Here is a 70,388-nt window from a genome sequence, read left to right as displayed (position 1 = left end):
CTGTGTGTCTGTTTGTGTGGATGGATGGATGGATGGATGGATGGATAACAGACAGATAGCAGAGCCTGTGTGGTTTAGTTATTGGGGTGTCTCTGGAAGCCCAAGGTTCAAATTTGTGCTTGAATACTGAAACCCACTGGGTTGCCTTGGGCAAGTCATATTTTCTCAGCCTCCAAGGAAGGCAAACTCTCCGAACAAATCTTTTGATGAAAACCCCATGATAACTTTGCCTTAGGGCTGCCATGGATAAAAACAACTTGAAGGCGCACAACAAGAATGGCAATATTGTGTGTGTGTATATATACACCAGGGTGCTAAAATAACTGTAAGCTGCCTTGCAACGTGTTTTTAGGGCAAAAGGTTGGCTATAAATAAAGGGCATGGTGATAAAGAGTGTTGGTGTGGTGTAGTGGTTTGAGCACTGGACTCCGACTCCAGAGACTGGGGTTCGAATTGTCGTTCTCTTCCCAAACTAGCCATCTGAGTGCTTCTTGGAAGCACACAAACAGGGCAGGAATTAAAGAAAGGTCCCTGGTTTTCTGGATTTGTTCCCTGCTTCTTAGCATCTGGCATTTGGAGATAGACTGCTTTAGCACATGGAAGTTCCTGCTACCTTTGCCAACTCTGTGACCTGCCCTTCTCTAGATATGTTGGCCATGCTGGCTAGGGATGATGGAGGTTGTAGTCTAAGATGTTTGGGAGAACATAGGTCAGGGATGGTTTAACCTATTATGGGTCACCATCATGACAACAACTCTTGGCAAACCGTTCTATTATGAATTTGGCTAATCTCATTTTTCAAGCCTTTGAAGAGAGGGCTCCTCCTCAAGACAGTGAATGGCATCTCATAATGATGGATTACAGGAAGGACTTTCTTCACCCGTCGTTGAAAAACGTTACAGATTCCAACCAGATGGCTTTCGCAGGTTTAGAAATATGTAAGGTTCAGACATCAGAGCTGACATCTATCTGCCACCCGTTTCCATTGCCAGAGCCTGGAAACGCTACATTTTGGGATTGTAGCTCACAGAATTCCCATGCCATTGGGGGGGGGGGGGATTCTGGGAGCAGCAATCTATAAAAGTAACTTTTCCATGCTCAGATAGGAACACTAGGTTTCTACACTAGTACAGTTCATGCATGGTGCACAGTTAGTGTGAAAGAATTAAGCTGTCTTGGCCTGAGCTCTTCGGTACAATTTGCACAAATTTGAGCCAGTGTTGCATGGTTTTAGTCTCAGCTAAAGCTTAACACAGGAGGGGAGAACCTATGGAGGACCTCCAGAGGTTGTTGGACTGCAGCTCCCATCATCCTTAATTATTGGACTTCCTGACTGGAGCTGATGGACATTGTAGTTCAACAGCATCTGATGAATATCTTAGTTGCAGTGTTGGTTATAACCCCCCAAATACTGTAATAACTAACTGACCAAACCTCTGCTCCTGTGGATAAAAACAATCTACATTTGTACAGGACCTCTTCACATACTCCATTATGTAATGAGTGAATATGGTGAACTGGAGTTCAAAGGCGTCCACATGAATGCATTAGAGATCTCTGTTGGCTGCATAGCCCTAGCGGAGGAGAGCATAGTGTGCAGAAAACCCAGGTTTATGGCAATGCAATGTGTGAATGGCACTCACCTTTTACAAACCCACACTGGATTCCCAGGTTGACCTCAGACTGGTTTGAGAATCGAGGTTTAAATGCCATCCCAGATCCTTGAATCCTATGTTTGGTTATTAGTCTTATATTGGCTCTCTTGCCAGCAACAGGCGATGAAAGAAAGAGATGCATGTGCCGGCATGTGCTTTGCTGTTTGTTTTTTAATGGCATATTTCTCATGTTTCCTTGGTATTTCTTTTCCTGTTAGACAACAGCCCTCTATCATTCTGTATCAAAGGGCGAGATTCAGAAATGCAGTAAACACCGAAGGAATCTGTGGTGATGCTGGATAAAAAGGGAGAGAAATTAAAACGGTGAACAAACCCAGAAATTGAACTATCATATATTTAAAAAGGAGGAAGGAAGGAAGGATCGCATGCTCTTTCATGGATATAAACCCACTTCTCTGGATGCACCGCATCTGTGAAAAGAAAACTCAATAGTCTTAAAGGTGCTGCCATATTCCTTCCTACCTTCTTATCTTTCTTTCATTTTCTGTCTGTCTGTCTTTCTTTATTTTTGCATGGCTTTTAATTCTGCATGCGCTTTTGTGGATATAAACCTACTTCTTTGGGTGCACCATCTGCAAAAACTCATTAGTCTTAAAGATACTGCCATTTTCCTTCCTTCCTTCCTTCCTTCCTTCCTTCCTTCCTTCCTTCCTTCCATCTTTCTCTCATTTTCTGCCTGTCTGCCTCTTTCTTTTTTATTTTTGCATGGTTTTTAATTTTGCATGGGCTTTTGTGGATATAAACCCACCTCTTCGGATGCACTGCATCCATAGAAATGGGTTTATACCCACGAAAGCTCATGCAGAAATAAAAACCAGGTGTTGCCATATCCTCCCCCCTTCCTTTCTATGCTTCAAGAGAGTTTAATGCCTAATGCAGTTACTTCTTGGGAAACTGTCATATATTTAATCTTCTAGGAAAGAGAGTTGCTATGACTCACAAAACCCACACCCAAACCTCTCTTTCGCACCTACACACGCCAGCCTGCAAGGTGGGCACAGTGCGTCCTTGTTGGCACATACCAACTGAGAGCCATCAAGCAGGTTGGAGCCCATCGTGTTGTGATCAGGTCTTATCAGGGGTTTAACTCCCCTCCTACGCCCCTGTTTTTAGAATCCCACACAGGCAGCAAAAGCAGATGGTGCATCCAGACCCCGAGTGTGGTTTTGCCTACATATTGGTGAATCACCATTTGTGCGAGCCAATTTTATCCCCGTTGCAATAACTCCAAGGGTGGGCTGCATGGCACATGATGCTTGCTCTGAAGAGACAGCTTGGTCCACGTACAAAACACGTGTGCATTTGTAGAAAGTCACACAGGGAGGACCGAACTTGGGATAGGAAATATATATAACTCTCCATAATTATTAATTCCCTGGTTGAAAAAAAGAGGCGTCCCAAGAGCTGTGAAACCTAACAGACCATTGAGAATGCTGTAAAGTTTGCTGCTGGGATCCAAAGTCCCAAAGTATTGAGAAGGTATTATTTTGCAGAGAAACATATGTATTTTTAACCAAAAATATTTGTACAGAAAATGAGTTCCCCGTGTAGAAAAACATACAAGAAACCTGTCTTTGACACAGAACGATGCTACAAGGGGGATATTAGAAGCGACAACCCACAACAGTGTTGTTAAGCCTCATAGCTTAAGCATCAGCCACAGTTGCACAGACTGTGGCTATGCAATAAAAAGAAAACCCACTATGTCTAATGAGTAAAATGTAGAGACCCGGCATTTTCAAGACGGTGCGCTCATCCTGAGATTCCTTCCTCTTGCCCTGAGAATTGGAAGAGAAGGGCGAAACCCTGAAACTCAGGGCCAGAGCCTGAGATTTGGCAACTCTGGATTCAGATTGACGCAACAGACTTCACTCACATTCAGGCTGCCTTCTTTAAATGCCATAGCCTCCATCCCGTTGCAATCCACACGCTCAGGAGATGCATCCTCACTGCAGAAATAATCTAGTTTGATGCCACTTTAACTGTCATGGCTCCGCGCTATGGAATTCTGGAAATTGTAGCAAAGCTCTAGTGCCCCAACAAAACTACAATTTCCCAAATTCCACAGCATGGAGCCATGGCAGTAAAAGTGGCATCAAACTAGATTATTCCTGCAGTGTGGATGTAATGCAAAGAGCATCTCCTGAGCGCCTTGATGTTTCCAAATGCAAAGGCGTGGGTGTCTGGATCGCTCGGGCTGAAACTGGGAAAGAAGATGAAAAGCACCACGAGAGGCTTTTCTTTTTTAGTTTCCCAACCTATGCTTTGGAGAAAACAGTGGTGAATCATGAGAGTGCGCTGGCAAACACCATCTGAGCGCATGCAGGGCCCCTGTCTCCAGAGACTCATTTGCCTCCCCTTCCTCCCCTGCCATGAATTTCAGGCCCTATATAATTCCCAAGAGAGCAAAGCAGAACTGAGATGCAAAGATGCTGTGATTTCATTTGACTGGGTTCAGAATCAAGCACATGGAGGCAGTGGTGCAACAATAAGGTGAAGCACAGAAATGTGGTCGGGGCTCTGAGTTCTACTCCTACCTCTGCAATGGAAGTGGTGTCCCATGGTTAGTGTAGTGATTCCCAAACTTTGGCCCTCCAGGTGTTTTGGACTTCAACTCCCAGAAGGCCCAGCCAGTTGGGCCGACAGTCAGGAATTCTGAGATCTGAAGTCCTAAACATTGGCAAGACCAAGGTTTGGAAAACCCTGGGTTAGTGCAACATACTGTATTGTTTGTAACAGCTCTGTATTGTGGTGTAGTAGAGCCAGCATGGTGTGAGCACTGGACTAAGACTCTGGAGACCAGGGTTTGAATTCCCACTCAGCCATGGAAAACCAGGATAAACAAGCCCCACTCTTTCAGCCTCAGAGGAGGGCAATGGCAAACCCTCTCTGAACAAATCTTGCCAAGAAAACTCCATGATAGGCTCCCCTTAGGGTCATAAGTCAAAAATGACTTGAAGGCATACAACAACAGTGTGTGCCATCAAGCCAGGTTGATTTCAGATAGTGCCCCAAAGATCTAGTGGGTTCCAGGTTGCTGATCCTTCCTCCGCCCGTACTAGCAAAACTGTGATGCACTGCAGGATTGACAGCCCCCAGTGAATGCTGTCCAACAGGGATGCAGCATCTACATTCCAATGCGCATTCCAATGCGCATGCAACTGGGCGCTTTAGGAGTTAAGGAGAGATGGCCTTTGATTCACCCTCCCTAGTGCCATTTTACACACAGAGAGACAGAATTCAGATCTATTTTAAAACACACTTTCTTCCTCCGCCTCCTCTCTTGGATGTGTGTTTGTGGGAGCTCACAGCGGTTGTTGTTTTTCATGGGGATATCTTTGTGTCTCCTATAACACTCACAAGTAAGACTGTGCCGTCTTGTCTGAAGAGGAGGGAGAGGGAAATATGGATGGATGGATGGATGGATGGATGGATGGATGGACGGACAGACGGACAGTCGGTCGGTCCTTGGTATCCACTGGTGTTTGGTTCCAGGACCACAAAATCTGTGGATGTTCAAGTCCCACTAAATATATTGGCATAGTAAAATGGTGCCCCATTTATAAAATGACAAAATCAAGGTTTGCTTTTGGGAATATATATTTTTTAGAGAGAGAGAGAGAGAGAGAGAGAGAGAGAGATGAAAGAAAGAAGACCTAACAGAATGTATAACACAAGAAAATGAGAAGCCAGGTTGATGAAGTGGAGACAAATAAGGCACCAGAAGCGAGTTTGGAGACATGGAAGATGTGAAGTCATTTATGCGCCAAGGCTACCGGTAGCTATAACAACTACAAAATGATTTCCAATTTTTTTAAAAGATAAAATAGATTTGCCATTCAATGGATTGCAGCGGCGTATAAGCCATAAGAAACAATCCATCAATTGTGCATTCAGACGCTGCCCATTTTCGACATTTCTTTTTAATGGCTCAACAAGCGCATGGAAACAGTGCACTGCTCATAATTCTGTTAGCACGACAGGTTACAGGCTGGAGCCAGCTCCACTTCATTAAACCCGCAGGGGTTTATTCACACAAGCCAAACGCTATGATTCCACTTTACCTACTATGAATTCCATACCTTCCAGCTGTCCCAAATTGATAAGGACAGCCCTGATTTATGCTCTGTTGTCCCACTTTTTCAGCTACCTTGAAAATGTCCCAATTGCTCTCTCTCCCTCCCACTTGTCTTGCCCTTCCCTGTAGACCTAGGCAAAAGCAAACTGCTGCAGCCTATGCCAGTTTGTGTGTTCTTCGCCATTAGTAATTTTGGCCATTTTTATCACACTCTGATGTTCCTTGGCCATACATGTCCTGGCTTTCACCTGTGAAATGTTGGAGAGCATGAGTTCCATCCTATGAAATCCGGATTGAGCCACTACAGTGCTCTTGTTGAGAATACTATACATCCCTCCATAAACTCCAAATCCTACCATTCCATAGGATGGAACCATGGCAGTTAAAGTGGAATAAAAGCACTGTAATTGTGTAGTGAGAATGGGCCCCTGGTTTTATCCCCAGCCCATTACAATACCAGTGGTTGATTTCAATACTGTATAGTGTGAGTCTGTTTAGAAGCCCTCCTCTGCCATTTTGATGCCCTTCATTGCTAATCCAAGATCCCCGGCTCTGTTTGCCATCTCCAAGGGAAAATAGATATTTTTTGAGTCTGGTTCTGCTTAGAATTTGGGAACACCTGTTCCTGACAGCAAACAGACCCTGTTCTTGCACACACAAAAACACCCTTTTGAACACAAAATGAGCAATCTCATCCCAAAAGAGAGCATTTTAGTTCCGTCTCACGCCTTACGAACTTAAGACCTTTTGAAAACCCTGGTATTTCAAGCAATGCAGAAATAACTAGGAAACCACCAGACCGGCACTGTCTGATCCTATCCTGTTTTCCATTCACAGCACAACCAGCCCCTAAAATGGGGCAGAGTAAGGCGGTTGCTTCAGGCGGCATCTTTGTGGTGTCATTATATGGGCACCAGAGAGTTATTTAACGTGCTATTTATTGGATTTTAGAGAATGCAAGAGGCGCTCGAAGCATCTTTTGCTGGCCGTCTCAGAATAAAGCATGCATGTGGTGCTATGCATCATAACTTGGGGCAGGTGCCATTTGAGACTGTGCAAAATAAATTGTGTGGATGATGGTGGTGGTGATGATGATGATTTTTACTCACACAATACCTCCAACGTTTCACATATGAAAACTGGGACATGTGCAAACAAGCAACATCAGAATGTGGTCAAGACAGAAAAAGGTGTTCATGAGGAAGAACACACAACCAAGGAGAGGCTGCCGCAGTTTGATTTTGCCTGATTCGACTGGGAAGAGAGAGATTCAATTTCCACTTCTCTTTCCCTGCCACCCCCAGAGTTAACTGAATCCAAACTACTTTTGGACTTCGTACACTCTTTGCAGAAAACTGAAGCAAAGTGAGCATAACTAGGAAACATGGGAGGCAGAGGAAGAAATCAGGATATTTTTAAAAGCAACTTTTCCAGCATCCTCTCCTTGTGCCATGCAGCCACAACTACTGCCCAACAGTGGCCGCATCTGCACTGCAGAAGCAATGCAGTTTGACATCACTTTACCTGCCATGGCTCAGTGCTCTGGGGTTTGTAGTTTTGGGAGCGATTTCATCTCTCTTGGGCCACAACTATGAATAACAGGATTCCATAGGATGTAGCCGCAACAGTGATAGCAGTGCCAAAGTGCATCATTTTTGCAGCCGCTATCTGCAGCGTTGGCTGCCATTAGTCAGTGGCTGTGGGTAAAAGCAGTGAACTCTGCACATGCTTACAAGTGGGAAGCTAAGTGCTCTAATCAAACTGTTTATGCCTGGAAGAGGTTAAAACCAGAGTTCTCTCTATATTTTAAACACCTCCTCCTGCATATGCAACTTAAATAGGCTTTAGAAAGGCCAGTTTTAATGTAATGCCCTTTGAAATTTGCATAGATTTAAGAGAATGAACAGCTTATGCAAGGGAGCTACCTTAAGGGGCTTCAAGAGAGGCTGAGCATTTTTTGGAAAATCTAGCACAGAGACAATAACAGGCGATCAGTGAGATCCTGGTTAGATCAGTCCATGGTTCCGCAGGTCCTGCGCTCCTTCGCACATGTCCAGACACTCCTGGCAAGCAGGGATGACGCAGGTTCCCAAGGGAGACGTGTCAGCGGTAATTGACTGATCGTTTGTGCAAGTCAAATAAAAGAGAGATGTTATTAAATATCGGCAGAATAAACCTCCACCCCTTTACATACACACACACACACACACACGATGCTGGAGAACAGTTCCATTTGCTACCCTGCAAAGATTGGGATTTATAGACTTATTTACACCTGCTTAGTACTTTTTCTCTTGGGATAAAAGAGCATTGACTTTTGAGTCACATGGAGTCCTTGGACAGACAAAGAGCATGGAAGGTGCTTGAAGAAACAAGTTGAAGGCACACAATAACAACAACAACAACAACAACAACTCACTATTGCAGCTGTTTTTTTACAAGGTCTTAGTTTCTCTCTCCTCCTTCCACTTTCCCTCTTTGTCTTCAGCTTCATTTGCTACAAACTAAGCGCAAAGGTAGTTTGTGCTCAGTGCAACAAGGGGAGAGGAAGGGACCAACAAACTACCATTCCCAGAATTCCATACCATGGAGCCAAGGCCATTAAGGTGGGATCAAACCGGAGTATTTCTGCAGCGTGGATGCAATGCAAGGAGCACACATTTCCAAATGCAGTGGCATGCGTTGATGGATCAACTCTCCCCTGCCACTTTTTAGTTTGCATTCAGTTAATTCAACTAAGGAGAGAGGAGAAGAGGCAGATTTTTGCTCAGGCAAAAGCAAACTGCTGCAGCCTCTCCTAGCTTGTGTGTTCTTCTGCGTTAATAACCTCTCCCATCTCAACCACACTCTAATGATGCTTGGCCACACATGTCCCAGTTTTCATCTGTGAAATGTTGGAGGATATATAGCTATGTTGGTTGGGAAATTCTGGGGCTGCCATCCAACAAAACTGGAGAACCCAGGAATGGGGAGGTCTGTTTTAAAATCTTTTCAGAGCTCCTAGGAGTGGACCAGCCTTGCAAAAAAAAAAATACCAAAGGCTCTTCAACCAAAGATACCTAAATTGTGTTGGCATCTGAGAAGATTGAATTTTTAATGGGCTCTCATCATGTCAACCGATTTCCAAAGACAAAATAATACAAGACGCAAGCTTGTTGAAAGGTTGGTGGCACCAGGATCCATTTTGTGGTTCATCCTTTATAGCAAACACAGGAGGGCAATATGGTGCTTTTAAACCCAGAGGTTTTGGGCTGCAACTCCCATTGTCCCCAACATATAGACTGGAGGAACCAGAACTACTGTGGTCCAACATGTTGGGTTTAACCCATGTCAAACTGGAAGTCTGACCAATTTTCTCTATGATCTTCTTGGAAGACTGACAAGGGATGAAATCTGGTTCATTCCCTCCAGCTGACTGTAGAAGAAAGCAAGAGCAATGGTTTAGATGAGATCAGATTGGACTAGATTAGACTTTAATTGGCCGATTGCCTTTCTGCAAAGAAAACTGTTTGGAAGGCCGGCTCACAATATCCAAAGTCAACAAGGATAAAAGCAATATGTGGATTCTTGGTTTTTGGTTAAGGCATGTCAATAACAGCATCAAACAATAGATTTCAAAATAACAACAGAGGTATTTCCACAATGTTTCATAATAATTCATCAAAAGCCATTTTGAGAAAAACCTGCCCCCACGTTTTGCATAGTTATTAAATCCAACCAAACAAAGGCACAATTGAAAACCAGCCCAGTAAATGATAGCTTTTCAACAATCAAAAAAAGGAAAGAAAAAAACAACCAGCAACCTCATTTACACACAGCGAGACTCACAATGTTGTCGTCCTACTGACACATAATGGTGAAAAGCCACAAGGAATATACAGTGGGTCCTTGGCATCGGCTGGGGTTTGGATCCAGGATTCCTGGTGGATACCAAAATCCATGGATGCTCAAGTCGCATTAAATACAATGGCATAGTAAAATGGTGTCCCTTACATTATAAGATGGCAAAACCAAGGTTTGCTTTTTGGAATTTATATATTTAAAAAACATTTTCAAGGCATGGATGCTTGAATCTATGGATAAAGAATCTCTGGATATGGAGGGCCAACTGTACATGGCATCATCTCTGGCCTCGCCAACCATTCTTTCTTTTGCCACATGCAACTGTACCTCACTTAGCAAAGGGTGCATCTACACTGTAGAAATAATGCAGTTTGATACCACAACACCCACTAGCCATGCTGGCTGGGGAGTTGTCTGGGCTTCGTAGTTCAAATAAGCAACTTTTCTAAGCTGTGAACTAAGGGCCCGAATAAACAGGCCAAAATAAAGCTGCTTTGGGTCACTTTGGAGGTATTCTGTTTAAATGCTGCATGCGTCCTAAGAGGCTGGAAGCTGTGCCAAAGCCATGCTCCAGTCCTAGAGTGGCTTTGGCGCGGCTTCCGGACTCTTAGGACACATCCATCATTTAAACAGCATTACCTCCAAAGTGACCCGAAGCAGTTTTATTTTGGCCTCTCTGCATGAGGTCTAAGTCAGGGGTAGGCAACCTTTTTGAGCTGGGGGCCGGGTTGCCGTCCCTCAGACAACTGGGGGGGGGCGAAGCCAAAAAAATAAATAATTAAATAAATAAATAAATAAATAAATATATAAATAAACCAGGACAAATATAGGACAAAATTTTCAAATGGAATACACATTTTTTTTAAATGGAGGACACGCGAAAAAAATTGCTGATTTTTAAAAAAATGCTAATATAAATGCATGTTTCTGACAATTGCCTCCCAAAGGCCCCGGCGGCAATCGGCGGCAGGACCAGGCTGGGGCCGGTCCCAAGGCCTCGCCGGGCCGCATCCGGCCCGCGGGCCGCAGGTTGCCTACCCCTGGTCTAAGTTATACAAGCCATTTTTAAAAAAAAGAAAACCATGAGAAGCTGCATAGCAAATCAACCTCTCCAGGTGCACATTGATGCACATGTGTGCATGTGACCTACCAATGTCGACTCCCAACAATTCAAGAGATTGCTCTGAAGTTCCACTGAATGCGTCCGCGAAATGCACGAACCGCTGCACGTGTTCGCTTCATCTCTCTGTCCCCGACAAGGAAACCCCAGGTGGTTGCACCACATTTCATGCTCCATGGGTTTCCGAGTTGGTGGAATCTTTGACCGGAATTAAAAAGCCCCCAAATGTCTGTTCTCGTCTGGTGACTGCAATTGCATTATGGCGGCGTGCCATAGAGGGCCAACCTCTGTTCCGTTTCGCTTAACCGCTACAGGGTTTGCATAAAGGTTGAGGAAAGCAATGGGATGGGAAGGAGACATCAGGAGGAGACACCAGCCGATTCTAATGAGCCATGGCAAGCAGACAGATGGGCCTCCTTCACCTCCAGCTCTACTCTCCAAATCTCCCCTATTTTAAATTCTATTTATTATTAAACTCTGTCTCTCATTGGGTTTTTTAGGGGTTTTCAGGCTATGTGGCCACAATTTGTTCTTATCTTCCCATTGTTATGCATTCAAATCCCTCCTCTTCTCCCGTATGCATTCAAATCCCCCCTCTTCTCCCGTCTTTATTTCTTATAGGATTGAGTTTATCTGCCTTAATGGTTTCTTCTATTTGCCTGCATCCTTCATTGCTTTTCTACCTCTCCCTTTAGCACGACAATACTTTCCATGTCTGGTTGTACGTTTTTTCAACTTTATCTACTGTTTTACCAATGTTTCATACCTAAGCTCCTGTATCGTATCTCTGTATATATCCAGATATAGATATCGCATTAACTGTTAGTCTATACTCTATGGCTTTATAGTCCATTAAAGTTTGCACCGCTAATTCTCCCTGTTTTTCTCTCCAATAGATTCTCATCTCTTCCCAGTCTTCTCCGCATTTCTTTGTTATTCTGAGTCTGCTTTAACTGCTATAGTTTCATCCCATAAAATCCTGGGGTTTGTGGTTTGGTGGGATGCTTAGAAGTTAATAGTGCACAGATCTCCGAACTGCAACATTAGTGCTCTCTCTAGCAAAGATGTGTACTGCATTAGGACTACAAATCCCACTGTTATCTAGGATGGGATCCTAGACATCAAAGTGGTATCAAAGTGCTATAATGGATGTGGTATGAATAGGTCACAGAATTCCTCGTTCTGGTCAGATGCACTTTTAAAATGTAACCATTATATCCAAATTCGCATCATTCAATGCAGATTAGTCTGGAAGCATTTTGTGAAAATAATGATCCACTTTTTTCCTGCAAAGCGTGTGGCAAAGGATTTTCTCTCCAGTATTTCCACTTTTCATCTAGGGTTCCCATTCTAAATTCACCAGATGCTGTGCCTAAAGGATCAAGGCTTAATTGAAGCCCAAATACCTGTTTGCATTTTAGCTTTTTCTTTTATAAGCAAGCCAAACATTTCATTGCAACACGATAAACATATAGACTGACAGCATCAAGGTATTTCTTGTACTAGTACATACCCTGGTTGTCAGTACATTTATTTTTCTACTCTCTACGTTCATGTACTTTAGCAGTGGCAAACCAAGCTATGGGGCCCTCCAAATGTGGCTGGACTCCAACTCCCGTCATCCCCACAGACAATGGATAGAGCGATGGGAGTTGCAGTCCAACAACAGATGGAGGTGGTTACTGCTCAATTGCGCATATACTGCAACAAAATATGTTAATTTAGTCCTAGTATATGAAACCCCAAATTCTTGCTGAACATCTTTCCAAGAAAACCCCGGGACTTAGGGTCAGTGTGGCAGTTTTGAGCATTGGACTGGAGACCAGAGTTCGAATCTCAGCTCAGCCATGAGAACCCACTGAGTGACCATGTGGCAGTCACACACTCTCAACCTCAGAGGATGGCAATGACAAACCCCCTCTGAAGAAACTTGCCAAGAAACCCCCATGAGAGGTTCACCTTAGGGTCAGTGTGTGTTTTAAGTGTTGGACTATGACTCTGGAGACCAGGGTTCGAATCCTAGCTCAGCCATGGGAACCCACCTTGGGCCAGTCACACTCTCTCAACCCCAGAGGATGGCAAGGGCAAGCCCCCTCTTAAGAAACTTGACAAGAAAACCCCTTAGGGTCTCCGTATGTTGGAAACACCAACACACATATCCCTCAATAGGAGTGTACAGTATTTGTCTCTCCCTTTGTCAAGCTGAATCTCTCTCTTCGCTTTGCTTCTGAACAGGGCTACCTCCGCTTGGCTTTTCCAGGGCCATCTGAGGATTCACACACAGAATCTCCTGATTAAGTGGGCAATGATCTGTAAGCCATGATGTGGAGAAGGGAAAGAGACTTTCCCCAGGGAATCACTGAAGTGGCAGCCTCTTTGGGGAGGAAAGCCAAGCATCATGACTCACTTCCAGCTTCTTCTCTGCCCCAACCAATGAATGCTCTGAGGTGGGGGGAATGAGATGTCCTTTCTTAGGGCTTTGCCGGAGGGAAGGTGGCTTGGAAGTCACTGAGAGAAACTGGGGGAGGCGGAGGTGGAAGGAAAAAAATAAAGTTGCCTGTCTTAAAGGAGTTCAGTATCACAAGCGCTCAGAGAGCATGACTATGGCTGCAGCCGCACTGCAGAAATAATGTGGTTTGACATTGCTTTAACTGCCATGGCTCAATGCTATGGATTTTGTAGTTTAATGAGGGCACCAGACCTCTAGAGAAAGCTAAATAGCTTCCCAAGCTACAGATTTCCAGATTCCATAGCATTGAGCCATAGCAGTTAAAGCAGTGTCAAGCTGCATTGTTTCTGCAGGACAGATGCGGCCCACGGCTGGAAAAAAAGAAAAGGACTCTTAAGGAGAAATCGACTCTACATTTATTGTGAAGTCAAAGGCTTTCATGGCCAGCATCCAAAGTTTTTTTAGGGTTTTTTGGGCTATGTGGCCATGTTCTAGAAGAGTTTATTCCTGATGTTTCGCCAGCATCTGTGGCTGGCGTCTTCAGAGAGATGCCAGCCACAGATGCTGGTGAAACATCAGGAATAAACTCTTCTAAAACATGGCCGCATAGCCCAAAAAATCCACATTTATTCTTATATGATATGAGCTTCTCACCTGAGTTTTAAGGTCTTCAGGAAAGGCCCTTCTTTCAGTCTTGCCATCCTCCGCAACACCAGGTTTTCCAAATAGCAACAAGAGACAGTTGAAAGTCATGACAATGCAGAAATAACAACTAGAAGTAGCTTTTAACAAGTTCGAGTTCTACCTAAATGCCTAAAATTGATTTCCAATAACTCAGCCATGCGTTTCTCTGTAACAATGGTTTGCATTCCCTAAAATTGTTCGTAATTTTTTTGCATTCCTAAATTATATGATCCCCACTTTTTTGCCTTTCTGAAGAGCTCAAAAAGACAGGTTGGGCTGGTTTGTTTTGTTTTTGCGTCTTGACCAGTCCATATAAAAGGAAAAGCTTTCTAACCCTCAAATGGGGGATGTCCCTTAAAATAAGGGACATGATTTCCAGACCTCAAATAATGGGCACCCCTTGTATTAAAATACAACTGGCAACCCTACATCCCTGACATAGACACATTTGGTAAGGTCTCAAGAAAGGGTCTTGTTGGTGGTGACACCAAGATGGTGGAACTCCCTTCTTCGCCTTACTGTCTTTGCCAGTAACCAAAGACTTTTAAATGTAAATCTTTCTGGCAAATGACTGGCTGCTAAGAAGGGATATGGGTATTATGTGAGGAGTGGGACACATGAAGGCATTGCCCCTTCCAATAAAAATTCTGCCTTCCTTTTTAAAGCAATTGCAACAATAGAAATTTGGGGACCGAAGAAAAATTCCATGGTGAGGGCAATGCCCTCATTTGGCACCCTCCCCATAGCTACAATCTGGAGCTGTACATTAAATGCTTTAAATCTGGTGCTGGTTTTCATCCAATAAGTCTATTTGAGTGTATTTTTCGTATCGTATTTTGTCACATCTGTAAAGTCAGATTGGTGTAGTGGTTTGAGCATGTAGACCAGGGCTCAATTCCCCGCTTGGCCAGGAAAACCCATTGGGTGACCTTGGGCCAGTCGCACACTCTCAGCCCCAGAGAAACCCATGATAGGTTTGACTTTGGGTAATCATAAGTCGGAGACAATGTGATGGCGCACAACAGGAGTTGTAATTTAATGCCCTCATTTTGTTTACCCTTTGTTGATTTCCTTGTTTTAACTTCTCCCCAAGGTAACTAAAGTGAAAGAACAGCCCAGACTTACTGAAATCAACAGAGAAGAATTCGTCCCATTCTTCCAGGAGGCAGGATGGAGAACGTTCATGAGCTACAGCATCCTCTCCTGGCCAAGCCTTCTGGGAAGCTGGTGATTCATGGTAGGATGCTAAACCAATCCAGTCCCCAGAAACACTCCGGATTGCTGTCTTGCCATGTGCCACCTAGTTTTCCTTGGCTGCAGCCAGGCTCCGCAGTCCTTTCCCATCAGCTCTTGGATCCCAGTAGCCTGCAGAGGACAGTTGAGCCCTACTGTACCCCGGAACCGACGCTGTACCCCGAGCTGTGGAAATCGAGCAATCCCCAAGGATGGAAGAAGAAAGATTACATTGAAACTGCCTTTGGAGATAGCAAGGAGGCCGGTGAGCTGCCCAGGAAAGTGGCTCTGGAAAAAGACATTCATACCGTCTGCTACGAAGTGGGTGACACCGAGTTACCGGACCTGGAGGTAAAAAGTGGATGCTGGGGAAAGAGGTTTTCACTCTTGCTCCAAGGCAAGGACTCAGAAAAGTTCCTTTTTTGGACTACAACTCCCAGAGGTTCCCAACCAGCAAGGCCAGTGAGAGCTGTAGTCCACAAAGGGAACCTTTTGAACTCTCTCCGCTGATCGCTGTCCTCTTGCGGAAACTACCTTCAAGCTATGTGTATAAGGTGTATATGGAACATAAATGGGTTTTGTGTTTAGGCTTGGATATCAACTCCAAAATATCTCCTTATGTATGTATATGTAAATACAGGTATTCCAACATCGGGGGGGGGGGAGCCAAATCCAAACACTTCTGCTCCCAAGCATTTCAGAGAAATGAGATTCAACCTGTAGTTGGTGAATGTATGTTTCTGCCCATGAAAAATCTTCACCACCTGATTTCTACAGATCAAGTCTCTGTTGCATAACAGAGTCCCTTTTGGATCCAGCTAGTCCCATATTCTCCAAAGCCAGCTGCAAAGCAGATGCCTCTAAGGAACCCTGCCTTGAAGCAGCAGATGAATGCAAAAGCTTCTTCCTGCTTGTCTTCAGCAGCAATTGGTACAAAGTCAGGCTGCTTCTGATCCTGAAAGTAGCATATTGTGCTCATTGTGACTGATACAGCCACTGATAGCTTTACCCTCCATGAATTTGTCCTCCTCCTTTAAAAACCATCTGGACTTGAATGACATAAACAGAAGTGCTTTTTCTTTCCTTTCTGACCAGCTGACATCTGCAGAGGAGGAAAATCTCCTATAATGCAAAGACCTCCAAGCCTTGCAATCCATCTCTGGGATCTGCACAGAGATGGATTGCAGCCCATTGCAAATACCCTATTACTGTGGGCTGGTGCTCAATGGAAAACGATGGGTTGACTGCCTTGACTGCAACAGAAGCCCACAGGTAGCACATGAGGGCAACAGTCATCTGTCACTGTCATCCACACAACAACAAAACCTGATAGCCAACACCACACCTTGAGGTCATGGAAATGGAGGAGAAGGAGTGGGGGGCTGACCCTCATCAAAGATAAGGCAGGGAACAGTCCTCATCCTACCCTAGCAATGATCTGGCAAAATTAGACCACCAAGACTCCTATGTACAGTAGTTAAGCGTACACTGGAATTATCAATCAGAAGTGTGCTAAATGACCAAACACTGGGAAATATTAAGGTAGTGATTGTTGTTGAGTCCTCCCTGGAGTAATAAAGACTGCCTGCAATGTGTCCTGTCCCCACTAACTTGGGAGTAAGCTACACTGAACACATTAATGGCACTTCCAAGTACACCTTGTGCTTGCAAGAGCCTTCGTATTGAAGGATGCTTCAATGATAATTGATGGGGAAAATCACTTGCCCTCCTTCTGTGAGTAGTCAAAATTAGTAACAACCCGCCTGCCAATGTTGAGTTTCGGGGGGAGCACTTTAAAACAGGTCCAAAGTCCCTACTGAAGGTGGCCAGATTCCATAAACTCACAGTTGTGTTCTGAACGCCTTCCTTTTACCGGTTGATTTTTTTTTCCTATGAAGGCAGATAGCAAGCCCTTTTTCTCCCTGTTCTGTCCCCAGAATGACTCTTCCAGCGACAGCGACACAGAAAGCGAAAGCAGTTTCTCCATGCTGCTGCCTCAGGACTACCTAGGCTTGGCTGTTTTCTCCATGTTATGTTGCTTCTGGCCATTGGGCATCGCTGCCTTCTATCTGTCCCAAAAGGTAGGTTCTTGCTGAGGAGGAGGGAAAAAGAAAAAGTTATGAGGGCAAAATCGTGGTTGAGTGGAAGGAGATGGAATCACAAAGGAGAGAGATCAAATCTCCCCACAAAAATGTTCTATCTGGAAATTGTTGTCTCACAAAGTGGAGAGACTGGGGACAGAGGCCATAAGAGAGCCCTATGCAGCAGGCCTAAAGAGCCACAGGTTAGCACCTAGGCCAGGGGTAGGCAACCTGCGGCCCGGCAAGGCCTTGGGACCGGCCCCAGCCTGGTCCTGCCGCCGATTGCTGCCGGAGCCTTTGGCCTCTCGCTTGAGGGCGTGGGGCCTTTGGCCTATCAGGAGGAGGCAGGCGAGGGGGGGCAAGTGGCAGGCAAGGGGGGACAAGCGGTGGGCAAGGGGGGCAATTGTCTATAGAAGCCTCCGAAACATGCATTTATATTTTAAAAAATTTAAAAATCAGCAAAAATTTTTGTGTGTCCTCCCTTTTTTAAAGAAAAAGTGTCCTCCATTTGAAATTTTTGTCCTACATTTGTCCTGGTTTATTTATCCGTTTAACTTTTTAAAAATTATTTAATTATTTATTTTTTTGGGCTTCGGCCCCTCAGTTGTCTGAGGGACAGCAACCCGGCCCCCGGCTCAAAAAGGTTGCCTACCCCTGACCTAGGCAGATCGTATGTGACAGGATACAGTGGCTTATAACAAGGGATTTATTTATTTTTAAAATCCATTTTGTTTTCCACCCTCCATTTGCTCAAAAAGGTCTTGTATTTGCTCAGTATTCCTGCAAGATATGTTAGCCTCAGAAGAACTTGGGGCAGAATTCAAAGATATAGCCATGTTAGTCTGCAGAATCAGTATGTAGAGAGAGCACCTTTGAGACTAACTGAGATAAAGAAGTTGGCAGCATAAGCTTTCGTAGAATAAAAAGTCTAAAGTCTACTTCCTCAGTACTACTAACTCATATGCATCTGAGGAAGAGTAGACTGAAGTCTACAAAAGCTCATGCTACCAACCTCTGTTTCAAGAACTTGGGGGTTAGTTACACTGTGAAAATAATCCAGGATGAATCCGGGTTAAATCTCTGCTGTTCACATGCATCTTGAATGCACCTGATTAAGTTGGGAGGGGCTGCCTAAAACCCCATGTAATCCAGGATAATCGATATCGGGGTTCCCCCTGAGTTTTTAACATGGGTAGTGTGAATATGTAGGGGAACTATTGATCAGCCCCCAGAACTTCTTCCACAGTCAGTTTCTTAAGAAATAGCCATGACCACTCCAATTCTTCCTAGAATTTAAGGAAGAACTTCTAGCTGGGAGGGAGTGTGAACACTTGCTTTTAAGAACTTACTAATTTGCTGCCTCTCTTTGGCCTCTTTCTCTCCTCGCAGACCAACAAGGCATCAGCCAAAGGGGACTACCCAAGAGCATGGACAGCTTCCCGCCAGACCTTTGCGTTGGCTGTCCTCTCCATCATCCTTGGCATCTGTACCTACATTGGCGCCGTGGTGGCTCTGATCGCCTATTTGTCCAACAAGGCACCCACCTAGACCGTCCTACCCCCTGGAGACATACCATCCCCACTTTCCCCCATCAGTGTTGAAAACTAGGGAACGGGAATTGGACACGAAGCTCATTGGCACGTTTCCTGACATGGTTTTCGTCAAAACAACCCCTTTGTCTCAAGACTCGGCAACCCCTTGAACCAAAATGGGGCCAGTTGTGAATTGGGTTGCAATAGGCAAGAAAACTGGGCTGGGGGATGGGAAAGGTATGGGCACAGAGGGTGGCGAACAAGGGAGGCAAAGACCACCAGGTCTATATCAAGCAGTCTCCCTGGAATCTTTCCTTTCCAGGCAATGGATGCCAAATGGGGCAGCATTTCTCCAGGCAATCTTGCTGAAACAAATCCATTCATCCAGGTTGGATGTGTAACAGAATTCTTGGGACTTTTGAGTATCTCGGATGTGCTGCTTCCAGTGTAAGGAGCGAGGAGGGACGTTGCCTATGGACAAAATGGACACTCCAGCCCCGAACCCTCTCTCAAGTCCTTGTGTGTCTTTGTTTTATACAGAGCCCCATGCTCATTGTGGTCAAGAGATCCAAGGCTCATGCACACACTCCTGCCCTCAATAAAACTGCCCTTGCACTCTGCCTCCTGCCTCAGTTGCTTGCCACACAGGAGTAATTTCTCTTAATTTTGAATGAAAAGGAAGTGGGGCCAGAACGCATTCATGTGAATTCGCCAGTTCAGCAAATTTATGTGAATTCGAATTGCGTTCGAACTGACTTCGCATTGCCTGAAAATAGCTTGCCATTGCCCAAAATTGCGTGTGATCACCTCTCACACAATCACGTAAAACCCCGATTGCGTTCGGACTGACTTCTCATTGCCCGAAATTGCGTGTGGTAGTCTATCACATAACAACTTCCAATTTCCCTTGTCTGCTAACGTCCACAGAGACACACATAGTAAGATTTCAGGGCTTACAACTTAGGGAATGCACCCAGCTGGCAACTACTAGAAAGACAATGCTGGGTTCAATAGGTCCCTGACCTCAGGGCTGTTCTCTGGTTCTGGTAGTTGAAGGGTCCTTTCACATCACACAGCTATAGCCTATGATTCCAGTTTAACTGTGACGGCTGCATGCTACGGAATCCCTGGATTTGTAGTCTAGGAAGACATGAGAGCTCTCTGGCTGCGGAATTCTAAATTTTGATCTGCAAGTCCCATGCTTCCATAGGATGCTCCCATGGCTGCTAAAATGGGATCACAGTGCTTTAAATGTGTAATGTCAAAGGACCCTGGGCTCTGTCCTGGGCCCAGTGCTATTCAACATCTTTATCAATGACCTGGATGACAGAATTGGGAGCATACTTATCAAATTTGCAGATGACACCAAATTAGGGGGAATAGCTAATACCCCAGAGGACAGGATCAAGATTCAAAATGACCTGAATAGACTAGAAAGCTGGGCCAAAGCTAACAAAATGAAATTCAACACAGAGAAATGTAAGGTATTGCACTTAGGGCGGAAAAATAAAATGCACAGATATAGGATGGGTGACACCTGGCTGAATGAAACTACGTGTGAAAGGGATCTAGGAGTCCAAGTAGACCACAAGTTGAACATGAGTGAACAGTGTGATGCGGTAGCTAAAAAGGCCAATGCTATTTTAGGCTGCATCAATAGAAGTATAGTGTCTAGATCAAGAGAAGTAATAGTGCCACTGTATTCTGCTCTGGTCAGGCCCCACCTAGAATATTGTGTCCAGTTCTGGGCACCACAATTCAGAAAGGACATTGAGAAACTGGAGCGTGTCCAAAGGAGGGCGACAAAAATGGTGAAAGGTCTGGAAACCATGCCCTATGAGGAGCGACTTAGGGAGCTGGGGATGTTTAGCCTGGAGAAAAGAAGGTTAAGAGGTGATATGATAGCCCTGTTTAAATATTTGAAAGGATGTCATATTGAGGAGGGAGCAAGCTTGTTTTCTGCTGCTCCAGAGAACAGGACCCGGAACAATGGATGCAAGCTACAGGAAAAGAGATTCCACCTCAACATTAGGAGGAACTTCCTGACAGTAAGGGCTGTTCGACAGTGGAATGCACTCCCTCGGAGGGTGATAGAGTCTCCTTCCTTGGAGGTCTTTAAACAGAGGCTGGATGGCCATCTGTCAGGGATGCTTTGATTTGGATTTCCTGCATGGCAGGGGGTTGGACTGGATGGCCCTAGTGGTCTCTTCCAACTCTATGATTCTATGACCCAAGGTCTGGATTTTACTGATTCAGACTACAGGGAAGGAGAAACACAGTGACTACAGAAGGGCACACATTGGTGAGGAAGGTAAACTGAACTCTCGTTTCTGGCAGTCTACGTTCTAGCAATTGGAAGAGGTAAATATGCAAAATAAAACCCACACTCATCTTCATAAAGTGCAGGAAAATTCAGTTCTACTCCCCAGAAAAACTGAACCATCGAATAGGGTCTCCCCACTTTCTGTCTGCATCCCCCCCTCCCAGCCCATTTCACTCTGTTCTTGCTCTCCTGCACTCATCTCAAGCGTCCATGAATTATTGAACATCCTGACGCTTTATCACATATTTATGTGCAGGGACCCAGGCCGCTTCTTTCTAAAGCATTAAGCATCATCTGAATCGTAACTCAGGTGGAAAGAAAAGAAAGGACAAAAAGAAGAACTCAACACTAAGATCCTTGGAGGCCCCATTCTGGTCTGCATTGCTAATGGTTAGAAGCAGACACTTCTTACGGCGGAGAAAGAGATAAGGGGGGAATATTATCTAGACCATTTTGAAAAAGAAGAGGGAAATGGCTTAGTTTTTGGATTAGCGTTACTGGGCTGCAGAGCCACGATTCACATCTGGGTGGAGAAAGCTCTGAAGGGTAAAGAGCTTAAGCACTCCCACGAAATCTGTCCCAACCGAAATGGACGTAGAGTCAAGACCTAGGAGACAATATCCTGTTAGAGAACCAGCCGCACAGAAATGTCATCGTAGTTCTGTTTTGCCCCCTCTTAGCTCACTGCAAATCCCAGGATTCCATAGTACGCCGTCATGGCAGTTAAAGTGCGATCACAGCACTCTGGCTGTGCGGCACGAAAGGGTCGCAGGTGAAAGAGGAAGATGGAACAAAAAAACATGGGTAGCTAGCTAGAATAGTAAGTTTAAAGCACAGCACACTACAACACTTTGCTGATGCCCCATTGATCATGAATATCTGATGCTGAATTTGCATAACTTTTTCTTTAAAGAAACTATCCTTGTGGGACACTGTGTGACAGCAAATTCTATACGTTAACACTGCTGCAAGAGACACAAGTTTCTGGTCCTTAGGCTAGAAATGGGATAGTTTTGCCTGAAAAACCTTAGATCTTCCTTCGCTCACTGTGTAATCTCCAGAAGTGGGAATGCCACTAAAACAACTGCCATTCCCAGCCACATCTGTCTGGGATGATGGAAGTTGGGAGTCCCACACATCTGAGGCACACATCCCACCCACTGAGAAGACTGCATTTGGAAGTTCTGGTTGGTTAACTTTTGACAGGTGAATAATCACCAGAGGTGGAAGTCCTTCAAAGCTTGACTTGGCTCCACAAAGCACCCAGAATGCTGGATTACCTTCTTTGAAGACACCACATATAGCTATTCTTCTGCAGCGTTGGCATCTTTCAGAGTGAGGCCTCTAGGTTGGCACATCTAATGGTCTCTGACTCAAAGCATGCGACAGATTTTAAAGGCAGCAGGTGGAATTAATCACTCTGAGAGCCCCTTCCAAAAGTCAGCAGGAGCCAAGCAAGCGGTAATATGGCTCTCGGCAGGATTTGGGGTTGGCAAGCCACCATCTGACTGGGAAAAGGGGCAGAAGTGGCTTTGCAAAGGCCACAGCAGCCCACTAGGAATGCCCAAGGTGTACCCAGCTGCTCTTGCATTTCCTTCCCAATGAATAAAATCCAGACTGTGGCTTCATCTGAGAGGCCAGTCTGACAACAGAATCTGAGTGCAGAGAGAGCCTTTGGGTGCAAAAAAAAGGAGAGAGAAAACAAATTCACATGAAGCCTGCTTAATTTAAAAGAAAGGAGGGATCATTCAGGCTTGATCTTGTCTCTGTGCTCTTCTTCTACACCAGGTCCAGGATCCCACATGGATCCCCTCAACCTGCATGCTCTCTTTCTCATTCTCTTTCCACCAATTTTGGTATTCTTTCCTCTAAAGAGGTGTAAGCAAAGAGTGGAAAACTGGTGGGGCAGAATGGATATAAAATTATCTAATGCAACCTGATTGAATATTCATTGCAGGAGACTGGAAGCAGAGCGCATAGTGGTTGAGAACGGAGTCTGTTTGCTGCTGTGGAAAAGGGAAAATGAGGTCACCATGTCCTTTAAGGGGAGAGGAGAAGAAGAATGTGAGGGCAAGAGTGGGAAAGAAGAAAGGAAAGAGAAGGTTGCAGTTTTAATGGGATCATCAGCTGCCTTTTTGAGTCTGGTTGGGATTTTGCAGAGGTTTCAATAAGGGAATCAGGAAGACTTCAGAAAGCGGGTGGTGGGAATGTGAATAAAGTTTTAGAGAGAGAGAACCTCATCAACAAAATTAGGGTCATTAATCCAAACAGGCTGCTAGCCTCTTAAGAGGGCAGCTAGTTAAAGTTAAGAAAGCAATGACAATTCTGAGATCAAGTGTTCAGAGAGGGAGACCCTGGAATGGGAGGCAGATAATTTGCCAGACATTTAATCCATGGGTCACCTCATAGGTCCTAACTGGCTTCATTTGTTGTGTGCCTTCAAACTACAGTACGTCTGACTTATGGAGACCCTAAGGTGAACCTATTATAGGCTTTTCTTGGCAAGCTTTGTTCAGAAGGCAGTTTGCCCTTGCTTTCCTCTGAGACTGAGAGAGTGCAACTTCCTCAAGGTCCCCTGATGGGCTCTGAAAGCTGTGCACCTGGTATTTCTGAGTCCTAGATCAGCATTCAAACCCCTCCACAATGACTCCCAAATTACTCAATAATATCATTTGGCAACATGACAAAGTAATTCTCTACTAAAGCAGGCCAGACTTTACACAGCTTAAGGGCAGGCCAGAACAACACAATAAGAATTTGGAACCCAGTCCTTAACCTGGGCTGCAGAGCATCCCAGAGGTCCTCTTTTTTAAAAGCAAGTTTATAGTTCTCATTGGTTATGGAAATATGATGGAAAGCATGCAAGCAGAGGTGGGTAAATGAAACTTTAGAGCGAGGACAGGCAGTAACCCATCACAATTGTATCAAGCCACCACAGTTTATTCCCTGTATTAATGCCCAGAGTTGTTGTTGCTTCTTCTTCATCTCCTCCATCACCTGAAGCACCTCATTCTGCCAAAGAGACAGAGGGAGAGAGATTGAGTTGAAAATCCTTAGACTAAGCCTTTCCCCAAGGGGCTCAACTGCTCAGCCCTTCACTTAAACTGCAAGTGTCCAAGTTGAAATCTGAATTTAGCCAGTGATCTCCTGGGGATGTAAGATGAGGCTCTATTCTAACAGTCTGAGGATGCCGCCTCACAATGCCACTGCAATGATGGAAAGATTTAAGAGTTGCGGGAGACAGTGGAGAAGGTAAAGAAAGCTGGCTCTGTTCTCCCCCACAGGAATCCTAAAGGCCTGAAGATAGGATGAAAGGACTTTTCTCTCCCATAATGCTCCTTTTTCTTTCTTTTAGAAGCAGAGCATCTAATTGGGTCCAGGAGCAGTTTTAAAAAAGGGCAGGTGATGCTGCAGCCCTTTGAGAAATGGGGTCTGCTTCCCATCTTGCTAATGCATTGCTGCATTCTGAGGTAGGAAAACTTAACAAAGGGGTATCTGCCAAGTTGTGAGCGGATTCCGATTTGGCAAAGACTGAGCTCTTAGGACCGTGGTTGCCAAACAGCAAAATGAAAAACAAGCAGGGATGTTCTGCAGAATATTAATGAGCAAGAGAAGAGGATGGTGGTGGTGCAGAGCCCTAAATCACCCTCCTGTTCCAGGACTTGCATCAAAATGACAAGATGGGCATCGTGGGTTTGGTGGATGAGGGGTGATCTTGCAAAGGATGCACATATAGTTTAGTGTGGGAGTAGTAGACATTTTGAAAACAGAGGCAGAGCCAGGCCTTCGTGGAGGACTAAGATGGTCCAGAGACTGTTAACATATATAGGTTGGACAGAAATAATCCTCTTAAAACTGTAATGCTTGGGTAACAGCGGGGTCCTGTGAAATGGGACAAGATGGGGAAATGTGTACAAGATGGTCATATCCTAAAGGGAGTCGTAGATCCAAGCTGGAAGGGAAGGATCCAAAGAACCTGGGGTAAGGGGGCAGGTGGAAACTGGCACCTGATTTCTCTGCCCAACTCCACAACTGCTCACTTCACCTGTTGTGCTTTAAGCTAGCTGCTAGTTTAACAATAAGGAATGCTAATAATAATACATTTGTTGTTGTACGGTGACCCTGTTACGTCTTTCTTAGTAAGATTTTTCAGAGGGGATTTGGCCCCATCTTCCACTGAAGCTGAGGGAGTGTGACCTCAGCTTCAGTGGAAGACAGGGTCAAATCCCCTCAGAGCACATCTTGAGTTTCCATGGCTGAGTGGACATTTGAACCCTGGTCTCTAGAGTCCTAGTCCAACACTCAAACCATTACACCAGGCTGGCTCTCTAGAAATAATAATAGCTGTCAGTCTCGGAGGGAAGCAAAGGCAACCCCATTCTGAACAAGTCTTCCCAAGAAATTCCCCATGATAGGTTTGCTTTGGGGTAGTCCTAAGTTGGAAATGAGTTGAAGGCATACAACAACAGCAACAAAAATAAAACAATACAATTTTAATAACATGAATTGATGCTTAGAGTGGGCTACACATCCCATCTTAATTCTCGAAACAATTCTTTAAGTAAGTTGAGATGAAGGATTGTTAATTAGCCTGAGTCACTCCATTTTTTCCCACTGCTGAGTGGGGATTTGAACCTCGATCTTGACTTGAATGCCACTGTCTGGCACTCCTACCATTTCTCTTCCCAGTCTTGCCCCTTCACTACATCGCTCACAGGGGACTAGGGAAGGCTCCACTATTTGAGAGTAATTCTTGGGAACACTAATATTGGTTCCTTTCAAGCTGCGGAGTTCTTTTATTTTATTAGAGCAAGTGAAAACAGCTTTGCAGCCCAGAAGGGGGAAAAAAGAGAGAAGAGAAGCAAAGCAGTGCTCTTTAGATGATTTCAAAATCATTATTTCAGGCAAAAAAAGATCACAAAGAAATATCTGCACTTACAGCTAGGCCAGAGATGAGGCAGCCCCCTGAGAACCTGTGCAGAAATAATAATGACTTTTCCTGAAATAAAAGAGAAGCACAATGCCCAGCAAGATATAACAGAATGTAAAAAATGCACATGCTAAGAAAAGGGAAGGGGGAAGGACAGTGAGCCTTATGGCACTGGGGAGTCCTTGACTCTACAGAAGTGTGGGGCAAGTAAAATGCCCATCTCTTCCCAGTATTCTGCAGCACTGTCTTCAGTGTGCCCTGCTTCCTGGGTTAACAACAGTCCGATCATACACCTTTGTCCTTTGGAGAGAAGGATGGGCCAGGAAAGCATCTGAAACACAACCTTCCTTCCTCAGTAGATCACTCCAGTTCCTTTCCACTCATTGGTGAAATTACCACTTGGAGTACTTCCTACAAGCGGAGTCACGATAGAATTGGAAAATGGTGTCGGCAGCTCTCTGTGAGGCGGCAATGGATTGCTGGAGCTGGAGGGATAAAGAAACAAAGTGGTCATGGGATAGGTATCATGAGAACATCAAGGAGACATAGTCACATCTTGGATGCTACAGGTTTTTCCCAAAAGGTTTGTTGTTGTAGTGTGACTTCAAGGATGTCCAACATACGATGACTATAGGGCAAACTGAGCTTTTCATGAGGTTTTCCTGGCAAGATTTTATCAGAGGGGGTTTGCCATTGCCTTCCTCTGAGCCGGAGTGTGTGTGACTTGCCCAACATCACCCAGTGGGTTTCCATGCCTGAGTGGAGATTTCAACCCTAGAGCCAATGTTATATAGTGATTTGAGTGCTGGACTATAGCTCTGGTGACTAGGGTTCAAATCCCTGCTCAGCCATAGAAACCCACTGGATTACCTTAATCAAGTCACACTCTATCAGCCTTCCTGAAACAAATCTTGGTAACAAAACCCTGTGATTTGCTCTTAAGGTCACCTTGTGATAAACCAGGATTCACATCATTGCACCACACTGGCTGGCCTCTGAAAGATAGCTCTATGTTAAGGACAGATGCAATGGAAGAAGGGAAGGAATTTCTCCTATGCATGGAACCTGCAGCTAGGTTCAACTGCCCCTGCAGTATGTATGTATGCATATATATGTATGTATATGTGTATATTTCTTTGCTTCAATACACTGTACTCAAACTTTATAAAAGTGAATGAAGAAAAGCTCCTAAACCATCTTCCTTGAAGATGAAGTCTTAATGCAACTCCTGTTTTATGAGAAATTATTCCCGCTAGCTTATCAAGCCATCTGCCAGTCTCCTCCCACTCCTTGGAATAAATCGCAAGGATTCCAATTTATTACTCATCACATCAACATTTTCTAGTGTTTACAAATTATCTTCAACCAAGATCACCTCTTCACAGTTCCCTTGTTAGGAAGATTAGGCTGAGCAGAGAGAGACACACATACCAGTCCAAGGACACCACACAAATCTTGTGGTCTTGTATCAAGACCTAATTCTTCCAAACCCACCGAAGCATTAACAGCTTTTTTTTTGGGGGGGGGGTAGTGAAACAAAGATGGGCCAACACAGAGGCTCCTTTAATCTGTTACAGCCTGTATGTGCGTCATCGGTGCTACACACTGTGCCATACTGCTAAATATGAACAGTATTTGTCACAAGGTAGGGAAATGGTCCCAGGTAGGTCAGACACATCCAGCTCTACAATTCTATGATTCTGCCCAATGTCTCCAAATGCCTGTGTCCTCAGACTGCAGGAGAAAACTACAGACTGTTGCTATTATGTGTGTGTTCAAGTTGTTTCCAACTTATGGCAACCCTAAAGTGAACTGATCATGGGGCCTTTGACTTCCTCTGAGGCTGAGAGAGTTTGTGATTTGCTCAAGGTCCCCCAGTAGATTTCCATGGATGAATGGCAAGTTGAACCCTGAACCTCCTGGCGTCCTAGTCCAATGCTCAAACAACTATACCATCCTGGCTCCCTAAACTACAGGTGATTTAGTTTAATTTCTGCCAAGGACCAAAATGACCCTAGCCCTGGCAATCAGGTGTCCCTGATGAACTAACCTCATGCTATCAGGTTCCAACTGTGAGCTATTAAAGGCTATTATATCTGCATTTTTCCTATCAGGAAGGGGGAGAGAACCTTTGTGAGATTTTCTATCTGAGGCACCAAACTAACTTGCAAAGCGTATCCACCTTGACTTTTGGGAGGGGTGTGTTACTTTGTCTCCCCATCTCAATCCATAGGGAGAGACAGGGAAGAAATAATAACAACGACGATGGTGGTGGTGGAAGCATGCAGAGCAATGCTCTGGGCAGCTGACCCATTGTCTGCCTTTCCAGCCCATACCAATGGCTTCTTCCTGCAGTTGGTCTTCAATCCTGAGAGATTAAAGAAAGCTAAGTATAGATAGAAAGGAAAAAAGAAGAGAAAGTTATGTTGGAAAGAGAACACAGAGCAGGAAAAGGGGGAGAGAGAGAGACAGAAGGAGCTATCAAAGGGATAAAGCAATAAAAGGCTTTGCCTCAAACCAAATGTAAAAAAGAAAATGCCGGTAGTGAGCTACCACCGTCCAACTTCTTTCCAACCACCCACAGGTTCCCTTGGGCCAATTAATCCCCAGCGCTGCCTTTTGCAGCCTGAATGAAGAATTCAGGGGTGAAGAGCCACCACACTCCCCTGTTTTTCCTTGGGTCTTAATTAGTCAATTTATATGCAAGGGGAAGCTATCAACCCTTCCCTCCCCAAACACAAATCAAACCACCCCCATCCTTTAGAGACAGAGCCCTTTGCAACCTGGTGTCAGACAACTTACTCGCATGGGACTGTCAAAAGCTGTCAGGTTCGCTTAGGATTCCTCAACTCAATTACCACTGGCAGACGGCATGGCCAGAGCTTGTGGTGGTGAGGCCGCATACACGGGAAAGCGGCAAAGGCCAGTAATTGATTTATTCACAGATGTGAGCAAGGAAAGATATAGTTCCCTCGCTTGCCTGAGCCAGCTGATGGCAAGTGGGAATGAAGGCAAGCAGCTACAAATTGAGGACCGGCTCTAGCCTCCTGCTCAGCCCAATTGGGCATCCATCTTCCGATAGGCACAATGGCTGCATCAGCAATACCATTGAGGGGGATGTCTTGATCATTAAAAAATAAAAACACCCAGACCCCATAACTCCCACTTTGAATATAAGGTGGTTCCTGAAATGTGAAGCAGGCTTCTCTCTTATACAGAAAAGCCCCTGCCTACATTCCCTCTGTGCACACCTTGGTCAGGTATCAATTTAAATAGGACAGTATCGGCATATTATGGTTCTTAAAAAAAGGCCAACACTCGGTGTCGAAGTAACCAGAGATCCACATGAAGGCAAACAGCACTGTGCAGTCTACATAACTGAAATAAGTCAATGTTGTCCCCTCTTAATTTACTTTGGCCTTTTCCAACCTGGAACCATTCAAGTGTTGGGCTACAGCTCCAGGAGGGAATGGGGAGTTAAGGTGATTCTCCCCCATGTTAACCAATGGGCAGAAATCAGAACTCTGGACAGCAAACCTGGATTTAGATGCAGATTTCCCTTTACAGTACTTTAATTCATTTTATAGAACTTATAGTCAGCCCCAGAAAAGATTTGAACCATCTCTCGCTGTTGATATAATTTCAACAGCAAGAGATAAAGAGATGAATTGCCCAACACAGACAGACACCCCCCCCCCCCCCAGCAAATCAGCTATTGCTTCTGCTTTCCATTGACATGAAAGGCCATTTGATGGAAAGCTGCCAAGGCTTCATTCAACATCTGTTATCAGGAGAGTTCAAAGGAGTTGCTTTAATTTCCTCCCTGGCCTTCTTCTGCTAGTATGACAAGCATCTCTGGACTGGCCCTGGACTGAGACAGCCAGTTTAGAACAAAGTCATGGCTGGTTGTGTGGGATGGGACCCATGGCCAAGCAGAGGAAGTCAGGGACACAACAACAGGGCTTAACAACTCATCAGTCACACCAAGACAGTCCTGGTAAGTCTGCAAGAGACTAAACAGACCGAGACATTCTTGAGCAAAAGATAAATAGGCCCAATCCATGACCAAAAAAATGTTACTTTGCAAGCATACATTTTCATCGTCTTCAAATCAACTGAAAGGATTAAAAGAACTTGAGAAAAGCCCAGCAGCCTCAGACCAAAGCCTTACTTAGTCCAGCATCTTATGGCATATGTTGGGGGCACATAAAGGACACAGCTTGGGTAAAACCATATACTTTGCATGCAGAAATCCTCAAGCTATATACCATGCATTTTCTGAGCTAGGAAGGTCTCTCTCAAACTCTAGCAAGCCACTACCGGTCAATACAGACCAGGGATGGATAAGCTGATGGATAAGTTGAAGTGTATTACAAAACAGTAACATTGAGAGGACCAGGGTTGCTAATGATACATACAGACAACACTGAGGTAGCTGATTCAGTGATGTAACTCAGCTTCCTCTGTTTCTATTCTGTTGAATGGACCCCCCAAAAAAGTATTTTATTCCAAGTGTGACCAACTTTAAGGTTTGTACTACCTACCTAATGGGAACAGAAACTGAGCAACAGTCACGATGAATTCAAAGTTCCAAAGTAATTCAAAGATCCAAGCCTTGGGGAAAACTGGATGCTCATCCAAGCTGTGAACAAGAGCTCACACCTTGATACAGAGTGGAATGATTCACAACAACCTTACCTAATACATTGGGAGAGCATCTTTATCTTTGGTCAGCCTCCCTTGGGTCAGGGTGGCCAAAGTGTACCCCTGGACTTTCCACATTCCTCATCTTGGACTATTTTGGCTCAGGCTGCTGAGGCCACATAATTCCCACCCTTGTACAGTGGTGCCTCGGGTTACGAAATTAATTCGTTCCGTGGCACCGTTCGTAACCCGAAAAGCCTTCGTAAGCCGAATTGCCATAGGCGCTAATGGGGAAAAGCCGCGATTCCGTGCGAAAAAGCCGAAAAAAGCACCAAAAGTTTTTTCGTAACCCGAAAAAACATTCGTAACCCGGAACAATGTTTTCCTATGGGATTTTTTCGTATCCCGAAAATTTCGTAACCTGGGTATTTCGTATCCCGAGGTACCACTGTAGTCCCTAGAGACTGACAAGCACCCCTCATCCAGGGCACAGCTCTTCAAATCCTAGCTTCTTCTCAGCAGATGGTTTTTCTTGCACTCCCTCTTAGCTATTCAAGAATTGGGCCAGAGAAACATTTGCAGCTCTTTCTCCTGGACTTCGTTCTCAGGTATCTACCTGGCAATTTTGGATTCTTGCCGAACCTAACTGGTGATTAATCACCTTCTCTCAGAGGCCCCTCCTTGGCTAACAGGCCCCATGCGGATCTAAGAGAAGCCGATTCATTCATTTTGCATGACAGACAGTCCCAGATTCTGCAGATGTTCTCCTATGAATGATCACCTAAGAGGGAGGATTAAGCAGCTGCAACCTGGCCTGTTTGCAGGGACCACAGCTATAGTAAGATTCCATGTGCTTGGATTGACACTTCTCTCCTCTTTTGGGATTTAAAGAACTCTCTCCCCTGCCTTCCACCTATGAAGTAGCTTTAAAGCTCTGCTACAGAGGTCACACGAGCAAAACCTGAAGGACCCACACTGGGGTCAGGTGAGGCATGACACAGGAAGGGGGGACTGTCAGTTTTCAATTCCTGCTACTGGAAATGATGGGAAAGAGTATCGGATTCCTGTGGTTTCGAAATCAGTGTTGTTAGCATGCAATTGATGTTGCTGAGCTCATGGAGGTAAATCATAATTATTTATTGTGTGCACTCCCGCTGCCTGTTGCGTTCGCAAGAGAGCAAACTTTTCTCCTAGCAGAGGACTTGACAGCTGCTGATGGATGCTGGCTTATTATTCCATTCATTATAACTCCCCACCTCTTGAGATATTGCGGTGGCATAAGAAAATGGGAAGACTTGGTAGAGCCAGCGGTTATATGTCTAGATGAGGTCACTGTGGTGGAAGAGGGTATCCTAAACCTCTTTTATGGCCCGCACATTTCAAGATTTGTTTCCAACATAACTGAAAAGCTTGGTGCAAGTTGACAATCACATCTTAGTACCAGAAGAGTACTAGAAAAGACTGCATTAGCAGAAAAGCAAGGTAGGTAAGAGCTGAGGGCAGAAGCAATCCTCATACACCAACCATTCATTCACATGTACATGCCAAGCTCTTTCAGCAGAGCAAATGACTGTCAGAAATGTTTCGATTTGGAAGGAAGTCTTGATCAGAAATTGGGGGAAAAACTGTAAACAAATTACTCAACTGAAGTTTTCAACAATTTAAAAATATGTTTTTCTTTGCTTGTGTGCAGAGAAGGGGAGATATTGAAAGAGAAGGTGAGAAAGTCTCCCATAAGCATAGCAAGAGAATGCTGGGCAAGATGGCACTTTGATTTGACTCACCAGGGTTTCCCTTATGTTCCAAATCAGTGTGAAAACAGCCACAAAACCAAGTGAGAAAATGTGTTAGGATAGCCTTGCTTTTTTGCTACACATCTTCTGGGCTAGAACAAGTTGCATTCTCTCCCATTTCCCCCCAGGCAGGTAGGCAACTGGCAAATGATGGGAGTTGCTGATTTAACATATTCCTGAGGGCATCAGGTTGGGGAAAGCTGATTCGCACTTGGTCAGTATCCTTTGGGCAGTGTGTGAACCCCAGAGACACAGAGCAAGCCTGTAATGTTGCACAGAAGGGGGAGTCTTGTTTGGATGCTTTTCCCCCACTCTTGTCGTCATCTTCTTTCTTTTTTTCTTAGGAATTCTAAAGTCATTAGAATTCACCCCAAAACAAAAGGAGTTTCCCCTCCCTTCTCCTGACAGAAACACTTGTCTAATTAATGGCGCCTGGCTGCCACCTCCATTCAACAGCACATTAGTGTTCATAATTGTTCCTTTAGAGCAGGACCAGCTCGGCGTTCCAAGCCATTTGGCAGAGACGCAGCCACAGTAATGAGAAACGACTCTGCAGCCTTTGCTCAGAATACTAAGAGGCCCTTGCAAACGGCGGTGTGGGAGGAGAGAAAAATGCATTCACGTACACAAACACATCCCCCCAATTTTTTGCATACCTGAAGCCCTTACCTGTACCTCCCCTCCCGTCTCCAACGTATTCCCTTTTCCCTGCCACGGAAAACAAACAAGAGGTGATGGATGGGGTGGGACAGACTCAACTGGGATACATTCAATAAACGCGACTAGCGGAAGCCCATCAAAGTCTCCCGCCAAAACAGGCTGTCAAGAGCAATTTAAGGAAGCTGAAATCAACCATGTCAGACTGAGAATACACAACGCTTTGGTAACCGAAGGCAGCCCTGTTGTCAAGGGGCTCAAAATGGGCACAACGTGTGGCTTGTGGGAATTGGAACCTCAAAGCAGCCGCTCTCAACGACACGGGAGCAGAGGAGCCAACAGAGGTAAAGCTTGCCCTTTAAATGAATTCAAGCATAATGTAGAGCAGTAGCAGAGGTGGTCCTAGTCTCTGTGGATACATAAACTGCCATTGCTCTAGCCTCCGAGGGAGAGAAGTGCATTGATGCCCTGGCCCAGTGGCTGCTGAGAGGTCCTCCTTCCATGTTCCAATGCTATGTCCTCAAAGGGGCTGATGAACAGTCAGACACAACTCCATCATACCTTGGCTCTAGCCTCCGAGGGAGTGAAGAGCAGCCAGCATCTGCTGGACATTATTCCCTCCCCTATTATAATTCCCTTTTCCTTATGTGTCCTGTCTTATTTAGATTGTAAGTCTGAGTGTAGGAAACTATCAAGTTTATAGTTTGTTAGACACCCTGGGAACATCTTTGGCTGAAGGGAGGGGTATAAATACTATAAATAAATGTACTCATTCTTAGCTGGCTCAGCCCTCTTTCTTCCCACAACTAGCAGCAAAGGCTATGCATTTGTAAGGATTGTGCCTCTACTGCTCTTGGCTCCATTACCTGTATCTCTCCTTCCTGTTAGGAAAAGCCACCACAGAACAAAAATTGCACAGCCAGGAGCCTAAAACAACTTTAATAGCTAGCAAGAGGTGTGAGTTGGGCCCAGGACGTCATGCGGTGTCAATCTGCAGTACTGCATTGATGCCTCTGTTTCCATGTCCAGTAGTCATAGATGTTTGTGGGGGGGGGGGGTTGTGTGTGTATTGTGCTTAATTTATCTAGCTTCAGCTAACTAGAATGTGGAGGAAAGGATCAACGTCAAACACCAAAAGCTTGTCCAAATAACTGAAAAATCTCTGCTCCATGCCTACTGGCTAGACTTCTGAAATTTCATCATATATTTCAAGCCTAATTTTGTAGCTATAGTGATTGGAAATCTGTTCTTTAAAAAAACAGAAGGAAAATACCTCAAACAGCTGTAATTCACAGAACAGTAAATTACAGCATCCTGCGCCAAATACCATGTTTGCATAACACAATCACAGTATATTCACAGCCCTGCTCCGTATTATCACCAAAAGTAGAAAATCCGGGATGGTAGTTATCTCCCAAGGCAGCATTTAGTATATCTGACAACTGCAGCAGAATCCAATAAGACTATGAGATATGGTCAATGCAAGCCATGAAGACTACAGAAAGCAGAAGGGGAGAAATCTGAGGCTTGGAAGCTTCTGCTATTAGGTCCTGGAAATTATCTGTGTCTTGAGACAACTCTGTTTTGCAATTATTTCATAACATTTTTTTTCAGCCTTAGTATCTGAAACTGCAAATCACTTTGATCACCCCATGAGAAAAGTGGCAGAGAAAACTTTTTAAAAAATAGGTATCCAAAGCACGTTGACATGAGAAGTATTTTTCTAAATGTCTCAGACTGTTGTCTGCAGCCCAGGGCAGCGACTAGAGACTAAGCATTTACTACAGATTTTGGCAAAGATTTTTTTTCCCTTTCGAATTACTGCATTTATTGGATCGTTGCAAGTAAATCAGCCAAACTATAATTTCTCAGTCTGTCTGTGTGATCCATGCTTAAGCACGATGTGCCATGAGTCTCTCTCTATAGAAGCAAATTTAAGTGCTCCTAGAAAATGATCCAAAGGAGACTTTAACAGGTATCATCAATAAACACATAAATAATCTTTGGTGAGTCAGTGTGGTGTAATGATTTGGGTGTTGGATGACGACTCTGGAGATCAGGGTTCAGTTCCCCGCTTGGCCTGGAAACCCTCTGGGTGACTTTGGATAAGTCACACACTCTCAATCTCAGAAAACCTTGTAATAGGTTCACCTGAGGGTTGCCATAAGTTGGAAATGACTTGAAGACACACAACAACAAACTTTGGTACCAATTTTGAAAGAGGTTCAATATGCAGTTGGCTCAGGCCATGACACTTACCTGTTCAACCGAACACGTCCCCTTCGTGGTTGACATCAACACCTTCTTCTCAGTGCTGTCAATGGCAAATGTCAGGACTGCCTTGGCTTCCTGGAGGTAACAAAGGGAGTCTAATTGATACAGTCACAACCCAGAGACCATACCTATAGCCTGGGGGTGGTGAAGCGAGGGAAAAGGCTGGGCTCTGAGGCCCAGAAATACTGAGGCTTCCAAGAGATGGGAAGGGACTGCAGAACTGGCATAACACAAAGACATGTAGCCTACAGATCTTTGGAAAATTACTTTTTTGGACCACAATTGCTAGAACCCTATAAGCAGCTTGCTGGTATGGGAGTAATAGTCTGAGGGGTGGCATTTCCAAAAGGCAGCTAAGATGGTAAAAGGTCTAAAAACCAAGCCCTACTTGGGATGGCTTAGGGAGCTTATTTAACTTGAAAAGAGAAGACGGAGAAGTGATATGACAGCCTTCTTTAAGTATTTGAAGAGAGGTCATATACCAAGATGGAGGGAGCACCCCCCCTCCAGAGACCTGAACACCAACTAGTAGTGCAAATAGTAAAAGAGATTTCACCTAAACATTAGGAAGAATTTGCTCAACAGTGGAATAGATGGCCTTAGCGGGTGGTAGACTCTCCTTTTGGAAATCTTTAAAGATGGGATGGTGAATCATCTTCTACCATTTGTGGACCACCTTCTATGGTTGGACCCACTTGTCTGCTTATATCAACATCAGGGTAGCTGCTCTAGGCTTATGGGGCAGGAAAGATCATAGCTATGCACTTCCCACTTCCCCATCTTGGTTCAAGTCATTTTTGAGCTATGCCATTTTCCTAGAGTAGCACTATGACTTTGGAACACACTCCCTAAAGACATCCACTTGGCACCTACGCTGTTCCTGTTTAGGCAACCGGTGAAGACTACTTTAGTCTCTTGGACTTACTGTTCAATTTTCCGCTGCCTGAATCTAACTGATTGAATTGGATGTGGTTGTTTTAATTTTGCTGTCCTCCTGCTGCTGTTTTAATGTTCAGTAATTTAACACAGATTAGTTTCTGTGGCTGAATCAGTGATTTGTTTGTTTTAGTGACCTGGTTTTTTTTTTAATGATCTTTCCTTTGTAATCTACTCTGACCATGAATGTCAATAAGTACACGAGTCACGATTAACCATCTGGATTATGCTTACAACAATGGTGACAAAGGACCAGTGCAATGTGTTAAAGCTTACTTTATATGGAGTAAAAGGCACAATCTATGAAACTAGGATAAGTTAAAAAGGTAGTATTTTTTCAAAGTAGCTCAGAACTGGTTTCTCTATTGTCATGGGGAGACAAACCTCCCCTGTAAATGAAATTCTAGAATGGGGATGCAGTTCTGCATCTATTTAAATGTTGCACAAAACTCCCCAGAGAAATATATTCAAAACACTCCAGGAATTATTCATTGAATTATTCTTGCACCTAATTGGTTTCACCTTCTGCATTTTTCCCAGGCATTCTTGGCACTGCAAACAGTAAAGTTATTCTGTAGGTATGCAACACAGCAAGATATTTAAGAAAGAAATCCTTGCAGGATGGATCATCAGATTTCTGCAGTGATTAGTCTGCATTCTCCATCCTCTCCCATCTTTAACTGACACCCCAGCAACAGAAACTTTCACAAGAAACTCAGAATCTGAGGGTTGGAAGATATTGTTTTTGTTTCAGAATCAGCAATACACTGAAAAGGGAACTAATACTATGAGAGACGAAGTAAACAGTGTAATGCAGGAGTGCCGACACTGGCTGTGTCTTCCTGCCTGGTTTTGCTTTCAAGAGAGACAGAAAACATCCAAATGAGACAAGGGCTCTTGGCAGGGAATCTAAAGGGACCCAGAGCCAAACTGCAGTTGATTAAGGAGAGTCCTGGGTAGGGAAGGCAGCTGGCGATGGATTGAATCTGGCGGTCGATAAATGAGTAAAGCCATTAGGAGAGGCAGTGGGAATCAGGGCAGCGGGAAAACTATTGACCTGCCAGGCCACAGTAAGCAGTTAACTCACTAGAGCAGATAAGGGAGTGATGATAGGGCCATGGTGCTTTTGCTGCATGTGGCACCAGGCCCAATTTGTGCTTCTTGGATGACTAAGCAGGGTGGCAGTAGCAGAGTGGAAGAGATTCTGTATGATGTGAACATATGCAAGTGCCAAAATAGAATCCTAGTGGTCAAATATTCTCTCACTTGACATAGTTGCAGGGAGAATCCAGTAGATCCTGGAGTTAAAGGCACCAGTGAAAGTGCTGGTGACAGTCGAGTGATCGGAGTGATATCTCCATCTATGAGCCTGTCAAAACTTCAACATCTTAAGGAGAGACCCATCTCTCTTTCCCTCTACTTTGCTAAGGCTTTTTAGTGGGATCAAGGGAGAAGGTCTTCTTGGTGGCTGCTCCCAGATTTTGGAATCTAGGGAGGCCAGGATGGTTCCCATCCTTGCTCTCCTTCTACTGGCAAGTAAAAACATTCTTATCCATCTTCAGGCTTTTAGGAACTGGTAAGAAAGGGCTTTTAATGGTATTCTGTGTGGCTCTGTTGATTTGCATATGCTCTTCTAATGAATTTTAATGGTTTTAACTTTACAGATTGTTTATTTGAATAACTTCTATATTTATACTTGTTTACTGAGGTTTTTGTACAGTTCTTAATCTCTACTGTTTTTAACAAGCTGCAAGCTTACTTGATTTCCACTGTTGGGGAAAAAGCAGCATATAAATGAATAAAACAAACAAAGGAAAAATAATTCCAGCTTGCCCTAATGTACTGCCTTCCCAAAACTATTGACCAAGCTGGCTGGGGAAGGTGGGAGCAGTCCACCAGCCCATCTGCAGAGCACCAAAATTGGGGAAGGACATTAAGAGACAGAACCTGGGAAGTCCTGGCTTCTTTACCTTTGCCTTTCTACTTGCTTTAGACTCGTTCCCAATTTGTACTACAATGCTCTGGCTATCTGTTCTGTAAATACTAAAAAAGGAGCAAGTTCAAGTGTTGCTCCATTGCCAGAACAGAGCAACGGCATGCGGTTCTACGCCCACCCTGAGTAATCGGAGATGCCCACCTTTTCATGCTTTGCCGTGGGATCCAGGGTGATGTTGCCATCTGCATCCAAGGCACACGTCACTCCACAGAACAAAGAATTCATGGGCAGCCCTGCATCCATTAAGCCCATGCAGGCAGCATTCAAGCAACTTGCAAGGAGCTGCAGGGGTAGAAGCTTTATTAAGGAAGAAACCACAAAAAAATGGGACAGCCTGAAGGGAGAGCAGCATTCAAGACAAGGCTGCCAGCTCCAGTAGTTGGCAGAAGGCTGGCAGTCTCCTGCATTCGCAATGGCACTCAGCACAACATGTCTTGCAAGAGGACTGCAGAAACCCATTTGCAATCTCACAGGATCAGAGAACTGCAGGGAATGGGGTTTCAAAGCAGAGCCAGGGTATTCTACCAATTCCTTCCCAATGACCATTGCATATTCCAGTGTTGATAACTGCTCCCCTCCCATCCAACAAAGTGTGGGTGGAGGAAAAGGAACACAATAGTTATACAGGTATACCTCAGTTAATAAAGCCTCTGGCAAGCTCCTTTTCGTTAAATCTCTTAAAATCCCTCAAACCCCCATTTTCGTCCTCCTATTATGACAAGCTGGAAGTCTTTTTAGCAACATCGGCATGGAGAGGATGATGAAAGAAGGCTGAAGAAAGAGGATGAAAGAAGGGCTGGTGAAAGAAAAAGTCATCCCTGGATGCATTTTGGGAGAAACCTTCAGATGGTCCCTGAAAGGTTCAAAATGTTTTTGGTCACTTCTGCAAGGCTGACCTGATCTCGTTGTTTCATTTAGAATCATAGAGTTGGAAGAGACTGCAAGGGCCATCCAGTCCAACCCCATTCTGCCATGCAGGAAATCTAAATCAAAGCATCCCCGACAGATGTCCATTCAGCCTCTGTTTAAAGACCTCTAAGGAAAGAGGGAGTTTGTTCCACTGTTAGTTTGAACTGCTCCTTTTCTTTTCTGTTTTGTGGTGTATGATGCTTTCCCTATTCTTTCCATGTTATTTCTGCCTCTGGTACCAAATTAATGAAATAATGCTCAGGAACACAACTTCGTTAATTGAGGTATACCTGTGTTTGATTCTTAATTCAGTACAAGGAAAAAGATGGAGCAGCTCAGAAGTGCACAGATGAGTCATCTGAGTCTTAAACATATTGGGAGCAGTGAAGGTGAACTGTGGAATTGGGCCAAATCCCCCACACTGTTCCTAGCTTCAGGGTACCCAGCATGCTGGCAGCACATTTTAGGACTCAAGTGCACCCAGTGGAATGGAAATAAGGAAGAATTCCTATCTGTAAGATCCACTTGGTTTCAAAAGTCAGCTCATTTCTACTTTGGTGAAGCCTGGCTCTAATGCCCAGTTTATCTCCTGGAGGAAAGGGCACATTTCTCCCAAATGGAGCATGCCTAACAGCCAATAATTCTGCCATCCTTCACATTTACACCTGCCTTCTACATCTCATTTTCAGCCTGACACAGATTAATGGCAAACCAACTCATTCTTTGCTTAAGAAAGCCCTATGAAATTTATACGGTTGCTATAAAGTTGACAGGTGACATGCACAAACACAGGTTAGGTAGCTAATTCTATTGGTTTCCATTTCCGCCTGGGATTCAGTTGCTGGTTTAGATTCTATGCTGGGCACCACCAAGGCAGTGTGGAGAAAAGAGGTGAGAAGCCTGTAGTGGCAGCATGTACACTGAAATTATGTTGGGGAAGAAAGAAGAAAAACTAGACCCAACAGCCAGGGACAGAACAAGAAGCAATGGATTAAATCAGAAAACAGACTTAAGCCAACATTGTGGAAATATATTTTTTTGCAGCTGCAGTAATGGAGAAAGTAGAGACAGCATGATGTAGTGGTTTAAGTTTTGTTTGAGACCTGGGTTTGAATCCCTGCTCAGCCATGGAAAACCAATGAGTGACCTCTGACAAGCCCTACTTTCTCAGACTCTGAGGAAGACACTGGCAAGACTCTTCTGAATCAATCTTGCTAAGTAAGCCCTAGATAGGCCATACACTGGAGTCAACTTGAAGGCATGTAGCAACAGTGGATCTGAAGCATTCACCCAGGACTTCCTTGATATATAGGGTAGAGCAATGACTCCCAAACTTTGGACCTTCTGGTGTTTTGGACTTTAACTCCCAAAAGCCCTAGTCAGCTTGGCCAATGGCCAGGAATTCTGGGAGCTGAAGTCCAAAAAATCCAGAGGACCAAAGCTTGGGAACCATCTGTCGGGGATGCTTTGTTTGGGAGTTCCTGAATGGCAGGGGGTTGGACTGGATGGCCCTCGTGGTCTCTTCCAACTCTATGATTCTATGTTTCTATGATTCTAACCACGGGGGTAGAGGAAGGAACTGGCAAACACCTGTGAGTATTCCTTGCCTAGGAAAACCTTATGAAATTCATCAGTTTGATGTAAGTTGACAGGCCATTTGAAGGCACATAAACAAAGACAGGATCTAAATTGCTAAAGGTATAATGGTTTGAGTGCTAGATTAGGACTCTGGGAGACAAGGGTTTGAATTCCTGCTGAGCCAAATCACATACTCTCTCAGTCTCAGAGGAAGGCAATAGCAAACCTCCTCCAAATGAATCATGCCAAGCAAACCTTCAGATAGGGACGTCATAAGTCAGGGCTGATTTGAAAGCATGAAACAACAAATTTCCAGTAGAATGTCTATGCAAACATCTTCGGTGTTTGCATAATGGTATATAACAGTACGTATACCTCATATGTAACAGTATACATAGGCAAAATTGACTTGCTCTGGTCTGCAAGGAGCCTACTGATGAAGGTTATGAAACTCCCTTCTTTGGATGGTTTCAAGGCAACATAATTAAAGGATGCCATGTCTTAAGCAGGGCAGGTTGGCAGGATTATATGACTCACTTTGAATGTCATGACGCCACAATGACTAACTAGACTAGGGAAGGAGGCCTATGGGGTCCTAGAGAACAGCAGGAGTCAGGTGGATAGGGAAAGCTGCCGGCATTAAAGATGTTCAAATCTTTTGGCTTTACTTCTGATCCAAACTCCGTGTTCAATCCAGTCCCCAGAGGGATGGAGGCTCTGCAGATCTGCTGGCTCCCACTAGAGCCTGGACAAGAAAGCTCTTATTATTAGATAGGAAAGAGGGAAGATCTAAGCCATAAGAAAAAGCCAAAGCATCTCACTCCCGGCGCTCTGCATTTCCCAGTTAATCAGCCAGCGTCAGCAGGATGCTCAGCAGATGGAAAGATGGACTGGCAGCTCTTGTTATCCAGGGCTGACTAATGGAGATGGCAAGCCTAGGGAGAGGAGACAATTAAAGGCAAACTCTGAGAGCTGGAGGAGGGAGGAATCTGCAAAGCAGGACTTGTCCTGAAACAGCGGCCCACTGTGGAAGGAAAGCAACCCATAGAGGCATGCAGACAAAAGCGGAGCGCACAACTACAGGGACCAGAATACACAAATTCCACCCACAGCTCTGGAATTGGGAAGAACTGCCCCATTAAGTGCAGCCAACCCGCTCTCTGATCTGCTAACCATGGTGGCTGTTGTGCCATCCAGCATCGCACAGCATCAGATGTATGCCTTCTTCTTCAGCACTGAAAGTTAACTTTAAGGGTGGCTCTGAAGCCACAGGTAATTATAAGGCTGGTTCTGTGTACCCTGATCCCCAGATTCTTCAGGAAGTCCTAGCACAAAAAAAGAGGGAGCGTGAATTACCCCTCCTGTAAGCCTCTAGGAAGCAGCAATTCAGCCTTTAAATCAAATACAACCTACAAACTACACACGAATGCCAGCATGATCTAGTGGTTTGAGAGTTGGACAAGGATCCAGGTTCAAATTTCAGCTTGGCCATGAAAATCCACTGGGTGACCATGGGCAAGTCACACTCTCTTAGCCTCACAAGGCAAAGGCAAAACTCATCTGAACAAATCTTGCCAAGAAGACCTCATGGCAGGGTTGTCAAAAGTCAGAAATGACTTGAGCACACACAACAACAGGCTGCACACACGTCCCAAGACCATTTTTGTGCCTCTCAGGGGTCAATTTAATATATATATATATCCCTGATCTAAAACAAACTCCACAGTATGGAGGGCATTTCTTTCATGTTTTGAGGGCTTTGGGGCCCCCATTGGGACCAAAACAAATGTTTACAAAAAAAATTCAGAAGAATTGCCCTCAAAATGCCCTACACAATCCAGAATTTAGTTTGCAAAGCCTCTGACAAAGATGGTCCTTTTTAGATTATTGTTTTATGCTCCCACGGCCCCACATTCTCCTAATCTTCTATGTACCTGGAAGTTTTTTTTTGGTGTATTGGCATCGGGAGGACTATGAAGAAGGGCTGGAGAAACACAAGAAGTTCTGTGTTGCTTGCAGCAACGTGTCTGCAGTAAACAATGCAAGAAAAGAATGAGATCCTATTCCATCCATCCAATTTTGTTCTGTACCTGACTACAACAGATAAGGTGAATAGCAGCTGTCTACAGACTCCCTTATTGAGCACGCATGAACACAAAACAGAGGGGGGGGGAAGGGAACCGCAGATAAGCCAGCTACTTCCAGTGTGTTAAAGAAGCACAGACCTATACATTAGGCCAGTAAAATGAAAATCACACAAAAGGCAGAAGCTGGTGAAAGGAAAGTCATTGCTGGATGCATTTTGGAAGAAACTTTCAAGTGGTCTCTAGAAGGTGCAAAATGTTTTCATTTACTACTTATGCTCCCCTGACCTTAGTGTTTATTTCCATATATGCATATTATTAGTTTTGGATAAGGTGTTTGCTATAACATATTGAACTGCACTTCTTTTTGTGCTCTGGGAACCCATCCCAATTGTTTAAATGTTATTTCTGTGTCTGGCACCAAATTTTCTGTTAAACGTAGCAATGCACAGAAAGAGGATTACTTTATTAAGTGAGGGATGTGAAAACCCCAGCCTTGGACAAGTCACTGCTTCGTAGCAAGCTCTGTTTTCCAGCCTTTCCTCTCCCACAGCAGATTTCTTACAACGAAGAAGAGGGTGAAATTATTATCCCTCCTTAATGTTAGTGATAGAGGCAGTCAGGAATCTAAATTAATAGAGCCCGATTAATTTTGCAGCAAGGAGCATCTGTACTTTCCTCGCCAGGCTGCAGTAGCCGTGAAATCAGCCAGACAACCTCGGCTCTGGCCAAGTGCTAGGGGAACTGCACTTTCCAAATGAAGCTGAATCAATTCTCTCAACCATTATACATTCAGATTTAATAAAACACCACAGCACCCGGAGTTAATCTCTCCTGCACCACATGTAACGCTGAGCCAGAAACAGCGCCAGTGCTCTTTGTCACATCGCCCCAGATAAATTATGACATTTTTGGCATCGCCGGGACTATGCTGATCATGACCCCCTGAGCCAGGTGTACTGGGATATCAATCACCCAAGGATTTCCTCAATTATATTCTAGGCATCTCACAAAGATCTGACATGACAGGGAGGAGCTGGGTAGGTTGCTGATCAGAAATCCTTAACTGTAGGACAGTCTCCCAGTTACATTCAAAGGGCTCGGTTTCTCCTGTCCCTCGCCGACATTTGTCCTAGACCTCTCCTGTTTGTTTTGTACGGTAACTAAAGGAGAAATGACATCAGACAGACACATAAAAATTGGGATTTTAAGGTAAACAAAAATACAGTCCATATTTGACCTGTAATATAAAAGAAGAGAGCAAGGAAGGGAGATGGGGGGGGAGAGATTAGCTGTTCCACTGACAAGTCTGTGGGAAGGCGGTATCCTAGGGACTGCGGGGAAGAACAAGCATGTTCCTGTATTTTGTCAAAATCCCCCTATGTCCCACAATCCTCCCAAAGTAATTGCTGCAATCAGGCAGAAAACATCCCATTTCTTCCTGGACAGAAACTAATATTTCCTGGCCATTCTCAGCCTGTTATTAATGGCTCTAGGTTTGTCTGAATTTTAGTAGGCTCAATATTAGTGACAGAGACAAAACCCCAATAAACAGCAAGACATCCCAGACCAGATGATAGAATGCCCTCAGGTAAACTCATCCCCGTCTCATGCCACTGCTGCCCAGCCCACGCTGTCTAGCATCTGATTATTTGCCATCTCCATCCACACTCCACAGCCCATGTTGCCTGAAGCAGATTAATCCATCCAACAGGAACTCCATCTCCACAAGGCTTTGTCTTAATGGCATCTGAGACATATGGCCTGCAGATTTTTATTTTTATTTTAAAAACTGGGCTGATAGATTTACTTACAGTCATGTGCAAAGATGTGCAATATGGTAATACTGGGGGGGGGGTCCCTTCGTAAGACATACATCAGTGTTAGCAGTCTGCAATCTACAGCCTCTGGGTCAAATCTGTCCACCAGAGTGATGGCCCCTGGCTATCCTTGGTATTAACTCTCCCTATCATTCCTACCTAGAATGGCTTGATAGAAAGGAGGAAGGGAGGGAGAAAGGGTAAGAAAAGAAGTATGCAAGCAAGAGGAAGAGCTGTCTTCCAACCACTCCATCTCCAACAATTTTAGAAAGAGTTTTCCAAGGAAGAGACAAGTGGATGGGTCCTCTCTCTGGAAAGAGATCATGTTCAGTGGGGATGTGTGTCTCGCAGAACCCAAGAGATGCTATGGTTTTCTGACCCATAGACTGCATATACGTAGCTTTTGAAGGATGTGAATGGCGCACAGCCCATAACATTAAAACAGACACATTTGGAGCACTGCTGCCACCTGCCGGACTGTTAGTGCTCTAAACTTTTATTAACCTCCCCAGCTTGAAATATTTGGAAAGAATTGGTGGAAGGGATGGAGAGATTAGACTTTTCAATGACAGGAAGACACTTCCTCCAAGGAGGAGCCCAGAATTGAAACTGATGGCAGCGGGGAGGTCTTAAGAGGTCCCTGGGCTAGTAAGAGAATAGAGAAAGCGTGGCTACAAACAGGCTAAGAATCAGAACTGTCTAATGGTGCTATGCCATCTCAACCCTTAAAAATCTTTAATTTTAATGTCAGAAATGAGATCCTTCACCATTTACTGCTAGATTGGATCCTATTCACCAGAGGATAACTTATCTTCAAAATAAGTTAGGAGAAAACCTCAGAAGGGACCTCCTTTTAAAGTATGTTGGAATGGGGTTACAATCATGGCAAAAGAGTCCCAATTGTATTGATCATGAATACAGAACAGTTTCCTACTAATCCGTAGCAAGTTCAGTCAACTGGCCAGTGGCCCTATATGAGAAAAAGCCCACTGGGAATCCATCTTTTGTAGATCTAAGTCATTTTTATGGCCTCCAAACCCCCCGCCAATTCCTCAAAGCCCTCCAAGTGCCTCCCAAAATATTTTAACATTGCTTTGGTTCAATTTTTAGGTTAGTTTCGCCAGACAACTATATCAAAAGTATCCCAGATACACATTAAAGCCCCCCCACCTCAAACAGAAAGCCCACAGAGAACATCTTCCCAGTGTTCCTCGTTTCATTTGAATGCCTCCCAAAATGGTGACATCATTTGGGTTGCCATTTTGGGTTTGCCATTCTGTTGGTCATGCATGTCCTGCAGGAAAGATCGGGGCGGGGGACAGACTCCATGCCTACATGTTGATTTATCCAAAAGACCCCTCAACATGGTCCATCTTCAAAACAAAGACTGGGGACAGGCTTGAGATCTCATTTCTAAAAAGCCAGTCCATCTGGAAGGACACTATTAATGGACTCTGGTTCTACAAGTACTAACAATCCGGTGAGTCCTATTAAGTAACATATTGGCTCAACTTTCTGTTCATTTGGTCTTCAGATATTACAAAGAAAAAGTGTATACCATTAGATAATACCTCATGTCTTATGCCTATGTTTATTTGTTTTATAAATGTTTGATATTAACCACAAGGGCCATCCAGTCCAACCCCCCTGCCATGCAGGAAATCTCAATCAAAGCATCCCCGACATTTCTTTATGTTATGCACATTGCTACTTTTAACTTTCATAATAAAGTTTTTTTTTAATTCAGTCCATGTAGCAGTTATCATTCAGGCAAAAATTCCAGGTAGTCACACCTCCCACAAAACTTCACAATATACCACTGTGTGCATGATTTGTGCTGCCAGTATTTTGTTTACACACACACACGTGTGTGTGTGTGTGTGTGTGCACATGCATATGTATGTATGTGCGTAGTGCAAGGGAGAGACAGAAACAGAAGTGGTGGGGAGAGAAATAATAAGCATAAATGCAAAGTAAACTGCCCTTTGAGCATTTTCAAACAAGAGAGTACCCCTCTCCACAAACCATCGGCTCCACTGAAAGGATACAGAACCAGCATCTGTAATGACCTGAAGCACAACTGTAATAGAAGAACGGGGATGCAGAGCGCCCAAGATCACTGCCTCGCATGTCTTCTTGATCATCTGCTCTCTGCTTCTTTCATAGACACCTGGACAAGGGGGAAAGCAAATGTCCTCAGATGCTCCTTATGGTCACCATAAGTCAGAAATGACTTGAAGGCACACACATACAGAGCCAATAAAGGAAGTCACAGTCCTAAATTTACAAGACCTGAGCAGGGGTGTCAGTCCCTAAGGGATAGGAGATACACAAACCAGTAATATTCTGTCTTCTGTTACATAGCTTCAGTTAAGGTTAGCCTATCCAGGTTAAGTTTCATGTAACTCTTACTGCCTGACAAAGATTTCTATGATTGGCAAAAGGTGGCCCAATTTTTAAAGTGGCACTTGGAAAATAAGTCTAGTAAAAAGGCCCTAAAGGCTTACATTCAAAATCACATTTTCCTTGCTCTATTAATCCTAATGCCATCAAACGTGCAAATAAGATCAGCAGCAGTTTTCTTTTTAAAAAAGGGAAAGCCTCTTGTTTCCAGAAAAAAAGAGAAAAGAATTCTTTTGTTTCTTAATTTAATTATTCACAGCAAATTGAGACCCCCTGCAGGCTTCAAGGCACTGCAAAGTCTTAGTAAGAGAAAAGGGGGGGGGGGAAGGCAGGAAATGTTCATATTTTCCCCCCTGATGCCAGCAATTTTCTTTTGTGAGCTCCCTGTGGAGAGAACAAAATATCCAGATGGTATCGCTGGAGGATTCCAGATGGACCACTTGCTTGCACTCATGACAGCTCAGCTTACCTTTTGATTATGCTAGTTTCAAGCAGAGAAAGATTGAAAAAAGAAACTGGTGAGAACGCTAGATTTGTTGTTGTGTGCCTCCCAGTTATGGCAACCCTAAAGCAGGGGTTTTCTTGGCAAGATTTGTGCAGAGGGTTTGCATTGCCTTCCTGTGAGATGGAGAGTGTGTGTGGCTTGCACAAGGCAACCCAGTGGGTTTTCACAGCTGACTGGGGATTCGAACCCTGGTCTTCTAGAATTCCAGCCAAACACTCAAATTACTACACCGTCTGGGTTGCAATTTCCTTTAACCTTCCTTGCAGACGCTCAAAAAAAGCTTTAGGGTCTATATGCAGACCGCCGAGCACACTGCTCTCCAAAGACAGGTAACTGTAAAAGTTACCTTTTGGTTTACTCTAAGAGTTGCAATCAAAGTAGGAATCTTTCCAAACTCAATATTTTGGAAAGGGCAAGGCTCTCACCTGGTAGGCCCACTTTGGGCCTCAGCATCACTTCCAGGGTGGCTTTGTCATAGATCTCTTTGCTGACCTTGACTTCTGTAGGCCCATACACTCCAGCCAGCACTGAAGTGTCTCCTAAAAGCAGAAAGAAAGAGTGAACACAGCAAACGTGATTGACTGGCTTATTGAAAACACTAGTCCTCTTCTGGGACCCATTTGTTTGACTTCTTGGCTGTTCATAGTAACCTCAGCACTCTTCTCCAGCACCACATCTCCAATGCATTCATTTTCTTCCTATCTGCTTTCTTATCTGTCCAGCCCTCACAGCCATTCTTGGTAACAAGGAATTCAACAGCTTGTACGATTCTAACTTTCACACTCAGTTGTATGTCTTTACATTTTTTGATATTTTCTAGTTCTCTCTCTCATGGAACAACTACAACTTAGGGTCGCCATAAGTCGGAAATGCCTTGAAGGCACCCAAGAAGAAGAGGAAGAAGAAGGGGGGTGAATAGAAACAGCTGAGAATCTGAGATAGATCTCATGAGCTTGGAAAGAAAGACCTGAAGAATGCCTGGATCTGCACCTAGAGAGAGAGAGAGACAGCAACAGGGGGATCTAGGAGTCCAAGTAGACCACAAGTTGTACATGTGTCAATAGCACAATGCGGCAGCTAAAAAGGCCAATGTGATTCTAGGCTGCATGAACTGAAGTATAGTGTCTAGATCAAGGGAAGTAATACTGCCACTCTAATTCTTCTTTGGCCAGGCACCACCTGGAATCCTATGTCCAGTTCTGGGCCTCACAATTCAAAAAAGATGATGGAACATGTCCATGGAGGGCGACTAAAATGGTGAAACCATGGTCTGGAAACCATGCCTTAAGAGGAAAGACTTAAGGGTCTGGGGATGTTTAGCCTGGAGAAAAGAAGGTTAAGAGGTGATATGATAGCCCTGTTTAAATACTTGAAGGGATGTCAGGAAGGAGCAAGCTTCTTTTCTGCTGCTCCAGAGAATAGGACACAATGGAGCAATGGATGCAAGGTACAGGAAAAGAGGTTCCCCCTAAACATTAGGAGGAACTTCCTGACAGTAAGGGCTGTTCGACAGTGGAAGACATTCCCTTGGAGAGTGATGGAGTCTCCTTCCTTGGAGGTCTTTAAGCAAAGGCTGGATGGCCATCTGTCAGGGATGCTTTGATTGAGAGTTCCTGCATGGCAGAATAGGGTTGGACTGGATCAGGGCCCTTGGGGTCTCTTCCAACTCTAGATTCTATGAACCCCAAGGAAAGAGAAGGAGGGAAAGCATCACCCTGCATCCAGGAAGCGGAGCCATCAGGCCTGGAAAGCAAGCCCTGTTCGCAGATGATCCGTCGCAGCGAAGGGAGCTCGCCTGAATCGAATCTCTTCTGCTCGCTCTCCATCCCTGCACTTCTCCACCCACGTGCTTTCCCCTTGGCACTTCCGGATCCGGGGATTATCAAGCCAGTAAGGCCCAGCCAATGAGAGGACGTAAAATCCCAAGCTCTGCCCACTCTTGCAGCCACACGTTCTTGTTATTGTGTGCCTTTCAAAGGTGCATCTACTACACGGTAGAAATAAAGCAGCCAATGAAGAGGCGTAAAATTCCAAGCTCCGCCTACTCTTAAAGAGACAGGCACTTGTTATTGTGTGCCTTTCAAAGGAGCATCTGTAGAAATAAAGCAGTTTGATACTACTTTAACTGCCTAAAACAAGACATCTTAAACATAATGAGGTTGTTCTTTCTCACTTATTCAGGGAGACGAGATAAAGATCGTTTACTCTAGCCCAAAACAAAACAAACAAACAACCTTGGACAAGTCACACTCTCTCAGCCTTTCTCATTTCTCTCTCCATGATGCTTTCCCCAGTATATTTTAAGTCTTCTTTCCCCAAAAAGGTTTAGTCCAGAGGGAGAAAAGCGCTGCCATTAATATATAGATATATATTACTATGTGTGTGTGTATATATATATATATATATATATATAGTACACACATACAGAGAGGGGTGCGATTTGATATCCCTTTAAGTGCATATACACACGCACACACACACGTGTATGTTTGTATGGGTGCATATACACACGTGTATATATATATATATATATATATAGGGAGAGAGGGGGGAACTGTCTTTTTATATATACACATATACACACACAGATACATACACAAAGGGTTGCAGTTTGACACCACTGTAAGTGCATACTGTATATATATATAGACAGAGAGAGAGAGTGTGCAGTTTGACATCCCTTTAAGGACGTGTGTGTGTAATATATATGTGTGTGTGTATACAAACACACACATATATGTGTGTATATATGCATATATAAAAAGACAGTCCCCCCCTCTCTCTCTCTCTATACGTGTGTGTATATACACACACATACACATGTGTGTATATATGTGCATATGTGTGTATTATATATACAGAGACCCCCTCTCTCTTTATATATACGCACTTAAAACGGTGTCAGATTGCATTATTTCTACAGTGTAGACGCACATAACAACAACGCTGCTTCTAGCCACTGCCCCCCTCAAAAAATAGGGCGATAGAGGGTTTTTTTTGGGGGGGGTCCCCCAAAAAGAAGCTTCGTCCTGAGGGACAGCAATGCAGTGCTGTGTGTCGTTTGCCCTTTCACTAGAGAGGCGCGGCCTAAACCTCAGCGTGGCTTCAATCAAACAAGGCTGAGGCTCCTTCTTCTTGAGGCCTAGGCGCCTAAAATGGCGGCCGCCGCGTCGTCGTCGCTTCGATCGGGGCTGAGGGCGCTGAGGAGGCGAATATGGCTAACAGGGGCTTCTTCGACTCGGGGGCTCCGTGTTGGAGTGAGTCCTGAACCCAGGCTGCGATGAAGGGGGAGGATATGGGGGAAATATGGTTGCATCCACATTGGAGGAATAACCCGGTTTGGTCCCGGTTTAATGTTGTTTGGCTCACTGCTATGGAATTCTGGGAGATGGAGTTCCAACTCCCAGAATTCCATAGCAGTGAGCCAAACAACACGTTAAAGCGGCCTCCACTCCAAACACACTGCAGAAATAATCCACTTTGAGACCGCTTTAACTGCCCTGGCTCAATGCTAGGGGATCCTGGGAAGTGTAGTTTTGGGGCCACAACAAACTACAATTCCCAGGATTCCCTAGCACTGATTCTGGACAGTTAAAGCACTCCCAAACTGGGATTTTTCTGCAGTGTGTTTGGGGAACCTAAGTCAGCATCTAAGGAGGCAATGAAAGGTGTTTGCAGATTGGACCAGCTGTTTAATGCACTTGGGGAGTGTATTATTAATATGATGATGATGATGATGATGATTAACATTTATTTATAGAGCACTGTAAAGTTTGAACAGCGCTTTACTTTACATAAGGTCAAATAAAATAAAGGGAGGAATACAGTCATCCCTTCATATTTGCGGCTTTGATTATTCACGGATTTGATTAATATGTTCTCTCTAGAAATATCTAGATCCTCCGCTGCAACTCTGTGGTCAATTTTAATTAAAGGTTGTGCTGAAAGACCTAGAGATTCCTAGAGAGAATACTCTTTACAAGGCATTTGTAGCTACTCCAGCTCAACTCAATGGTCAGCGTCTGTTGGACCTTGACCACAGAGTTGCACTGGAGGACCTAGAGATTCCTAGAGGGGACACTCTACTAGGCATTTATAGCTCCTCCAGGCATTTCTATGCTCAATGTCTGGCAGATGACCACAGAGTTGCGCTGGAGGACCTAGAGATTCCTAGAGAGGTGTCCTCTCAGGTTAAAAACATGGTGTTTTATGTTATTTGCGGTTTTCTCATATTCACGGGGGTCTTGTGCCCCTAACCCTAGCAAATATGGAGGGACATGTGTAAAAAAACCTGCCAAGCAGCGTACAATCTAAAACAACAACATTACATGATTAAAATATCTCTCAAATGATACTAATTAATATACAATAAAGACAAAGTAAGCATTAGATTAACATTAACCAGTAATTCGGAATGCCTCCCTAAAGAAGACTGTCTCCAATTCGGCCTTAAAATTAAAAAGTTTGTGACTTAGTTTGTGTCTCTTTTTTTCAGAAGGATATGTGAGGACAAACAGGTTTGTTTGGGGTTTGTCTTGCTTTTAAAGATGATTTTCAGATGCAGTGGATGGACAATGATGCCGAGGGATCAGCTTCGTGAATTTAACTTCTCTTCCTTCTTTGCAGGGAAATTTGGAAATGAGAGAAGGAGACACTGTATAAACTCAAGTCTAGTACAGTATATAGACTTATACATAAGTCTAGAGATTTAGGTCAAAAAATTGACCCCATAAATCTGATTCAATTTATCCACAGGTCAGTGTAAAGTACTGTTTCTTAACTCTTATTTAAAAGAAGGAACCATCTCCTGTTGAAAAGCAAGAGTATAATACATCTCTCTCTCATCCATCTAGTCTAAAGCGTAAGCACAAAGAGTTATGTCTGCAGGAATTTCATAAGTTCACTGACATTGTTTTGCTTTGCTTCATCCTTTAGATCATCTTCTATATGCCCCTAAAGTTTACCCTCAACGTATGCATGGGCCATAGCAAAATCCACCATTTTGGACCCAAAATTTGCCCTCGACTTATACATGAGGTCAACATATGGTCGAGTATATTTAGTACTTGCTCTTGTGACTTTCTCTTCTCCAACTGGGCCATTTCAGGGAGTGTTTTGCTTTCATGGCCAGCCTCCAGTTTTTCACCGGCGCCTTCTCCTTTTTGATTTACTGAGGTCAATTGGTTTTCTCGTCACAGGTTTTCGTGGCCCGAGATCAACAGAGATATTTTCCATCCCAGGCTTGACATCAACAAGGACATTCTGTTTCTTAATTAAACACCTCTTTCCTGTATCTGAAACCTTAATCGGTTTTTCATTTTGAATCACTCAGATTGAGCTTCTGAGCAGCAGCAGCAGCAGGAAAACCTTTCCCACCTATCCTTCCACGCAATGATATCTGAATTCTGAATTTGCAGCATTATTTATTTGTCAGGTGGGGCCATATGTTACATCTTAAGGTAATGACCTTTTGCCATTGTGTTTCAACCTCTGGCCAAGACTGAGAATCCAGAATGCAACACTCTGGATTCTTGTAGGAAAGGGCCCAAAACACACTGCAGAAAGAATCCAGTTTGAGGCCGCTTTAACTGTCCTGGCTCAATGCTAGGAAATTCTGCAAAGTGTAGTTTGGTGAGACCTTTAAGCTTCTCTGTCAGAGAGCTCTGGTGACACAATAAACTGCAATTCCCATGATTCCCTAGCAAAGAGCCAGGGCATTCAAAGCAGTCTCTGAAGTATGTTTTGGACCAAGGTCTACCTTTTAAAAACCTCTAGCAATAAGGCAGGCCACTGAAAGTGGTCACAGACTGGATTATTTCTGCAGTGTGTTTTGGACCAAGGTCTCCTTTTTTAAATCCAAACTAGTCAGGGGCAAGATTGCTACTCTATGGGATTGCAATGGGGCAAGGAACAGATTTAGCCTCCACTTAGTTCAGTGGTTCTCAACCTTCCTAATGCTGTTACAGGTTGAGAACTGCTTGAGTTGGAAGCTAGAGCCAAGATGAAATTGACTCCAGTTGTGCAGTTGGCAGGAGACACATTCTTCTTTTCAGCCAGAATCACTCCAAATCTTCATTCACCTCTTAACACCACACTTAACCCAATGTTTAGGTTGGCATCACAGGACTTGCACAACCCTAAATAGGATACCATTGTTGTGTAATCTGCAAGAGGGTGGACTATTTCCATGACGGTATTTATGCCAGTGTAAAGATACTGTACATCCGAATTCCAGCCTGGTCTGTTGTAAGTCCAGTCGAGTATTTACTGCATTGTGTTGAGGGCAGCCTCAGCAATTTATAGTGCAACCGCCACAGAGAGGAATCCTTCAGGGCTGGTAGACATACGCTCTGAACTTCTGTTTGCCACTCCCAATGACGAAGGAAAACAAAGGAGCACAAAGGAGCTATTTATTCAGCTATCCCAGAACTTGGAAAGTGACAGTACCTGAAAGGTGATTCATCATTGTCTTTACTCATGGCAGTGTTGACAACGACACGGTCGCATTACATGTCACATTGCTCATTACTTTCCATGGGCTGAGGGGGTGACACCTTAAAATAAACAAGATCATGGCAAAACCTTGGAAAATTTGTATCAAAATAAAAATATTTTTCAATGACTCTTTTAAGAGTTAACTTAAAATATAGGTAGTAACTATGTGGCTCTCCAGCTGTTGTTGGAGTGCATGTCCCAGCAGCTCTAGCCAATGGTGAGGGGTGCTGGGTGATTTAAACAGTAACTAGAAAATATTTCTCATTACATCAATAAAGTTGCTTCTATCATAAAGTACCTTTTCCCCCAGTGAGGGCAAAATGAAGACACGTTTTAAACATAACACAGTGCGAAATTATTGCTGATCCCCAAACCACCTTGGTTTTTACTACAGTCCCAGTATCCAGATAGTTGGATTTGACAGAATAATGGGAGCTCAGTTTATAATACCTACAGATCATTACTTTAAAAAAAGATAGAGGCAAGTACATTGACTGTGACTTGTTATTTACAAGTTCAGGGATAGCAAAAGGAACTCGGTGAACCCTCTGTGGCCCACCTTTCGAAAATATGTGCCATGGGCCAATTCTCTTACAGCATCGGTTAAGAAACAGATGCGTGTAGTAGCAAATTGTGGAGTGACTGAAATCCAAGACACTTTTATTACATGGATTGCATCATTGTGCCAGATATAGTGCTGTTGTACTAATTCCTTCTTGTGGGTGCCTTTGTCTTCTTTAACCCCTACTAGGGATCCCTCCAACAACAGGAAGAGTTTACCTCGCTTGAGGAGAAACCACAGTTCCCAGGTGCTTCAGCTGAGTTTGTAGACAGGCTTGAGTTCATCCAGCCCAATGTGATTTCGGGGATTCCCATCTACCGGGTCATGGACCGGCAGGGGCAGATCGTCAATCTCAGTGAAGATCCTCAGGTGAGGCATAGGTTGCCCAGACCCTTAAGGCTGGAAAAATCCAACCAGTTCCTTTAATCCCTGTTTAAATATTTTTCTTCCAGTGGGGTTTCCCATGTTGATTCATCATTTTCCTCATTACAGCTTCCCAAGGAGCAAGTCTTAAAATTCTACAAGAGCATGACCCTTCTGAACACCATGGATCGGATCCTCTATGAGTCACAGAGACAGGTATGTCCATAGCGCACCCTAGCTGAGAACAGACAGGCTGGATAAGAGCTTGGCTGCTATTAGCCAAGATCCTAGCTTGTCCAGCATAGTATAAGAGTTCCCCAGATGGAACTTTGCTATGGCTCCCCGCCCGCAGGACTCATTGTATGATAGCCCTTCTGAGCAGCCATTCTGTGACTGGTGGGAAGTATAGGGGAGATCAGAGGAGCTTCTGGCTATGCCCACGTAGGCAGATGCAAATCGATGGCATCTTTTACTGAGACCCTCCAGAATCTAAGCTGATAATGTCACCAGTCTGTGTGGATCATAGCCAGATGCTTCTCCAGTCCCCCTTTGTTATTTAAAAAGTAACTTGTGAATTGGTTCATACAAAGGATCAGATGAGCTTTCTCCTGATTTGGGAATAATTGATGTAACACAAGGTTGGACAAGGTCTGGAGGACCACATTTTGGTTCCCAAAATCAGGGGTTGCCCCTGCCACCCAAAACAAAAACAGAAGAGTTTGGAAGTCCACTTCCTTTGGGGATACTGGACAAAATATGGTATAGAGGGGTATTGTTTTGCAGGAGGTGTCCAGGCTTGTCAGGTCCACTTTCTTGGCTGAGGAAAAAATGTGCAGGGCAATTCTACCCCTGATGCATTGAGAGACCAAGATATGGAGGTCTGGCCTTTCTTACATAACAACAAGTTCACCTTTCTATTCATAGGGGCGAATATCTTTTTACATGACCAATTACGGGGAGGAAGGCACACACATCGGCAGTGCGGCCGCCCTTGACGACACTGACCTTGTGTTTGGACAGTATCGGGAAGCAGGTAAGGAGCTGAAGTGGGGAGATATGAATCTTAGCTTGTTTTATTCTCACACGCAACAATGAATAATTTTAGAAGTGCTCTCTTCATTAGATGAGATTAGAAGAGTTTTTTGTGAATTCTTCAAATATTTTTCACATTTGAGGACTTTCTGGGAGAAAATCATTTGCACAGAAGAATTATTTTGTGCAAAAACGTATGGTGCTCATATGTTTTTACCCCAAAATGTCCTGAAATACAAAACTAGTTTATTTTCTTGACAGGCTGAGTCAATGTGTCAGTACATTCTTTTTTGCATGAGAAAATTTGTGGGTATTTCTTACATCCTTAGCAAAGTTTTCTTTTAAGTGTTTAGCCACTGAGTGGCAGCACATGACAGATGCGCACTGGAACAATCTTAAATAGCTCAAAATGACCTCAAAAGCTCACTAACTGATAATCCTTCCTTCTTTCCTTTTGGCAGAAGCACCTAATATGGTTGTGTCCCTCTTTTGCTCTTCCAGGTGTACTGATGCACAGGGGATATCCTCTGGACCTGTTCATGGCACAGTGCTATGGCAATGCCAGTGACCCTGGGAAAGGCCGTCAGATGCCTGTGCATTATGGCTGCAAGGACTTGCATTTTGTTACAATATCATCCCCACTAGCTACTCAGATCCCACAAGGTAAGCCCCAACCAGATTCAAATACTTCCTTTTGGGGTGGTGGTGGGGTAAATACTAATAACATGATAGAATAAGCTATCCTGTGTATTCCAGGGCTAGAATACATATAGGTGAAAATACTGCCCATCAGAACAAACAGTACTGAGCTAGAACAAATAGATCAGTATGCAAAGGGATCTTGCAGCACTGTGCAAAAGAAGTTGTAACACAAGCTTTCATAGACTTCGTGTATTTCTTCAGAATAATGCAGTGAGGGATCTCTATAACCAGACTGTATGAATAACCATAGAAATGCAAAACATGAGGGTAGAGTGATGAGGTGAAAAATTCATTTTTAACTCTGGATCAGTTTTAATTATAGATCAGTAGTTTGACTTATTATAGGATGGTTTCATGTGTTCATAGAAGAGCTTGAAACAGTTACTTTCTTAAGGTACTCAGTTCCCAGAATCCCCCCAGCCTGAAAATTATAGTCCCACAAGAAAGCAACTGTTCTAAGCTATAGTTTCATCAATTCCATTCCATTTGAGGGAGTATTAATCTTGGACTCTGACAGATTCTAGGGTCACTACTTTTATAGTGAGAAGAATGGGGTGAAATGAAGTAATTGCTTCTGCAAACCCATATTCATACTGAATTACCTAAGTGTCATCCCTTTTCCTCCTCTTGATCTCATTTCTCTCTCCTCTTCCTCTTGGCAGCTGTTGGCTCTGCCTATGCCATCAAGAGGGAGAATACCAACCGGATTGTGATCTGCTACTTCGGGGAGGGTGCTGCCAGTGAGGGTGATGCCCATGCGGGTTTCAACTTTGCTGCCACCCTTGAGTGCCCCATTATTTTCTTTTGTCGGAACAATGGTTACGCCATCTCCACACCAACATCTGAGCAGTACCGCGGCGATGGAATTGGTAAGAATGTTGGGATGTGAAATGCCTCCACTTCCCCTAAGTCCCCTCCCTGGGATCTGGGTGATGCAAGTGTAAGGGATCCAAGGCTGTAAGGGGTACTGCAAAGGGCCAAGCTATGAAACTTCTGTCATCATCAGTCACTAGTACTCAGAATTATTATTGTGTTGAATTTGCAAGCATCTGAGCTTAGCACAGAAGTCACAGACTGTATCTCTGTAAGTCTAGGATTCACTGGGTTTATATCCATGTATGTACACTTTTTATTTTATTTTATTTTAGCATTTTATCTTGTTTATAAACTGCCCTTAGAGCTTCGCTGAAGGCAAATATTCAGTTATTTCATATAAATAAAAATAAGAAATGTCAACCATAACCATGTTGGTGCGAGCATGTACACAGAAACACCCATAGCAACAATGAATGTTGCATTCCAAACATGTCAATATATCTTTTCCATCTTGCAGCTGCCAGGGGTCCTGGCTATGGCATCCACTCCATCCGGGTGGATGGTAATGATGTCTTTGCCGTGTACAATGCCACCAAGGAGGCTCGGCGCCGTGCTGTGGCAGAGAACCAGCCATTTCTCATTGAAGCCATGACCTACAGGTAAGGAGGGAGCTGCAAAACAGAAATGGAACACAAACCTGACAGATAACACTGAGTCTGAGAAGAGGTGACTTTATCAGTGGATAAGAGCAAGGAACTTGGATGAATAATCAAGCGCTTCTTGTTCTTTCAGGATTGGGCATCATAGCACAAGTGACGACAGCTCTGCTTACCGCTCAGTGGATGAAGTCAACTATTGGGACAAACAAGACCATCCTATCTCTCGTCTCCGTCACTATATGGTGGGACGAGGCTGGTGGGACGAGGAGCAGGAGAAGATCTGGCGCAAGAAATCCCGTAAAAGAGTACGTGGCCTAACTATATGATATTCTCCCCCAATATGTGCAATTGATTCTTGCAAACAGAACAAGTGGAAGCAGAAAGATCCCATGTTCTCACATCTGCTGGTGTAAACTGGATTTTTGTCTTCTCTTCCCCCTTTCTCCAGGTGATGGAGGCCTTCGAAGAGGCAGAACGCAAGTTGAAGCCCAAACCTCAGCTCCTCTTCTCAGATGTGTACTCTGAGATGCCTTGGCACATCCAGAAGCAGCAGGAATCTTTGGAGCGTCACCTCAAGCAATATGGTGAACACTATCCCTTGGACCATTATGAGAAGTGACTTTCCTGCCCAGGTGTAGGTCCTCATCTCCTCCTTCTTCTATAACTAGGATTTGTAGAAAGAATTTTGGCTCAAAGATAGAGCCAGTGGTGATGGTGTGAAAACAAGGTCTCGTTCCTCTGCTGTGGAAGGTATGGCTGGGGATCTGGGGATGAGTGGGATGAAGGACAAGCACCTAAAAACTCTGGCACCTTTGGTGGCTCCACACCAGCTTGGGTTAGCTGCCCGGACTGTTTTGCCCCATTTTAAAATAATATATATATATATATATATATATATATATATATATATATCAGTTGCACATAGCCTTATTTAAAGCACAGGGGCAGTAGGTGGCTCTCCTGCTCTGGACATAAACTGCCTTATCAGTGCTGTTCCGTTGCTGGAACAACTTCCTCTGCCTCCAGTTACATCTGTCTTCTTGGGTCCTGCTACTACACAAACATTGGACAGGAACCAGCAGGCAGCATCTTGATTTCCTTCCCTGGAGGAAGTTGTGTCCAAAACAAAAAGCACATTTGCCAAAATGATCTCCAGTTCATTCATACACACCTGTGGAACAAAAGACCACATTGGGAGAAAGCAATAGATGGAGCAGTGTGTGTGAAAGAGAGAATGAGATGATCCACCTTGCTTCAAAGGTAAAATTGAGATGGCTATGTAAATCAAGTCTGTGCTGGATCTGGTTCATGGCTAGCCAGTGTCTTTTGAAGAAGATCTGCTCAATTACTCCTTTGAGGAATACATTTATCAGCCTGAAACTTGTCTTTAGCTAATTCATCAAAACACTGATACGGAATGAATTTCCAAGGGCTTTCTTTGGAAATGAGGGGACATTTATTAGCCACGGAAATAACTGCAGAGTGGTGTACATTCTGGACTTAGTGGTGAATCAGACTGGTGCTGTGAATTTTAAAAAGGGTGGTATGAACTGGGCTTTTGCCTGAGTCTCTTCCATGGCCAAAAGGTTTGTATTTCCAGCATCTCTGCAAGGGTTCAGAGCTCCCTTGATCTGTTACTTTTTTCTTAATCAAAACTGTTACAGCAGAAAGCAATGTTTAATTTGGAGAATAACAAGTGAATGTGAGCTACTGTAGGCAGATGTATGTTTGACGAGGGGGTGACTTGCCAAACTAATAAAAAAATTAAGATATTTTCCTCCCATGGTGTCTGTTCAGCCACTGGGCTTCCATGGCCAAGGAAGGATTTGAATCCTTACTTCCAGAGTCGCAGTCCAACATTCAAACCACTATACCATGCTAACTCTCTACCTGACCTATAAGTTTCTGGATTGGTAGGTGCTACATCCATGGCTGTGAAAATTGTGTTCCCAGAATTAATAGAGCCTGGATGCAGCCATTCAGTTGAGGGAGAGAAGAGGCACTTTATATGTGCTCCAGAGATTCACATTCATTGCTTAGTAGGAGTCTGGTTTGCTCCCTGGATTAAAACTAGATTCTGGTGCTATATCTTGGTAGCTTTTTGTTCAGAGAGTTTTAAGATTAACTGCAGGGTAATGCTTCAGCTCATCTAATTCAGAACTAGTTGCAGAGGTAGATAGGGTATGGCAGCTCTGTGCCCACATGGTAGCAGATAATAAGAGGGAGGTATAGAAAACAGCACTCGGAATTGTTGAGACCAGTTTTCACACTGAAGACCACTATCCTAGATTGCTTGTTTTTGGCATACTGTTTATTCCTTCACAGCTGTCGTGTGGGAGGACGTTTTCATGATTCCTTGCACTCTTCCCTTGTGGCCTGGCATCTCATTCTGCCCACTTGATTTCATTTGTCACGTTTCTTTCCTTTTTAAAACAAAAACAAATCTGTCCTCCCCCGCAAGGCAAACCATTTTTCTTTTTCAAATTTAAACCAAAATTGGCTTCCTTCACCTCCACACCATATTTAGGAACCACTGGCCTTAAGACAAAACAGGGCCAAGACTACATTTCAGCAAGAACTAGTTGCTACTTTTTAAAAATGCACGCATAAATACATCCTGAAGAGCAGCAGCAAGTGAACTCAAAGCCTTCTAGTCGCACGTCACAAAATCCAATATAGACAGCACCTGAGACTCATTTTATTATATCGGTACATCATGACAGCCTTTGAATAATGAGTTTCTGCACATTTAAGCAGGTCACACAAAAATATCCAAACTCTGTTCAACTTTGGTGCAAGATGCAGCTGTAACAGGAATAACAGCTGGCAACTTAGGAGAACACCTATTTTTACCCCCAAGTTGTACCTTTTTCTTAAGGCATGTTTAAACACTAAATGGTTGTGAATGTTGTCAGTGCACACTTGTTTACTCCGTTCCTTTGTTTACCCAGCTGTGGGTGTGTTGGCTCTAGTCTAGAAGATTGAGCCACAAGGAGAAAACCCTTGTAGGGATTACTTCAAGTAACAAAAAGTTTTCAATAGGAAAAATAGAAATGTACCATAGAAGAGAATAAAGAGTGTAGGGAAAAACCCTATTGGGGCGTAATCTGACATTGCAGATGGATCTGGTAGAATGTTCTGGATTGAAAAGGAGGGATTGAATGAATGAAAGTAGGAGTACAGAGCTTCAACTGTGACTGGGAGTTTAGCAAGATAAGTTTTAAGGGACTGATTCCTGGACATCTTAACTTTTCAGCCAGAAAGACCAGAGACAAAGTTAAGAATAACTGTCTTCAACATCTGGGGAAAGAACATTCCCTAATCTTAAACTGTCATTGACGCCTGTCGCCCATGGTTCTATGTTCCACCTCTGTCAGTTTTTATATGTACAGTACATTATTAACTTATCTTTTAAGCACATGCCAACAGTAGGCCAAACTAAATACATCTGCCTATCGTAATGCATTAACTCACATCGGGTTTAAGGATAGAGAACAAGTGTGGGAGATGGGCCAGTGCCACCCTCCAGATATTGCTGAGCCCCCAGAATTCTTCACCATTTGCTGTACCGGCTCTGGATGCTGGGAGTTACGGTCCAACAACATCCAGAGGACCAGGCTATGTTACAGAGGGAGCCATCTTAAATTAAATCCTTTTCCTTTCCAGTAATCCTGCTAGAAAAGGATAACATCTTCATTCCCCTGCAACAGGCTTTCAAGAAAGCTGCCCCTTATTTATGTCCCCAGACTTAATCCCTCTCCACCTTGCCTTGCCAGAATAGGAAGGCAACTCTGAGTACAAACCTAAGAAGAGGTCAACCAAAGTGGACTGATGTCCTCTTTCTTCTAGTGCTCTTGTTTCCAGCAGTGGCCAGCCAACTGACTCTAGGGAGTTCAGGAGCCAGGCATTTGGGCAATGGCCTGTCCTTCAGACATATGCTACCTCCAAATCTGGAATGTATAAGGAGGCTATGCTCACCCACCATCTGCCACATGCAGGAGCTGCTTTCGATCAGAATCCCAGTTGAGATACAGAAGACGTGAGTCCCATATCTTTCTGCCTCTTCTTCTCATTGCCCATAGGATGCTCCTAAAACCTCCATGCTCAGAGGTCCGATCGTCCGTGACAACCCTCAGCACTTGAGTTCTGGGTTTGTAATTTGTTTCCAGAGTTGAAGGGTCTGCTGAGGGCTACGTCGGTGCACCAAAAGTAGTCTGCTATGCACACAGGGATCATCACGGTCCTTCTCTGCGATATCAAAGGTCTGGAAGCCAGGATGGGACTCTGGGCGGATACCCAGGGCTTGGAAGCAAAGGCCTGTGTAAACATCATCAATAGGGTAAAAGGCTATGTGTCGAGAAACAAGGTGAAGCCACTGGGCTAGTGGTCCCGAGAAGATGTAGCCACCACCGCCTGCATAGGCTGGGTAAGGCCCTACGTAGTACGATTCTGGCACATAGTACTTGCTTTTGCGAACGCGGAATGGTGACGCATTGGCCATCACTTGGCCCGTGTACAGTGGCTTTTGAACATCTAAAGAGCCAAGGAAATCCAAGACCTTGGGCATGTTGATAAAAACGTCATCATCCCCCTTGAGAATGAAACGGACCTTCCGGCAATGTTCTAGGGTCCAGTTGAGAAAGAGGTAGTCCTTCAGCGTCAAGTTGAAGAAGGTGTCCTCAAAGTCCCACATTAAGATGTCACCAAAAGTCTGGCTCTCGTATTCTACCAGCCGTTGCAAGCGAGGCCCAGAACGGCTCTGGGCTGTGCCCAACAAGAAAACGGTGCGGACTAGTAAACCCCCAGGGGCACCCTCATGCCCCCACGTGTCCCGGATGGCCTGACGGGCAGCAAAGTTGCCAGGCAAAGATTTGATGGCTAAGAGTAGGAAGGTGTGGTTCTTGCCACTGGTGGTGCACTTGGTTGGCTGGTTGAGCAAGAGCGGAAAGGTCCGGCATTCATCGTATAAAATGAAATTCCTGTAAAGCTCTGAGTAGGACCCAAAATCTTTGATCTTGGCCACTCTGTCTGCTGTTCCGGGACCAAAGCATTCGTTCCATGAAGCATTGGCCTCCAAGTCCCCCTCGAGGATTCGGAAGTTACGGTGTTGTTTCTCATTCCAATAGGCTTTGGTCTTTGGGATGCTTTGGCGCAGCTGCTGCAAGGAAGCATTGAAGTGTTGTGGAACAAAGACTGGCAGGTCTTCACTCAAGGGCTGGGCGGGCGTGATGGAGCTGCTGTGCCAGCCGACTCCATGAGGGGTTGGGAAGCCCTCCTCCTGCTCAGCACTCCATTCCATGTAGGCCTTGAGGGCTACCAGCGTCAGCAAAGCAGTGGCCACCGTCAGGCACCGGGATTCTTTCATCTTCTTCCTAGGAAAGGTGCGGGGGAAAACAAGCAAAGCAGAAAGTGAGAACTAGAAAGGGAACCATTCAGTAAAACTCAATTGTGGGTCATATCAGGACACATGGAAGGAAGAGGAAGAGAAGGGGGAAGGAAAAAGGAAAGAATAGGAAAGGGAATGAAGGAATGAAGGGAAAGGGCCATCATTTGAGAAACACTGGTGTGAGAATTCATTCTTTTGTCAACAGCAGCGGTGAAACTCGGGCTTGAAGAAATAAAAGCACACTTTATCTCATCTGCCAGTCTCCTAGTCAGTTGCTGGCCCTTACTGTTTTAGTGTTATCTTGCACTGCCATGGACAAAATGGTATGCCAAGGAAAACCCTTGTTTTCCTTCCCTCTTTTCACTTTGTTGGCTCTCTTGCTCAGTGAAGCATTCCGGCGAACTAGAGAGCACACATGCTTTGTTTTGGAGAACTTTGAATCTTGCTCCACGCTCAAGGAACCCATTGTTTTTTGTAAGAGTCAGAAAGAAACACCAATATACTTTGCACTGTTTCCAATGAATTATGTGGGATTCCTTCCTGCCATACTATTCAAGAGTACCCACACCATTCCCTCTGGATTTTCTCAGGAGACACAAGACCAAGAGGAGATGGGAAATGATCCTTCCATGAAAACGACAAAGAGTTTGAACACCTTAAAGACATGAGCAGACAGCCTGCATCAGTCTAAAATGCATAATTTTACAATGTCGTAACTATGGCTGCTGCCACACTGCAGAATGAATGCAGTTTGATACTGCTTTAATTGTCATGACTCCATCCCATGGAAACCTCGGATTTGCAGTTTGTTGTGGCACCGGAACTCTCTGACAGAGAAGGCTAAATGTCTCACAAAATTACAGATCCTATAATCCAGTGATGGCAAACCTATGGCACACGTGCCAGAAATGGCACTCAGAGACCTCTCTGTGGGTACATGTGCCATCGCCCCAGCATAGAGTTTGCCAGAGTTTGTTACAAGAAAGCCAGAGGGACATAGCACTTTGCAATAAATAAGTGGGTTTTGGGTTGCACTTTGGGCACTTGGCCTCTAAAAGGTTCACCATCACTGCTATAATGTCATAGCATTGAGCCATGGCAGTTAATGGTGTCAAACTGCATTCATTCTGCAGTGTGACTGCAACCCTAGTTACGTCATTTGAAACTTTGATGTTACTGGAAAGGCAGAAGAAATGGACAGCAGCAGGAAAATACAAATTAATAATGGAAGGCTCATATAAAGCAAACCCATTAGCCTGAGGTCACAAAAAGATAATGTATACTATTTGGAAAGAAATGTTCCCAGACTAATGCAACAGAGTAATGATTATGCAACCAAAGATTATTATTATCATTACTACTATTGCTGAGTGCTGTTCCAATCAAACTGACAAATCGTCTGAATAAAATAGCTACAGATAGGATCACCATAACAGACCAGTAAAGAAAATGGCACTACTTGGGAGTGTGCCACATTGCCCAGCAATACCTCAATCCAATTCCTAGAGTATGGACGGAATCCGAATTATGGTTCGTCCAAACTTCCAGACAATAGCAGAGCCACAACAAACTACAATTCCCAGATTTCCATAGCACTGAGCCATGGCAGTTAAAGGTGTCAAACCGGATTATTTCTGTGGTGCGGACGCAGCCGTAGACAATAAAACTATTAACATAATCATAAATATTAAAATTATATATGTTATATAGAGTTTATACAAGTATGTAATATTATTATTAGGAACCGGCAGCTACAAAATTTGATCATCTTTATAATTTACCCTCAAAAGCCATATTTGGGAACCTTTCCTGTGGTAGAGTAAGGCATTTGAGGTTTCTGTAGACAGCTTAATAAAAAGCTGTATCTAAAATTCTGGAAGGAAGCTACAACCCTGGAGGGTCCTACCTTCGCTTTGGAGGCACAGAACAGTCAGTTCATCCTCCGGAAGGAAGGAGCTATCCTAGATACTTCTTCCCAGTGTCTTCTGACATTTCCCGTAAGCCAGTTTAAAAGATCCACTCAGCCACTTTCATGTTGTTGTTAAATATTAAGTGCCAGCAGCCTTGGCCTGGTTTTCTTTCAGCCGGAGTGGAGTTCATTTCTTTGTATGGGCTCAGTTCTTTCTCCTAAGCATCCCGTTTCTGTTTTACATGTCTTCAACTTGACTCTGACTTCCAGGGAGCCTATTACTGGGGTTTCATGGCAAGATTTATTCAGAGGAGGTTTGCCATTCCTCTTAGGCTGAGCGAGTGTGACTTGCCCAAAATCACCCAGTGGGATTCCATAGCTGAGTGAAGGTAAAATTATAGAATTGGAAGGGGTCCCATAGGTCAATGAATCCAAACATCCTACCCACTCCATCTCAATGCGGAAAATCCAGCAACAGCATCCTCAGCAGGTAGTGGTCCAGCCTTTTTCGGAACACATCCAGAGAAAGAGAACCCACCACCTCTACAGGTAATGTCCCTTACCAAACTGCTCTTGCTGTCAAGAAGTTCCTTTTGGTCTTCAATCGAAACCTACTCTCCTGTAACTTAAAAGCATTACATCTAGACCTATCTTTTGGGGCAGCAGAGAACAAACTTGCACCCTCTTCTTTGTGACGGCGCTTTAGATATTTAAAAGGGTGAAATCACGTTAGCCCTCAGTATTCTCTCCAATATTCCCTAAAGCAAACTTGATTTTGCCATTTTATATAAGGGACATCATGTATAGAATGGGACTTGTGCATCCATGGATTTTGGTATCCACAGGGAAGTCCTGGAACCAAACCCCATGCCAAGGGCTCACTGTATTCCAGATGAGTGCCGACCAGCACATAATATATTGGGATTATTTCTTTGCTCAATTTGGAAACTATGGGATTTGAACATCCATGGATTTTGAGATCCACAAAACCCATACCAAGGGTCCACTGTACTCCAGATTAATCTTGACCAACACAGAATATAGTGGGTTTATTTCTCAATTTGGAAAGTATGATTTTGTTAATGCAGACTAAAAAATTTTTGCCTCCTTTGCAGCGACATCACACTGCTGGGTCATGATTTGAACCCTGGCCTCCCAGAATCCTAGTCCAGCTTTCAAACCACTACACCATGCTGGCTATCATAGTTCCCCAGTGCCTTATGTCATAGTAGTAATGTGTGTCAATGTTTGGCACCAAAAGAAATCCCAGAGAAGCCTAGAACTACAGCCAGTTCCAGCACAGAAGGCACCTTATGCTTTACTTTCCAGAATCTTGGGATTGCATTTTCTAAGGGACTTGGGTCCTGGCTTTTGCCTCAACTTACCTTATCTACAGGAAACTTTATTTGCCTAACTTTTGCCCAGCAGGGAAGTTACTACTTACAAGTCCAACTAGGTCCCCATGAGCCAAATTCTTGTGATAAGGACGCTCTCTACCTCTCATAGTTGTACAAACTAAGGATGCTTGCGGAATTTGAGATTTGCACCTTTCTGTACAAATGGAGTTGAGCCACACCTTTTAGAAGAATGGGTCTTGGCTATCAACTGGATTTCACACGTCTCCAAATCTTGTTAATCGCTTCTTGGCAGGTTAAAGGTGACAAAATAGATGTTAGCCAACATGGTGTACTAGTTTGACTAAGGCTCTAGGAGACTCAAGGATTCAAGCCCTGCACAACTATGGGAACTTATGGGGTGACCTATGGCAAGTCCCACTCTCTCAGCCTCAGGGGAAGGCAATGGCAAACCTCCTCTGAACAAATCTTCCTAAGAAAACCCAGTGATCATTCATAAGCTAGAAACAACCTGAAGACACACAACAACAACAACATTGCGTCACAAAGGAAGTTGCACATCCTCGAAGATTGTGCAAGGGTGGTGCTCTCTTCTGGGTTGTAGAAGACACAGATGTAACCAGATGCACAAACCCAGGAACTCTACCTAAGACAATGGTTCCCAAACGTTGCTTTTCTGGGTGTTTTGGACTTCAGCTCCCAGAATCCCTGAATATCAGCCAAGCTTATCTGGGAGCTGAAGTCCAAAACACCTGAAGGACCAAAGTTTGGGAACCCTTGGCCTTTAAAGTTTCTTAAGGATGGTCCATAGTGATGGATGGGGTCAACCTTGTGGTTTTACAAGGTCTTTCGACTTCTCTGCCAAAGAGGGCCGGTGCCTCACAAAAGTACAAATCCCAAGATGCCATAGACTGGAGCCCTGGCAGTTAAAGTGGTGTCAAAGTGCATTATTTCTACAGTGTAGATGCACCCTGAAGATCACCATCCTCAAGCATCACAGTGGAGAAAGTTCACAGGAACACGACACACATTATTAAAAACATCCCTTTCCGGATGAAATGCTTCCTCCCTCCCTTCTCTTATTTTGCAACTCTCACTTTCATAGGTAGATGAAGAAGAGATGCTGCATCATCACCGCTTCCTGATTTTGCACCATAACTCCATTTGACCTGATTTTTTTTAAAAACCAAATCACTGTCATCCATCTATCTGACTTAAAGCATTTACAGACTTGTACGTTTTTGTTGCTGTATGCCTCCAAGCCATGTCCGACTTGCAGCAACCTTAAGGCAAACCTATCTTGGGGTTTTCTTGGCAAGATGTGTTCAGAGGAGGTTTGCCATTGCCTTCCCCTGAATCTGAGAGAGTGTGACTGGCTCAAGGTCAGTCACCCATTGGGTTTCATGGCCGAACTGAGAATCAAACCCTGGTCTCCAGAGCTGTAGTCCAACACTCAGACCATGGCATTTTGTCCTAGCTGTCTTACATTGCCCTAGAACAATGGTTCTCAACCTTCCAAATGCCGCGACCCTTTAATACAGTTCCTCATGTTGTGGTGACCCCCAACCATAAAATTGCGGTTCCTAAGATCATCGGAAATATGTTTTCCAATGGTCTTAGGCGACCCCTGTGAAAGGGTCATTTGACCCCCAAAGGAGTAGCAACCCACAGGTTGAGAACCGCTGCCCTAGGGTTTATCCCATCCATCACAACTACGAAGCAAAGCACGACCAAGCCATTTTGCCCATAGCCCCAAATGTGTCAGGCTGGGCCACCTCCCAATAAAATACTTTCCAGCCTTGGCATTTCCCTCTGCCATGTGCCCAGACACGCAATGTGCACTCCGACGCCTGTTTACTCAGACAGTCAATCCCAATGTGTGCTTGCTTCCTAGAAGGTTGCAACTGTGCAGTCCGCTCTTATGGACCTCTGTTGTTGCATGCCTTCAAGTCGTTTCGGACTTTTGCACAACCCTATCAAGGGTTTTTCTTGGCAAGACGTGTTCCGAGGAGGTTTGCCATGGCTTTCCCCTGAGGCTGAGAGAGTGTGACTTGCCCAAAGGCACCCAGTGGGATTTGTGGCTGAGCTGGGAATCAAACCCTAGTCTGCAGAGTCATAGTCCAAGAAACTACTACACCACACTGGTTCTCATTTAAGCACTCAAGATTTAAAAAGAACCTGCCAGTATTCTATCTATCTATCTATCTATCTATCTATCTATCTATCTATCTATCTAGAGAGAAGCACCATAAACATCTCACCTGAAACTGGTGTGCAAGTGGGATCTCTCTTCTCTTCTCTGTCTGAAGTGGAGTGTTCCTCTCGCTTAAAATCTGTTTTTCCTTCCCTGCTTGGTTTTCTCTCTCTTCTCACTCCAGGCAATCTGTGTGTGTGTGTGTCTTCACATACACACACACACACAAATACACTTGAGACACACACGTCCCTGACACCCAAAGCAGAAACGAAACCTCCTACCTTTTTATGGAACTCAAAAGCAACCTTCCTTTTTGGTTTTGGTTTTTTCTGGAAGGATTTAAAATAGAACTCAAGAGTCGGGAACGAAAAAGGTTTCCAAAGAGTTCAAAAAGAGATTGGGAGCCAAATGGTTTCTGCTTCTGCCAACCCTCAACACACACAGAGAGAGAGACACATGCCCAGTACAGGGAAGGCAAAGGGTGGGGCATTTTGCAAAATGCATCTTAATATTTCATCTGCTATCAAATATTCATGCTGCCAGGGCTGTGGGAGATTGTTCCTTGGCAGCCGCGGCAAAGGCAGGGTTTGACAGGCGACTGGGGAAAGAAATTAAAAATAAACCACAAACTTCAAAAGAGAGAACTCAAGGTAGAGACACTCACCTGAAGAAGGCAATTTTGAAGCAGGAGATTGGACCAGGTTCTTGGGCACTGAAGGGTCAAGCAAGGATCGATGCTTCTTTCGGATCTCTTCCTCCAAAGTTGAGACTCTGGAACACTTCCAGTTTAAATCAAGAATGGTATGGCTAAAACCAGACAACAAGTCCGCGTTAGAACAGAACGCAACTAGTCATAGTATGAAAACTGTTTGGAAAAGGTTTTTAAAAAGGAGGATGTGTGCTCTTCTCGGTTAGCCATAAAAGACTGGGCAAACAAGTGCATCTTGTGGATCATCGTCCCTTGGGACAATTTGGATCTGTTGCATCACTGGCAGGTGGAGGAGAAGATGATGGTTGCTACTCGGCTTGAACTGCCCTGGCTGGATGCTACGGAATTCTGGGATCTGTAGTTTGGTGAGGCATTTAGCCTTCTCTGTCAGAATGCTCCAGTGCCACAACAAACTACAAATCCCAGGATCCTGTAGCCCTGAGCCATGGCAGTTAAAGCAGTGTCAAACTGCATTCGTTCTGCAGTGTGACAAGAACCTTGGCTAAATATACTTCTTAAGTAACGTCTGTCTTGGCAGAAGCTGGAAAAACGAGGCGACAAAGGATTTATCGGGACTGTCCCCGTCACATCGGGGTATGAGATCCCACCTCCAAGATAAATTCTTTAAGAGGCTTGATTCAGTCCTTTTCATCCT

General features: G+C 44.3%; 4 protein-coding genes and 1 long non-coding RNA gene across 8 annotated transcripts in view; 2 read left to right on the top strand and 3 right to left on the bottom strand.

Annotated features, from left to right (window-relative positions):
• Nucleotides 1–14,959, bottom strand: part of LOC121917596 — a 21,292-nt gene extending 6,333 nt beyond the window's left edge. The window contains exons 1-3 of one of the 2 annotated variants that reach the window (XR_006101067.1): nt 13,821–14,959; nt 7,680–7,871; nt 1,644–1,950 (exon numbers count right to left, since the gene is read on the bottom strand). This is a non-coding gene — a long non-coding RNA (uncharacterized LOC121917596). The remainder of the gene's footprint in view (nt 1–1,643; nt 1,951–7,679; nt 7,872–13,820) is intronic. The other variant, XR_006101066.1, reaches the window with a different exon arrangement.
• A 61-nt stretch (nt 14,960–15,020) lies between these two features.
• On the top strand, nt 15,021–19,316 carry LOC121917595 (transmembrane protein 91-like). The gene is made up of 3 exons (XM_042443683.1): nt 15,021–15,434; nt 17,021–17,164; nt 18,554–19,316. The coding sequence occupies exons 1-3, from the start codon at nt 15,021–15,023 to the stop codon at nt 18,710–18,712; spliced, it is 717 nt and encodes a 238-aa protein (XP_042299617.1). The 3' UTR covers nt 18,713–19,316.
• A 6,181-nt stretch (nt 19,317–25,497) lies between these two features.
• On the bottom strand, nt 25,498–50,460 carry LOC121917625 (exosome complex component RRP46-like). The gene is made up of 7 exons (XM_042443729.1): nt 50,439–50,460; nt 49,263–49,502; nt 47,974–48,087; nt 46,689–46,810; nt 38,391–38,531; nt 35,303–35,392; nt 25,498–26,434 (listed from the first exon to the last, which is right to left on the bottom strand). Exons 1-7 carry the CDS (start codon nt 50,458–50,460, stop codon nt 26,342–26,344), a joined length of 822 nt encoding a protein of 273 aa, XP_042299663.1. The 3' UTR covers nt 25,498–26,341.
• A 55-nt stretch (nt 50,461–50,515) lies between these two features.
• LOC121917591 (2-oxoisovalerate dehydrogenase subunit alpha, mitochondrial) lies at nt 50,516–59,954 on the top strand. 2 transcript variants are annotated; one of them, XM_042443678.1, is made up of 9 exons: nt 50,516–50,805; nt 54,795–54,974; nt 55,098–55,184; nt 55,893–56,001; nt 56,502–56,663; nt 57,365–57,571; nt 58,036–58,177; nt 58,311–58,482; nt 58,626–59,954. In XM_042443678.1, the coding sequence occupies exons 1-9, from the start codon at nt 50,704–50,706 to the stop codon at nt 58,794–58,796; spliced, it is 1,332 nt and encodes a 443-aa protein (XP_042299612.1). In that variant the 5' UTR covers nt 50,516–50,703; the 3' UTR covers nt 58,797–59,954. The 2 variants fall into 2 exon arrangements, with proteins under 2 accessions (XP_042299612.1, XP_042299613.1); XM_042443679.1 differs by lacking the exon at nt 50,516–50,805 and adding an exon at nt 52,391–53,007.
• Nucleotides 59,955–60,853: 899 nt separating this feature from the next.
• The window catches only part of LOC121917592 (N-acetyllactosaminide beta-1,3-N-acetylglucosaminyltransferase 2-like), an 18,016-nt gene continuing 8,481 nt past the window's right edge, over nt 60,854–70,388 (bottom strand). Inside the window, exons 2-3 of one of the 2 annotated variants that reach the window (XM_042443680.1) lie at nt 69,689–69,831; nt 60,854–63,549 (exon numbers count right to left, since the gene is read on the bottom strand). In XM_042443680.1, the coding sequence (XP_042299614.1) occupies nt 62,310–63,542 (1,233 nt within the window). In that variant the 5' untranslated portion in view covers nt 63,543–63,549; nt 69,689–69,831 and the 3' untranslated portion in view covers nt 60,854–62,309. Of the gene's footprint in view, nt 63,550–69,088; nt 69,483–69,688; nt 69,832–70,388 lie in introns of those variants that run through there. The other variant, XM_042443681.1, reaches the window with a different exon arrangement.

This window comes from Sceloporus undulatus, unplaced genomic scaffold (assembly GCF_019175285.1).
Source record: "Sceloporus undulatus isolate JIND9_A2432 ecotype Alabama unplaced genomic scaffold, SceUnd_v1.1 scaffold_24, whole genome shotgun sequence".
Classification (NCBI taxonomy): domain Eukaryota; kingdom Metazoa; phylum Chordata; class Lepidosauria; order Squamata; family Phrynosomatidae; genus Sceloporus; species Sceloporus undulatus.
The sequence above is the reverse complement of the archived record's forward strand: the minus strand, read 5'-3'. Positions and strand labels throughout refer to the sequence as shown.

Bases quoted from the DNA above. Each gene is read 5' to 3' on its own strand.
- LOC121917625 (XM_042443729.1), bottom strand. From the start codon at position 50,460: ATGCAATCTGACACCGTTTTAA. The intron at 38,532-46,688 runs GTATCCTTTCAG...CTACCCCTGCAG, and splicing joins TCATTACAGATGCTGGTTCT to CTCCTTGCAAGTTGCTTGAA. The intron at 26,435-35,302 runs GTAAGTGTCATG...TTATCCCTCCAG, and splicing joins GGACGTGTTCGGTTGAACAG to CTCCAGCAATCCATTGCCGC.
- LOC121917595 (XM_042443683.1), top strand. From the start codon at position 15,021: ATGGAGAACGTTCATGAGCTACAGCATCCTCTCCTGGCCAAGCCTTCT. The intron at 15,435-17,020 runs GTAAAAAGTGGA...TTCTGTCCCCAG, and splicing joins CCGAGTTACCGGACCTGGAG to AATGACTCTTCCAGCGACAG. The intron at 17,165-18,553 runs GTAGGTTCTTGC...CTCTCCTCGCAG, and splicing joins CCTTCTATCTGTCCCAAAAG to ACCAACAAGGCATCAGCCAA.
- LOC121917591 (XM_042443678.1), top strand. From the start codon at position 50,704: ATGGCGGCCGCCGCGTCGTCGTCGCTTCGATCGGGGCTGAGGGCGCTG. The intron at 50,806-54,794 runs GTGAGTCCTGAA...AACCCCTACTAG, and splicing joins CTCGGGGGCTCCGTGTTGGA to GGATCCCTCCAACAACAGGA. The intron at 57,572-58,035 runs GTAAGAATGTTG...TCCATCTTGCAG, and splicing joins GTACCGCGGCGATGGAATTG to CTGCCAGGGGTCCTGGCTAT.